The following is a 72,089-nucleotide window of genomic DNA, read 5'->3' on the forward strand; positions in this document are numbered from 1 at the left end:
TAGATCACTTTGAGACCACAACTTACATTTGTGTGCGTGTTGTGTATGTGCGTGTGCATGTGTAGGTAGGTAGGGAAGTATGGTAGGGTGACCAGTAAGAGACTTTCAAGTACCAAAACATTATTTGAAAACTTTGTTAGAGAAGTAGGATGGAGAAACCATGGTGAAAATGTTTATTAATTAAAAGCTTGTTCAAGTATTTTTAACTAGGTGGTGATAGAATATATAATCGTAGTGGTTGGTGTCAAATCGCTGTTGTATTTCGAATTCCTTGGGAAACACTGAAGAGAGCAATAGAAGAGCTTTATTTTTAAATGGCAATATTTGTATTATGTCAGAAGTCACATCCTTTGCAACTACTTAAATGTATTAGATGTTTACTTTAAAAAATGGATGAGGAGCATATAGTTTTCAAAATTTTTGGAAGAGTATGGCCCTTAGAGGATTCATTTTCATGAATAGGCTAAAAATTGCAAGTAATGAAGAATGAGATTGTGGAAATAGTGCTTCTACAACCATTTGTTCTTCTTACAAAGGCTGATTTGAATCACTGCCTTGCATATTACACATGCACCTGGCACACTTTTACACATCGATAATGCCTGGGTAAACTTTACCTCCTCTCTCTCTCTCCCATTTAATCACTGAAGACAGGTGCTTGGAATCCAAAGTTATTAGGCTATTATAATAGTTCATCTAAACTGTGAACAAGAAGATAATACAGTCCACAATCAAGTAGCTTAAAAGAGAAATGCATTTGGGAACAAAATACAAGAAAAATGGAGAAGAAAGAGGCTAGAACTCCTAACAAAGAGCAAATTAAATATGTTGTCAGTGAGGGCTGTGTAGGAAAAATGGGCAGTGCAAGGGGATGATAGTTAAATGTTCGGCTGCAGCTGTCTTTCGTAGGATGCATTGTCTACTTTTATGGGATACATATGTTGGGGCCCAGTATTTCTAGAAAGAGATGGAAAAGGCAAAGAACAGCAATCAAGAATAATGAAGTGCTGACTGTCCTGAAAGGTCTGGATACACTTTAAAGTAGTACATTCATTACAAGATTTGTTTCTTTCTAAATGTAACAGGAAGGCAAATGATAACCCAATGGATATCTTAAGAGTCGAATTTCTCCCAAGGGAATTGTTTAGGGTATACTAGGAATGCATTGAAACAGTTTTTGAAGGGATTATTTATTTTGGTAAAGAATCATGAGTGATTGGATTACCTGGGTGGCTCAGATGGTTAAGCATCTGCCTTTAGCTCAGGTCATGATCTCTAAGTCCTGGGTTTGAGCCCCATGTCAGGCTCCCAGCTCCGCAGGGAGTCTGCTTCTTCCTCTCCCTCTGCTTCTCGCCCTGCTTGTTCTCTCTCTGTCTCTCTCTCAAATGAATAAATAAAAACTTTTTAAAAAAATCATGAGTGATCAAAATTCCTGCTTATATTTCTTCCACTGTGTAAAAGGGAAGATGGGACAAAAGAAAATAAAACTTCAGGTTAACATGGCATCATCACTATTGTGATGATCAGATTGTAGCTTGAATCAATTCTAATAACTAAAGCCAACTTTTGGTTAATAATAATGATAGATATTGTTAACTAACCCCATTTTTTTGTTAATAATTAATAATAATCACTGAATAAATGATCCAGTTTCACATCCAATTTTCAACCTTTTCAAGCTTCCAGAAATCCTAACATCTCCTCTGGTAGAGGTGTCAAAATGATCTAAAGACAAGAGAAGTGGGAAATATCTCACTGATTCACAGCAGACTCTAGATAGCCGAAAATAAGGACTCGAGTGAATATAACAGGAAAGTTGATTTTAGAGTCCACATAAGAAAGAACAGGAAGTCCTCAAGAAAGCAATTCTCTCAATTCCACCCACGCCAATGCCATATATATATATATATTTTTAAGATTTTTATTTTATTTTATTTTTATTTTATTTTTTTTATTTATTCATGAGAGACAGAGAGAGAGACAGAGGCAGAGGGAGAAGCAGGCTCCCCATGGAGCAGGGAGCCCAATGCGGGACTCGATCCCAGGACCCTGGGATCATGACCTGAGCCGAAGGCAGACGCTTAACCGACTGAGCCACCCAGGTGTCCCGCCAATGCCATATATTAAGTGTTGGTTACTGTGGTATGAGTAATGAGACTCTTCCCCCCAAATCTGCTCCTCCTTCTACATTGCCTCACTTGTCCTGAGTCTACAACCTGTGCACCTGTACATGGTAGCCCTGATCCACTATCCACCCATTTGCTTAAACGAGAAATCTGAGAATCATCCTTGATTTCTTCTATTTCCCTCATCCACTTCTTTCCCTTCCAACTGCTACTTCCTAGTCCCCAAGCGTTTGTCTCTTAGCAGAAAGCTCAGTAAACATGTGTGGAATAAAGGACCCGATTTAATATGATCTGTGATTGACCTCTTTCCTCAAGGAGTGCTCTGCCAAAAATGAGGGAATGGATATGAAAAGTCCTTGTCCTTTAGGCAAGATGCCTTCAGGTGCCTCCTCCTCCAGGAAGACTTCCAGATCCTCTCTCACCAATCAGACCAGGCTACGTGACCCTTCTCTGATCTCCCAAAGCACCCTAAGTTTACCTTTACAAAGAACTTATAAATCTGACTTGCAACAATTGATTTACCTGTCTGAGTCCTCCACTAGTTAGGGGCTTTTATAACTGGATCCCCACTGCCTAGCAGAGTTCCTAGTGCAAAGCTGAAAGTCAATGAATGTTGCATACGTGAATGAACGATACAAGGAATAAGTTCAATAAGAGGTAGACACAAAGGAGTCCTAGGTGGAGACAGATGAAAGAGCTGCTAATTCTGTTATTGGGATGGGTGCTGAGTGGTGGTGAAAAATGCCTCATTAACTGGTCTTGAAAGATGACTTAGAGTTTCCCTGAAGATCAAGACAGGGAAGGGTGTGACAAGCAGAAGGAACAGCATAAACAGAAGCATGTGGATGAGAGAGCACAGAAGGTATTTAAGACAATGAGAGCCTGGCAAAGCTCAAGAACAGCTTTGAGAGGGAGCAAGTGGGGCACATGTGGCTTGGAAAGGATGTCTTAAGTGAGTTGTGAAAGCCCTAAAGGGTTACCGAAGGGTTCGAAGATTATAAAGTCAGTGAAGTTTTGAAGCAGAGGAATGACGTGATCAGATCTTTAAAAGAAAAACAAAAGTATCTGCTTCCTTTTTAGTACCTAAAAATCATTGCTCTAAACTCCTCCATTTTTATATTTCTCGATACTTCATGAAAATAAAAAAACAAAGGCCAGCTGAAGCAATTCTTCTTTCCTCGCCTGGTCTGAACGAGGCGTCCTTTTTTTCTTTTCCTTGTTTTCTTGGCCAGTCATTTGGTGAAACGAGTGCATCATACAGCTGGGAAAACATGAGCTTCTCCAGTTTGTTTGGCTTCGGAGCAATGTGGGTGAGCGCGAGTCTGGGCAGTGTGTCAGCTCCTTCCTGAAAGTCTGGGTCGAGGAAGTCCACAACATAACCTTGTTTACTTGATTTTGCTTTCAGTGTCGAGAACACTGGTTCTGAGGACTGCAAAGGTGTATGTGGTCACTGTTGGCTTGCAACCCTGTAATTCCTTTGAAAAGATGATCTGATTGGGACAGCTGTGACCTTATTTTAATAACTCGGTGCCTTTTGAAACATCCAGATGAAAAGTGATGCGTTATTTTCCTCGTGGCTTTTGTTTCTGGCTAACCCTGTGGTTTGCTGGATCACTGGGAGTAATTCTGAGGGACGGAGTTTGCTGGACCGGCAGATGTGGTGGGGGTCGGATGGGGGGAAGGATGAAAGACCGGTCTGAAGCAGCTCCCCTGTATTAGACATGTGAAGTTACAGTTAATTGACAGGTGTTTACTGAATGCCTGCTCTATGCTAAGCATTGTCCTGGGCATGGGGATGCCAAGATGAATAAGACAATTTCTAGCAGAGCCTAGGAAGTAGACTGAAAACACATCAAAAGTAAAAGAAAACTCTTATTTCTCTTTACATTTCCCCAAGTCCCTTGTGCCGTATCTAAGTCAAGGCAGAGCCTCGATAATTACTGAAAGCCTGAATAGACAGGTATATTTCAATTGTGTCCAACAAATGTTTATGAAGCACCCACTATGGATCGGCATTGTCTTAGGTAGTAGAGAGGTGAAGATGAGCGAGAGTCCATACCCTCTAACTGCTCACAGTCTGGTGGAAAAGACAGACATTAAAACAATTATTCATCCTGAAAGAGTCTGAGCCTCAAGGAATCCCAGAGACCCCAAAGATCCTCTTGCCACCAGGTCCCTCTTCTGGAATCCCCAGACCTCCCTACAAAGGGGGTGATGGCTGGCATAAAAGAGAGATTTCCAGGATGCTGACCCAGCACCATGTCTATTTGGATTGGTTGATGCCTTTTGCCTTTTTGGTTGGTAATACTTTACTATCATTCCTGCAGGTAGTTAACAGAGGCACAAGACTTCATATATGGGAATCAGAGGCAGAAATAACTTCATGATACAAGAACAGAGCCTGATTAAATCTGGAAGGGGATTTTGCAACCTTTAGCAAAACCCAACAGAGCAGGTGATGTTTCATTTCTAGGCATCTACTCAAAACCCCTGTCCCTGCGAGCATGATGGGGGACTCCAGATTCAAGGAATTGTGCCATACAGATGCAAGGGGGCACCCAACCATTATTTCATGTAAGTAATTATGGATTCCAGATACAGAAAGCCATTTTGAAATGGTATTACAAAACATTTTAATTTGGGGGTGCCTGGGTGGCTCAGATGGTTAAGCGTCTGCCTTTGGCTCAGGTCATGATCCCAGGGTCCTGGGATCGAGTCCTGCATCAGGCTCCCTGCTCAGTGCAGAGCCTGCTTCTCCCTCTTCCTCTGCCATTCCCCCTGCTTGTGCTCTTCTATCTCTGGCAAATAAATAAATAAAATCTTAAAAAAAAATTTTAATTTTTAAAGTTAATATTGTTTTTATTTTTTCCTATTCTAGACCAACCATTATCCATGAGCCTAGTTTTGCAGCTGTCTTGGTTCAAATAAGCTTGTTATTTGCTGAACCACTGGACTCACTCATGAGCAGTTGTAATCCAGAGAACCTTCCAAGAACAGTTTAAAAACTTTAGAGCTAATCCTCCAGGCAGGGGAAAGAGGAGTGTTTTTGTTTCCTTTTCAACCCTTGCAAAGCTGATGCTTAAAGCTTAAAAATATTATGAAAACTTCAACATTTTGAAGAACTGAAAGAAAGAGATGGGGAGGGAGTGAGGCAAAAAGAAAAGAAGGAATGAGAGAAGAAGGAAGGGAGAGAGAAAAAAAAGGAAGAAAACAATCAACCACACAAAAAACATACAATGTCTTCCCAAATCTCCCCTCTGATGTTCAAACTACAGATTCATAAAGTCCTCCAGCTGGAAGGGTCAATTTCCCACTTGTAAAAGCATCAAACATCACCTGAGCCAGTTTTTCAATAAGAACCACAATTATTCCATGGAAATATGTCAACAGTTCTCTGCTCAATTTTATGAGCAAAAACAATGAGGCAAATTACACTTGTCTGTGTTCTCTAGATAATTGAATTTGGCTTCTTAAAATTCAGGTGTCATTCTGTCGAGAAGAACATGCTAGTTCCTTTATTAACTCTTTTGTTTTTACCTCCTTTCACTCAAAGCAAGATTTCATAATGTTGATTACTTTAAAATAAATGACTGGCACAAGACTAGACTAGTCTGTAGTCACTTGTTTGGCCTCACCTTTCTTCCTCTCTTGCTTGGCACACAAATTATGGGTGCTTGGTTCCTGTGCAGACACCACACCATTTTATCTCTGGGCATTGCCCACGTCCCCTCTCCGAGGACTGGCCCCTTCCCCAATGTTCCCTGCAAGTACAGCCTTCTCCAGGGTGACCTTCCCCCTCTCCCTCCCTCTCCTGGATAAGGAGCCCTTCCTCTGCTCTCCTATCTCCCGCTTATCACACCTCCATATTGCACTCACCATCTTGTGTTGCTCATACTGTATTTGTGCACACGCCTGTCTCCTCCTCTCCCCACACACAGTGACCAGGCATCACTCCGTCTTCACATTCTTAGGACCTAGCACAATACCTGAAAATAGTTGGTACTTGTATCAGTTATCTATTGCTGCATAACAAATTACCTCAGATTTTAGCAGCTTAAAACTATTTACTATCTTACAGTTTCTGAGGTCAGGAATTCAAGTGCAGGGGCCGCTTAGTTGGATGACTGTGGCTCACGGTCTCTCACAGGACAGCAGTTAAGGTGTCCGTCAGTCTCCATCATCTCAAGGGTCAACTGCAGAAGAATCTGCTTCCAAGCTCACTCATGAGGCTGTTGGCAGCCTTAGAAAATTGACTTCCAAGCTCAATCACATGGCTGCCAGCAGGCTTTATAGGGCCTTGTTGGCCATTGACCGAGGATAGTATTTCCTTGCCACATGAGATTCTCCATGGAGTTACTCAAAACATGGAAGCTGGATTCCCCCAGTAAGGGCTCAGAGGGAGGGAGACAGAGACAGTGACCGACAGAGACAGAGTGGGAGTATTCAAGCAAGATGGAGGAGTCAGAGTCTTTTTGTCACCTAAACTCAGAAGTGACATTCCATCACTTTTGCTGTATTTTTATCTGTTAGAAGCAAGCACGAGGTCCAGTCCACACTCAAGAGGAGGGGATTGCACAAGGATGTGAATACCAGAATGTGGAAATCGCTGGAGCCATCTTACAAGCTGCCTACTGCAGTGCTCAATAAATATACTGAATAGATGAATTTCTCTAGTCAGAATGAGTCTTTCCTTCCCTGAAGATCCATAGCATTTGAACTCCTTATTAGGGAACACAGCACAGCGAGACTTTTCAGCTGAGCATATGTTCAGACACACCAGTGAATTATAAGCAACTGTGTGAAGACAATGCAAAATATATGGCTGACACTCAATAAATAATTGTTGATTGGATGAATAAATGAAAGAAAGGTTGCAGAGACTAATACGTATCCATCAGTATTTGTTCTTCAATGAAGGAATTTCTAATTCTTAGCTAGGCACATAGGTGCTTCACTGGAGACTACATTTCTCAATATCCCTTATAACTAGAGGTGGCCATGTTACCAATTTTTGGCTCATGGGATGTGAGTGGAACAAGGGGTAAACACTTTGTTTTCTCTCTTCCCCCTAACTGGAATACAGAGGTTTGGGTAGGACCCTAAGAAGGAAAAAACACAATGAATGTGGCAGGACCACCCGTTAGACCACCTACCTCTGGACTAGGACATGAAGCTCTATCTCACAAAAGTCACTGTGGCTTGTTGTAATGTAGAGTATTATAATATAGAGTATTACCTGTCTGGTACAGGATTTAAAAAGCAAGGAAGATGGGGTGCTTGGGTGGCTCAGTTGGTTAAGTGGCCAACTCTTAATTTCGGCTCAGGTCATGATCTCAGGATCAAGCCCCAGATCGGGCTCCCTGCTCAGCAGAGAGTCTGCTTTAGGATTCTCTCCCCTGCCCCTCCCCCTACTTGCTCTCTCTCTCTTTCTCTCTCTCAAATAAATAAATAAAATCTTTAAAAAGAAGAAAAAAGTCTCCCTACCCCAAAGCTAGCCCCATGCTTTAAACATACCATAGGAGTTCCTTAAATATTTGTTAGATTAAATTGTGCCTATAGACCTGTCGGGCTGTGTTGGTAGATAAGAAAGGAACATTTAGTATAGCATAGGGAATACAGTTAATAATATTATAATAATAACTCTGTATGGTGATGGATGGTAGCTAGACATGCTATGGTGATCATTTTGTAATAGATAAAAATATCAAATCACTATGTGGCATACCTGAAACGCATATAATATTGTATGTCAATTATAATTCAATTAAAAATAAATTTAAGAAAGAAAGGAGTATTTAAGTTACCACCTTTCCCCTTGGTCAGGCAAGCATAGGCTTCTGGGGTCAACTCTTGTAAACTTCAGAGCTGTGACGCTCCTCAGAGAAGCAACCCATTAAGTGGCCTTAATTTTCAAAGCCTGAGGCAGAAACCCACCACAGAGAGGCATAAGGCAGAATGGATTCTTCTCAAGGAAAATCTGTCCAGATTGAGGTTTCCTCACGGGAGGTTAATTTGTTTTTCCCCAAAAGGAGAAGAGTTCTCATTACAACCCCTGCAAAGGGCCAGGCCAGCAGCTCTTCCAAACTCCTGTGGCCGCCAAGGGCAGGTGGCCCACTGGGCAGCCACTGTGGGCCTTGCTCCCCACTTCTCTGCTCTTGGACGCCAGCCAGCACTGGATCCTGGATGAGGAGGGCCTCGGCCTTAATCTGGAACTGGACAAGATCCATGGCCTCAAACTGAACGTTTTTGTTCTGCTTGTGTTCTTTACAGTATACAGAGAGAAGGCTCCAACCAACACCATCCTCCCATGCCAAAATAAAATGCTCACCCAGCCAAATCATCTCTGCTGAGGCTAGCTCAAGGAGATGACAAAACCTTGTTAAAATACAGGAAGGGGATAGGAAGGAAGTGGGATAAGCTTTTCTTGCCTGGATTGAAAATCTGTTAATAGGATAAATGCCAAGTATAGAGTCATTGGAAGATGTTTCTTCTTCATAGGAAGGTGAATTTGAGAAACCAGAAAAGAAAGAATGGGTGAGGATTTCCAGTTGAAATCTAGAAATCCAGGTGTCTTGAAATCTAGGGAGGTTTAAAATACCTGCTCTTCCTGGGCCTTCAAGCAGCATTCAAGGCCCTTAAGAAGACAGCCATGCCCATTACCAAAGACAATTCCATGTGGAAATGTTCTCATGCTGTTGGTGTTAGAGGGAAGAAGACAGTGAGTCAGGCTGAGGGATAGTTTCATGAGAGTGGACTGGAGGAACTCACTGTTGAAGGGTGATTAAAATTTCCAGGTGGCCACCAGGACACAGTGGAGGGCATGTCAGGCAGGGAGGGACATGAGCCACGCTCCAGAGGTCTGAGAGGACAAGGCATGTTTCTGGAATTCCCAGTGGCATAGAAAGGTAGAATCATAGGGTACTCAAGTCAGGTCTTTAATTAAAGAAAAGTAGGGATGACTTCAATTAAAAATACGTAGAAAATAAGGGCGCCTGGGTGGCTCCATCAGTGGAGCATCTGACTCTTGGTTTGAGCTTTGGTTTGGGCTCCAGTCATGATCTCATGGGTCGTGGGATCGAGCCCCATGTTGGCATGAGGCTCTGTGCTCAGCGGAGAGTCTGCTTGAGATTCTCTCCCTCTGTCCCTCCCGACACTCGTACGCACATGCACGCTCTCTCTCTCTCTCCGTCTCCAGTAAATAAACAAATCTTTTTAAAAATATGTAGAAGACAGTTAAGGAGATGGAAGGAGATGAGGATGGGTTAATAGAACAGAGAGGAAAGAGAGCATCTGTTCTGTGGAACCCAGTAGTAACAGTGGCAGAGGATTTAACAAAATGGTTACATAACTTGGTGATTTCAGTCTTGGGCTCTTGAGTCAGCCACTGCATGAGTGTCCTATCTCTGCTGTAACCAACTACCCCAAACTGAGTGGCTTAAACATCAGAAATGTATCGTCTCACAGTTCCAGAGACTAGAAGTCCGAGATCAAAGTGTTGGCAGGGTGGCCGCCTTCTCAGGCCTATGAGGAACAATCTGTTGCATGCCTCTCTCCTAGCTCCTGGTGGCTTGCTGGCCATCTTTGGTGTTCCTTGGTTTGTAGGGGTGTCATCCCATTCTCTGCCTCCATCATTAGATGGCAATCCCCCCATGTCTGTGTCTAAATGTCCCCATCTTATAAGGACACAGTCCCCTTGGATCTGGCCCACCTTAATGACCTCATCTCAGTTACCTCTCTAAATGCCCTCTCTCCAAATAAGGTCACGTTCACAGGCACTGGAAGTCAGGACTTCAACATCTTTTTAGGGGGACACAATTCAACCCATCAGAACCATCTTGGTTTGAAGCCCAATGTGACCACTTTACTGGCTGTGTGGTTTTAGGAAAATTACTAGCTGTGTAGTCTTGTGAGAACTGCTTAGTATCTCTTGGCCCCGGTAACCTGTTTGAAATGGGATGAAGAGCACGGCTGGTGCGAGGATTAGCACAAAGGGCTTCGGAGGCATCAGCGCTGACTACTGCGTGCACTAGAGGACGGTCCGTGCAAGTCCAAGTCAGGCCCTGGCACCACTCCTACTTCAGGAGTGTAGACAAAGGGGCCACGGACAGGTCTTTATTTTACTCATTTCTTCCCTCCACCCCTGGTGCCTAACCTAGTGCCTAGAATCTTAGGGGCTCAGTAAATATTTTCTGCAGATGATGATTCTATCACTCAACTTAATTTTAGTTTTGAGCCACTACCCTTACAGGGTGACAGAAAGCAAAACCCTGCCAATTTGGAGTTTCACTCTCCATTTTCCTGGGATTGTGGCTAAATATCCATGAATCCCATCACGCCAGGCCTTGCCGCAGAAGGCACGGGAACTGGCTCTTCTTTCACTGGTCTACCATCCTGGTGTCCTCGTTGGTCCTAAGGTAGCAGTCCCCTCAGGCCTTGTTCCCGTCTGGATGCTCCCTGAGGTCTGGTGGGGCTCTCCACCTCCTCCGTGCCTCACCAGACCATGGGTTCCTTCTGTTGCCTCCAAACCAGCCTGGAATACAGAATTCTGAGTCTGTCTGAAACTTCACCCCTCACGGAGTCTCCCTGTTTCCTCCAGGGCTCTGTGGTGAAAGAGGTAGAGTACCTCTGCCCCTCAGCTCCCCAAAGCTTTCTAAGGGCCTACAGCCCTCCCTGTGCTAGCCCCTCATTCAGAGACCATCCCACCCCTGCTCTTATTTACTCTCCCACCTGCGTCCCAAAACCCACTAGATTGGAGGGATCTTTTCTCTCTCTCTTTTTTTTTTTAAGATTTTATTTATTTATTTGACAGATAGAGACATAGCGAGAGAGGGAACACAAGCAGGGGGAGCAGGAGTGGGAGAAGCAGGCTTCCCACAGAGCAGGGAGCCCGATGTGGGGCTCGATCCCAGGACCCTGGAATTATGACCTGAGCCGAAGCAGACGCTTAACGACTGAGCCACCTAGGCGCCCCTCTTTTCTCTCTCTTTACTGTATTTTCCTCAGACATTTTGGGGATACCCCTCAATCTTCTCCATTCCCTTAAGGGCTCAGGCTTTGGAAAGCAAAGCCAAGAAGAGACCTGTGGGCTCTTTGTGCCTTCCTCACAGTACCTCCCCCAACCCCTGTCCAGACCAGTCAGTTGCCTCAAAGGGGAAATGCCAGGAAAGGGGGAAAAAAAAGTTAATATTTAAAAAATATTATCCCAGCTTGTTTCAGTGAATAAATAAATGAATACATGGCACCAGCCCAAGGGCCTTGATCCTAAACCAATTTCATGAAAAACCTCTCTCCTGAGTTTCCACTAACACCCCTGTGCCCCACAGAAGGGCTGAAAGCCCCCCCACCTTTCCCACCCTGGAGTCTGAGTGGAGGGTTAAAGCTTCTGCGGAGTCTAGGTGCTGCCTGTCCGCTGGGCCCACGTGGAAACCCAGGTCTCTTCCCCTGTGCTCCCAAGCGTGGCTGGTGGTTCTAATGAACACTTAGCCCTGCTGTCTGGTATTATTACAGTTAATATTTTACATGGCTGACCTCCTTACTCCCTGGAACCAGTTCTTACTCAATCTGTGCAGCAAACTGGAAGCTTTGCCCCTTAGTATCCAGTGACCTTGGGTGACTTACCTAAGCCTCTCCCAGCCTTGTTTTCCTCGTAAGTGAAATGGGGGTAAGAACACCCACCTGCTGGGTGGTGTAGGTTGACAGCAGGGGCTGCCGCTGCGCATAACTGGGGCTGGGGCTGGCTTGGCCAGGCTCTCCTGAGCCTCCCCCACATAGAGACGGAGAGGCGGTCATGTTAACAATGGCACCGCAGAGGGAACCCTGTCTGTGGACTTCACCCGACAGAAGAGCGCTCACTGAAACACACTCATCAGTAAACCACCCCATGTTACGTTCAATGTTGATCCATTCAATAGCTAAGCACTTAGGAAATGTCAACTATGAGCCTGGCATTTTCCTACACCTGATGAAAGGGGCTCCACAGGGAGACAGACATGGACAGAATCATACTGAAAAGGGCTGAAACAACTCAGTTGGAAGTACTATGGGATCATGGAAGGAAATCATTTGTCTGCTTGTGGTCATTCATCTCTTCACACGACCTTCACAGCCACCTGTGTTTCCAGAAAGGAGTTAAGGAGGCCTGGGTCTCTTGGGCAGAGGCCATCTGTGAGCTCGGCCCCAAAGACTCTCACTAGGCATGGCAGTGAGGACAGAGACTCCCTGGCCCAGGGAGCAGCACGTGCAAGGTCATGGCTCTGTGGACTCCCTGGGCCCAGGAAGGAAACAGAGCGCTTGTCCCCAGATACCCACACACCGTACCCCCTCATCTTTTGCAGATTTCCGATCGAATGGCACTGTCTCGACAAGGCCCTCCCTAACTAGCAGGGCTGTGCGGAAGCCAACGAGTACTGCTCATTAGAGCAGATTGTTCAATTCTCAGAAAATTTGTGAGCCAGTTAGTACATACGATCATTAATGTGAATTAAATGATGTAAACTTGTAATTAAATGAATTACATTAGAAGTCAAGATTCAAGATATCCAAACTCATCCCTTCTAAGTCATTTCACACTGTACCGGTCTCTGTACTCGAGGTTACTTGCGGGCATGGTACCTCTATGGTGGAGATACGATGCAACGTCGCGCTACCGTGTGCACTTCCTCCTAAGGTCGTGTTTGCTGACGTCACACGTGTAGTTTCCACGCTGCAGTGGCACCATTGAGATCAGGATGTGTCCCCCACAGAAGCTGGTGATTCAGCTTGTACCATACTGCTGGCCACCTCCCCTTTCCCACTGCTGGCCCCACTTACTGGATTTACTTTTACCATGGAACCTATTGCCTTCTAACAGGGCGCATAATTTGTTTAGCATCCTTCTTTTCTGTGTCATCACAGAATGTAAGCTCCATGAGGGCAAGGACTTTATTATGTCCTTCATGGATCCCCACACCCAGGGGAGTGGCCGGCCCCTAGCCGGCTCTCAGTGAGTCTGTACTGAATTAATGCTGGTGATGACTGGACCCCCCCGTGGGTACGAATGGCGGGGGCAGGCGTGGGGTGGAGGCCGGGGCGCCTCCCACCACCTTGCCTTAGCCCAGCAGTGTCTTCTGACACACGGGCACCCCTGACTCGAGGCCCCTCTCTTTCTCTGCCCCCCTCCGTCTGTCCCTACTGTCTCCTGCTGTTGGCGGCCTGAGGAAAGGCTTATGTAAATGTGTTCCTGGAGAGCCCAAGTCAGGGGATTTCTCTTCGCCTTGCCAGATCTAATCCCAGGCCAAACGTATTCAGCACATGGCTCTTATGTTCCCAAGACCCGTGCTTCGGCACTACTAAGGCACTGGGTGCCGAGTGGCCCCGGACCAGCAGTTCCAGAAGGGACTCTTAGAAATGCAAGTTCTCAGGCCCCACCCCAGTGAGACTGAATCAGAAATTCTGGGGATGGGATTGTCTTAGTCCATTTGGGCTGCAACAGCAAAATACCACGGCCTGGGCGGCTCATAAACAACAGAAACGTATTTCTCACAGTTCTGGAGGCTGGAAGTCGGAGATTACGGTGCCAGCACTGTCGGGTGAGGGGCCTCGTCTGGGTTGTAGACTCCCTGTTGTATCCTCATGTGCTGGAAAGGGCTAGGGAGCTCCAGCGGGGGGCTCTCTTTTTTTAGAGCACTAATCCCATTTACGAAGAGTCTGGTCTCACGACTTAATTATTTCCCAAAGGCCCTGCCTCTTAACACCCGCACACTGGGGCTTAGGTTTCAACATATACACTTTGTGGGGCGATACATTCAGACCCCAACAGAGGCCCAGCAATCTGTGTTTCTGAGATGCTAGTGTGGGAGATTCTGAGGTATGCTCAAGTCCGAGAACCACTGCTCTAAGCTGTAGATCTAAGGCAGTGGTTCTCAGATGGGGCTATGTTTTCATGCCCCCCCACCCCGCCCCGCTCCCCCTCTCCCCGCCAAGGAGACATTGGGCAGTGGCTGGAGACACTCTTGGTTATCACAAGGGAGAGCGGTGGCACTGCTGTCGTCTTGGGAGCAGAGGCCCTGGATGCTGCTAACCTCTTAGATCACACACAGCAGCCCCCTTACAGCAAAGAATTCCCCGGCCAAAATGGCACCGTCACCGGTGCCGAGGGGCATAACTTCCTGCTCTAAGGTATCCTCACTTCCCCACATCCACCGAGCGCTCCCTTCCTTCTTTTCTATAATGTATTCTCTGCACCCAACAGCTGATAATAACCAACATGCCAACCTCTAACGGTCAGCCGTGAGGAGGGCAGATGAGACCGGGGACCTGCTTCCTGATTCCCTGCGCTGAGGAACACAGACACTTCAGCTGACCTTTACAGCCCAGTGGGTTACATGTTATGATTGGGGACATATGAAAAAGGTTATTAAACCCAAGCTTGGAACATCGGGAGGACTTCCTGGAGAAAGTGGCATCAGTGTTGAGACTTCGAGGCAGAGGAAGACTGAATCGGGGAAGGTTGGATGGGGGATAGCTTTCCTTATGGAGTACTTTCTAGATTTTGATCCCTATGCTGAGTATTCTACTATCGCATTTAATCCCTGAAATGCTTTCTGAGGTTTATACTATTGCTATTTCCATTTTACAGATGGGGACACTGAAGCCCAGATACATTAACAACTTGCCTAAAGCCACACAGCTAGGAAATGTTGAGGCAGGGACTGAACCCAGGTCTGTAGATTCCAAAGCCAGACAAGAAGTGATTGCTACTTACAGAAGGTTGGGAATTTTTTAAAACACAGTTAATCCTTGTGTTATTAGCCGAATTGTGTCGCCCCAAAGTTCATATGTTGAGGTCCCAACCTCTAGCACCTCAAAACGTGACTATATTTGGAGAGAAGCTGCTTCGAGAGGTGATTAAGCTAAAATGTGGCCATCAGGGTAGACCCTAATCCAATATGATGGGTGTCCTTAAGAGAGGAGGAAATTTGGACACGGAAAGAGACATCAGGGTGTGCATACACAGGATAGACATGTGAGGACGTGGCGAGAAGGTAGCCATGTGCAAACCAGGAAGACAGGCTTCAGAAGAAACGAAACCTGATGAACACCTTGATCTTGGACTTCTAGCCTACAGAACTGTGAGAAAATGAATTTCAGTGGTTTAGAACCCCCAGTCTTTGGCGTCTTGTTATGGAAGCCCTAGCAAACTAACTGTCCTGTACATGGCTTTGATGGTGGGAAAACTTAAGGCGTGTTAATTGTGCTTTGTCTTCTCTGCCGCGTACAATATAAGAAGCGAGAAATCTAGATCTTTGGCACCCCCCCCCAACCCACAATGACATGCAACCCCAGCCTCAGGGGCCATCTGCTGGGCCAAACCTGCTGGGACACCATTTCTTCCTAGCTTTTTTGTAAGAGCCAAAATTTATTGAGATTTAAGCAGTGGAGGACGTCTGAGAGGAAAGAGTTGGGAGGGCCTCAGGGGTATAGGCAGGGTCGCTGAGGTTGAAGAGGTGATGGAAATAAGGCAGTGCCACCAAGCGGGACCAATGTCCTCCATGTTCTGGAGGACATGGGGTGCCTTTAGCACCAATAAAAGCTGAGACTGACTCGTCCACGAGCCCAGAGTGATGGACCCAACTGAGACCGAGCTGAACTTAAAGCTAAAAAGAAATGTGATCTATTTTGCACATCCATGCTTGTGCATTAAGATTCAAACTGACTACACTTTCTTTTCAGAATTGGGATACAGAAAAGCAGGCAGAAGCCAGTTCAAGGCAAACTGAAAACACTTGTCAGCAGGAGAGACCCTGAATTAGGGAGAAGAAGTAAGCTACCTCGTGTTCTCTTCTGCCTCTGCCGCTGTCTTGGCTCTGTTTTGTCTCCTGACTAGACCTAATTATGCTTGTCATCTGCATCAGAAGGATGGGGCTAAGATTAACAAGTTAATATGGGTAAAAGCTCTTGGAGCTCAGTAGATGAAAGGAGATCTAATTAGCAAGGCCAGCAATGACCGCAGGCAGGCCAGCCAGCCAGGGTGGACTCCGCCCTTTGTACTCACCAAAGAGCTACTTATAGCTCCTGGGAGGGGCTTCTGCAAATTCCTCCCAAGCCTTCAGCATGGAGAGAAGAACCTTCCATGTTTTCTTCCTGCCCTAGAATTTTATGATTCTTCCTGGTGGAGAAAAATGGGCACTTCTCTAAGCTGATCGAGAGAACGAAAAGGTGCAACTCTCATTTCTTTTTTCTCGAGGCAGGGTGATCTGCATGAATAGGGGTTAATGATGCACCAGGAGGGCAAGCAGAGTGTCGAGGTCAAGTGAGTTTTCGCCATGGCAAGAGATGGATGAAGGTTTAAATCCCACTAGTTAGGAGAATTTAAGCAAAACACTCAATACCCTCAAGACTCTGGTTCTTCCTTTGCCAAATGAGGATAATGCTGCCTCCATCCTCCTTGTAAGGCTTAGATTGTTCATGCTGGACCCCAAAAGTGCATGCTTTAATTAACATTAACCAATAATAGTAGTGCCTGGCACATAATAGCTGTTTGAAATAATGGTTGGATTGAACTCTTTCATCCAACAAATACTGAGTTATCTATTATGGGCCAGGGAGAAAGGGCATTGCATCCCCTGGGCGTGCAATGATGAGCCACAGACACGATTCTGTCCTCCCAGAGCTGATGTGTTTATCAGATGATAACCTCCGTCAGCTCTCAAATCTTCCCTCCATGTCTTCCTTCTACTCCTAAAAGGTATCACTTGAGAATTCTTTTTAAATAAAAAAAAATTCTAAAACCTGCTCACAGGTATGTTTGCCTGAAAGAAAAAGACTGTTGATTTCACTCTAAGAATTAAAGGGGCTTGGAATACCCAAATTAGCCAAGAATTTTAAAGGCTAGACCAAGTCTTTTAACCTTTCCCCTTCAATTCTTCCGTGTAGTCACCAGAGTTGCTGTTTTACCTGTTATGTAAATGGCAGAGTGGTGGGAGTAGAAATTGGGGAAGAGATGGTGAGAAAGACCGGTTCCCACTGGCCCTTCTCCTTGGGGCGCTCACTTACCATGCTGCCCCTGAGCACAGGTTTGTGTAAATACAGAGTTAAGGGCTGTGCTCCGCACTGGGCAGTGAGCCGGCGGGGGGCGGGGGCGGGGGCGGGACTCTGACGCTGTGTCCCCGTTCAATCTCCAGGCCTGGCGCTGCCTTCTGTGCACCGTCACATGGCTTGGGTACATGACTTGCTGCGATTCCACAGCTAATGAGTGCAGAGCCCTGCCTCAGAGCGTGCAGTCAGACTCCAGAACCCTCACGCTCACCCGTCCACCATGCTGACAGACATCCGGAGGATAGGGATAGGTGGAGAATGGGCTGGCTGGAGAGATGAGTGCTCGGATGCAGCAGGGCCACATTCTAGGTCTGTGGGCTTCAGCTGCCGCACTCCAGAACGGCCCCAAGAACAGAATGTGGTGCGTTCTGTGTGGTCTCTTTATGGGTGAGCCAGATAACCTTGGGCAAGTTACTTCATATTTTAAGCCTCAGCTTTCTCTTTTGCTAAATGGTGATTTAAAAGAAACAAACCGGTAGATCAAAACCACCATGAGATACTTCACACCCATTAGGATGGCTACTATTTTTAAAAAAGAAAAGAAAAAGAAAATAACAAGGGCTGGCAAGCTTGTGGAGAAATCGGAACCCTCGTGCACTGTCAGGGGGAATGCAGAATGGTGCAGCCAACTATGGAAAAGAGTTTGGTAGTTCTGCCAAAAACTTCAAAATAGAAACACCAGGGGCACCTGGGTGGCTCAGTCATTAAGCGTCTGCCTTTGGCTCGGGTCATGATCCTAGGGTCCTGGGATCGAGCCCCTCATCGGGCTCCCTGCTCGGCGGGGAGCCTGCTTCTCCCTCTGCCTCTGCTCCTCCCCCCATTTGTGCTGTCTCTCACTCTCTGTCAAATAAATAAATAAAATCTTTAAAAAAAAATAGTAATACCATATGATCCAGCAATTCTACTTCTGGGTATATACCCAAAGGAGTTGAAAGGAGAGTCAAAAAAGGTATCTGTACACCTATATGTTGATAGCAACATTATTTACAATGCCAAAGGTGGAAGCAACCCAAGTGTCCGTCAAAGGATGAACAGATCAGCAACATCTGGTACATACATACAATGGAATATTATACAGCCTTAAAAAGGAAGGACGCTGCTACAACACAGATGAGACTTGAGGACATTACGCTAAATGAAATAAGGCAGTCCCAGAAGCACAAATACGACGTGATCCCACTCATAGGAGGTACCTAGAATAGTCAAGTTCATAGCAACAGGAAGTAGAAGGGTGGTTGCCAGAGGCTGGGGGGAGGGGGGAGGGGGGAGGCGGGAAACGAGTTATTGTTTAGCAGGCACAGAGTTTCAATTTTGTAACCTGAGGAGCTTTCTGGACGTTCACAACCAAGTGGATGTACTTTACACGACTGAACTATATACCTAAACATGGTCAAGTGGGTAAATTTTACGTTATGTATTTTACCACAATTTTTAAAATTAATTCATAAAAAGAGACCAATCTCCTGGGAGGAGTGTTGGGAGGGTCCAATGAGATAAACTCTGGCACGTGAACCCTAGGGAGGTAAGGGGTGATGGCCCAACTACCTCAGGATCTCCCTCCGACTCTGCACTTTAAGAGGAGGTTTCTATACCTTCAGCCCTAAAGAAGTGATGAGCGCTGCAAGACTTTTATCGCGTGTGGCAGGCCACACAGAGAGGTTTATTGTTGGTGGTAGTTCGTTTTTTTTTTTTTTTTTTTTAAAGCAGGGAGGACTTTGGGTGCAATTTCCAACTTCAAAGCAGATACCTCTTACCACCGACAGCCCACAGGCCCAGGGAGTGTTTGGAACTAGCCTCCAGGCAGGGTAGGGTAAGAACAGAGCCTGACGGGGTGAGGTCCCAGTTTTGTGTCCCTGCCAGATACTGCTGCCAGTTTGCTACCAGCTGCCGGCATCTTTCAGCACTGCCAATAAAAGGTTCAGGAATGCTCACCAAGCCAGAAATGCCAGGCCTCCATCCCGGTCAGCGCACAGCACAGCCATCTGCGAGAACTCTCTGCTCTGTCTGGGAAGCAGGAACAATAGGAGCCATGTGTGGAGCCCAGGTGTTTTGCATATTTAATCTCCACCACAATCTAATAGCGTGAGAGCCAAGGTTCGGGTGTGAAAACTGAAGTTCAGAGAGGTAAAGTGACTTGCCCAAACTAGTGAAGGGAAGAAAGTGGACTTGAACGTAGGTCTGCCCAGAGCTGCTGTCCATTTCATCATGCTACCTTGGGACCAAATGGATTGACTGACTGACGGACTGATGGACAGACTGATGGAAAATTATGGGGATTGTTATTTCCAAATGTCTTTCACCGGAGGATTTCGAAGCACTTTTCGAGAATTCAGCAGTAATTTGTAGGATCTCTCCTCTGCAGGCATCCCAGGCCACCGGATGTATAGTCAGGCAAAGCTGCCTTTGTCCTTAGGGAACTGATAGCCCACTGGGGAGAGGAACGTGTGATAACGAGCAATAGCTAACTTTAACTGACATACGGGGCTAGCTTTCACGGGAGTTATTTTATTTAATCCACACCAAAAAAAAAAAAAAAAATAGCCTGTGAAAGAGGTGTTATTACAGTAAGTCCATTTTTCAGTTGAGAAGACAGGCTTTAGGTGGGTTGAAAAACTCACCTCCTGGTACTATACTCACTCTTGCTCAAAGTGTTGCCCTTGGACCTAACTGCTGGTCAGTGGTCTGCTAACGAAAGGAGTACAGAAATAGAGTATCTGTATTTTGTAGCAATTTGATAGAACAATTTGATGTTTGTTGAGGATTCTTGTATTTCATATGTTCATTTCTTTCTACTTCATCTCATTTTTAATGAATTCAGTCTATTTTATTTTATAAAAGTATTGGTCTGCAGTGGTTGGGGGATGGTGGTGGCGTGGATCCCTGCTCCTTTGCCACGGATAGTTGAGGAACCAGTGACACAGCTAGCAATAGCAGACTTGGGATTTGACCTGGGAGTCTGACTCCAGAACCTATGCTTGTCCTCAGGGTGGAAAAATGGCTGCTGCCCCTCCAGCCATCCCATGTGCATTCCAAGAAGGAAGAAGGGAAGACAAAGGGCAAAAGGGACATGCCAGCTAATTCACATGCTTCCTTGAGGTTTGGCTGTCATGCCAGCTCACAGACTTTGTTCTTGGTATCTTCTCCGGATAACCAAAATGCTTGCTCCTTCACTCCATGCAGATCTGCATTAGAATGTCACCTCCTCCTTAGAGAAGAGGCAGTCTCTGGCCACCCTATCTAAAATAGGACTGTTGTCCTTTTCCTCCCAAACCCTGTGCTGTCCAACCTAGTAGCCACTAAGCACTTGTGCCCGTCAAGCACCTAAAATGTGGTTGGTCCAAATCGAGGCATGCTGGTGGTATAAAATACACACTAGGCCCTTGACATTGCTTTATTTTCCTTCATGGGAGCTATCACCAGCAGATATTGGAGGATATATTTATACTGTATTTGTTTATCATGAGCCTTTCCCCGTTGGAACATAAGCTCCATGATGTCAGGGACTCATTCCTGCTCACCAGTGCCTAGAACAGGGCCTGACTGAAGCAGGTATTCCCAAACTATTACGAATGGACAAATAAATGCACAAAATCAACTAGAGAACCTCTCAGCCTCATTCTGTAGGTCTGACAATTCGCTTAAATTTATGTTTTTGTAAAAACTGGGATGCCTGTTTGTATATTAACTTTAATCTCCACCCTCAAGGTAGTTAGATAATATGCGAAGTGCCCTACTTAGCAATCCACACTCTAGAGACTGCTTAAGCTGTTCAGATAAGGAAATCTACACCAGGAGCTTGTTAATTAGCATTAGGAATGTCAAAAATAATTATTCGTCGCCAGAGAAAGAGCAGTGCTCCAGGTAGCGTAGCTAGAGAGACCAGATAGCTCAACTTGCTTGCAGAGTGAGGCAGGAAAATCAGCAAATGTGGCAGCATCGCGGCTCGGAGCAATTCCTGAGGACCCGTGCCTCCCTCTTGGTGCAGGACTTTCATGCCTGGCCCGTCTACATGGTGGGCTGGCTTAACTTGGAGAGGGTCTTTCCTATGGGATGCTTACAGGATTTTCCCCTCCATTCATACGTAGGAGAAAGGACTGTGGCTTTTGTGCCAAAATTGCCACTAGAAGCCGGGCAGAATTTGGCCTAAACCCTGCTTTCATACGTGATAGCCCGTCCCCGGGGGGCAGAGGGAGTGGGATTGGCTGTGGGCCCTCGTTCCCATCCCATCTTCTCTGATAGCTGGGGGCTGCTGATACTTGTGAAACGAAACGACAGTTGCTGAACCAACAGCCTGGCTTAGGCCTGTTAGTAAATCAGACTCTTCATCCCAGATGCTGCTCATTAGTTTGTGATTCATCCTCCAGCTCTCGCTCCTTCCAAGTAACAGAACCCTGACGCTGGTTCAGACAGACGGTGCCCGTCTGCACTTTGGCTCGGGGTTTCTGGTCTCTTCCACACCTGTTGCAACAAGCTACTTCCAGGGTGGCAGACGGCACCTCCACGGCGTCAGAGGTCAGGGCGAGACTGCTCAAGCGGAGCCAAAATCTTAGAGGCAACTGACGTTCTCACGGCCAGGCCCCTGGAATTGGCTTTGGGCCTGTCCTCCCCCTGTGGGGGACAGAGAACTTCAGTTTTGAGAAACTCGGGTAGGCCCGGCTTCAGATTCCCAGCCCAGGGGCCACCACCCTCGGCCGGGTCAGGCACCAAAGGCAGGCAATGAGTCTACACGCGTTCCAATCACTGTCCGTGGGCTGAAGAAACAGCCTTCTCCCATGCATACACAATGGTTTGCATGCTTACAGATGAATAAAATTCATCTTGATTGCGTTACCACCTGCATAGAAATGTTTCGTCAATATCTGAATCAATAGACGCTGAAGGAACGGACTCTATCCCTCAGGGTCGCCATACTTGGAGGCTGGGTGCTGTAGAGCTTATGAAATCCGGAGCTGGAGGTCAGAGAGCACCAAGATTTGCAAATTTGGGGGAGGCAACATCTTCTTTTTCTAACTCAAATGCAACTGGAAAAGGAGACAGCAGTAAAAGTCCTAGAGGTCTCCTTACCTAAGCATGCACACAGGGGCTACCGCCCCCCACAACCACCCCGGCGGGTCGGGGATGCCCCCTCACCTGTGGCACACGCACAGCTGCGAGCCCTGTAGCTCTCCGGCCCGGGGCCCGCTACCTCTCCCTCTAGAGGAATCGTCTACTCAGTCTGTCATCCAACAAACATGTGCGCTCACCTACCGTGTGCCAGGCTCAGAGAAGGGATTGGTACACAAGGCGGCAAGGTTGGTGTGGCGGGGCAGGCAGCTACAGGAAGTGGAGCCTGGGCCCCCCCAGCAAGGGGGCCCGGGAAAGCTTCCCGCAGTGTCCCCAGAAGGTTAAGTGGGTAGAAGAGAGAGCAGGGCCGGGGGCAGAAGGATGGCGTGAGTATTCCAGGCTAGGGAGTCTTGGACAGAGGGAATAATAACTACAACTAGCCCACGTGACAAAGACCTAAGTGCCTCTGCATGTGTGCAGCTGCGTAAGGTAGGTGCCATTATTGGCCCTACCTTGTAGATGAGAAAACGAAGGCCCAGAGCAGTTAAGGGACTCGCCCAAGGCCACAGAGCTAGAAAGTGGTAGAGCCAGGATTCGAGCCCAGATTGCCTAGAATCAGAGTCTTTGTGCTGAATCACTGCACTGTACTGCCTGAGACATCAGAAAAGCAGAAAAGCCCAATCTGACCGGGTTCGGTTTGATGTGACTGGCTCAGAGTTACTGCCGGGGAGGCAGGAGGGACCAGACCACGCCACCTTTGTTCACAGTGCTGAGGAGTCTGGACTTGCTGTGAAAGGGCTTCAAACAGACATAGAATGAACAGATTTCACTAAATTTTCTGCTACCCAGCCAGATTCTTATGAGATCACCAACACTATTCTCATGAATTCCCACCTCCCTGCTCACCTCAGTCACCTCCAGAAGGTCAAGGCCCCCTCCTAAGTCATTCACTATCACCCCAACCCTTAGCCCCATGGTACTCTGCATGTCTATTAACCTGCCCATCTTTTTAGCAGCCTCTAGGCCCATATCCTTATCCCTTCTTAGAATGTTTCCCTTGACTCTTGCCCTGACTCTCACCTGACTTTTGCCCTAAAAGTTTTGCTTCCATTGCTGCTACTTGGAAGTGGGCTTCCTTTTCCCCCCTCAGACCCTGCCCATGCCACACAAGAGCGGATGGGATGGGTGTGTGCCTCACCCACTCCTTCTGAGCTCCTGTCTCCCCACTTTCCGTTGAGACAGCCCGTGGCAAAGTAACTGGTGAGCCTCAGATGACCAAACCAAATGATCTCTTTGCCGTGCTTACTAGAACGTTGCAATAGCACTGCATGCAGTTTATCAGGTCCACCTTTCGGAAAGACTTCTTTCCTTTCTTTTGGTTTCTGTGACACCAAACTTCCCTGGTTTTACCCCCACCTCACCGGCAGCTCCTTCTCCATTTCCTTTGTTGGCTTCCTCCTCTTTGACTTTAAATATCAGAGCTCTTTTCTATATTCTTTCTCCCCCTTCATGATCTAATTCAATCCCACAGCCCATATACCAATTGAAGTCTATGTTTCTTGAATCTAAACCTCCAATATAACTTCTTGGCAGATTTGGAGACTCACATATCCAACCACCTCCATGACACCTCCCGTGGATAACAAATAGACCTTTCCAAATATAATGTGGTCACAGCATGGCTCTTCCTTTCCCTGTCACCCTGAACTTCACCAGGCTTCCCAAGCAAGGTCAATGACACCGCCATCCACTCGGTTGCTCAAATCAAAAACCTAGGAGCTATCTTGATTTCCTCCTCTCCTTCATCCCCATCAGCTAGTGCTCTTCACTTTCTCTCCCAGCATATCCCCAGTATTCATCCACTTCTTGCCTCCTCTACTATTACCACCCCCAACCAAATCCCGGCATTTTGCAGCTCGACTACTGCCAGAAAGCTGCTATCAGACTCGGCCTTCTCTCTTGCCCCTTCCCTGACAATCTACTCTCCACACCCCTGCCAGGATCATCTTTCTGAAAAGTAAAGCATAATATGTCACTTCAGTCCTCCAATATCTTCTCACCTGACTTAGAATAAAATCCCCACTTCTTGTCCGAGCTCACAGAGTCCCCCATGACCTGTTCTCTGCTGAGTCTCCCCCTTGTTCACTCTGCACCACTCAGTGATCTTTTTGGTGCTTTGGACTCAAAAGGTGGTTCCAGCCTTGGGACCTTAACTCTAGATCTAGCTCTACTCTGCCTAGAATGCTCTTTCTCTGGATGTTTTAATGCTTGGGTCCTTGTCAAATGTCCGCTGAAGTGTTGCATCCTCAGAGAGGCCTTTCCTCATCGTCCAACCTAAAGAATCAGCCCCACCACCATCACCCCCACATACACATCATATGCAATCACACTCTCTTGTTATATTTTCTTCAAAACTGGTGAAGAAAACACACCACTTGGCATTTTCATATTTATTTGTTTGCTTATTTTGTGTCTGTCTACCTCCCTCCTCCCTGCTCTTGCCACACATACACTCTGGACTATAATCTATAACTTTTTCTGTTTACTAGCCTACAAGAGTAACTGAAACTCAAAAACATACTGAATGAATAGATTATAAACTATGTATTCCACATTCCAAAGTCTAGACTCTGTCCCTATAACTAGATGTATTGTGAGGAAGCATGAGTAATCAAGAGAAAGATTTTCAGGTGAGATATAAAAAGGCCTTTCAAATCATCAGAACTATACATGGACTGAGATCCTCTAAAAAGAGGGAAAGTTTCAAAGAACTATTATTTAGTAACTTTACTATTTAGTACCTTTTTAGTCTCATTCCCACAATAACTCTGCAAGGTACACATCATTATGTGCCCCCATTTACTTATGGAGAAACAGGTTCAGAGTGGTTAAGTAACTGGCCCAGGGTCACACCATAGGAAGTAGGACCTGAATCAGGGATGTTTAATTCCATAGCCCATGCTTTTGACTGCCACACTAACCTGGCCCCCTTACTTTGCTCCTCAAGCCTCAGGGTCCTCAACTGCAAAATGAAGACAAGGACATGCTTCAGGGGCTGTTGTGAGGGTTGCAGGAGGTAATGCATTTAGAAGGGCTTGGCCAGTGCCTGGCACATGGAAGGTACTTGATAACTATTCATGATTAGTAGTAGCAGTGTTCCTGTTAGTGAATGGGAGAGCTAAGACATGAAAACAGGCCTGGCCAACTCCAAAGCCTCTCTCTGGTTTTCCCACGGAGTTCGGCGGGAGCTAGTCAGATGTGCTGTAGAAGGAAAAGATACTCAAGGATAGACCATCACTCACAGTCCCTCCTGACTGAGAGGGTATTGTCCCTGCCTTTACCTTTACGGGCCAACAGTAATCCGAGTTAGGCTGGACAGGGAGGATGTTCCTTCATCTAAGCAGCCACGGCATGATGGAAGCCCAGGCGAGGACTCGTGACATGACGCTCATTAGTCAAACCCAACTACCACCCCATACTGTCTTGGGTGAGCAGGCAAGTTCCTTCATCCATAAAATGGGGATAATAATGGGAGTTACCCTCCAGGAGGGTAAGGATTAAAAGGGTTAATACACAGTACTATTTCCGTGCCCACAGAGCATCGAGAACGCTGAGAGGTGCCTTCTCTCTAATGGAGGTTATGGTTATTATTCCCACCTGGGAATCCAGCATGAGCAGCACATTGTTTCAGGACCCAGGGCAGCCATGGTTGTGCAGAATTCACTTCCTATTGTTGGACCTGTTGAATTTGTAATCAGCAGATCAGAATTTGTTCATGCTGTGTGAGGGCCAGGATGTTGGAGGGGACTGGATCCCCGTGCACAACGCAGAATGAGGCAAACAAGTTGTGCTGTTCCTGTTTTTGAGCTGCAGGGAAAGCCTGAGGGCTATTTTTAGCTACGGTAGGTTCAGGTTCTGGGGAAGGCACCAGGGGCTGTGTGTGTTACATTGCATTTTAACATAATACAGAGTCAGCTGGCTGAAGGGAAAGTGTCAGGTTGTTTTTACTAATCAAAGAGTCTTGTTTTTTTTCGAGGTTGCGATGTTCAGACTTAAGGGGCAGCAAGCAAACACCACCCTAACCACACAGATTTATCCTCATAAAAATAATTCCTTTGTTCTGTCAAGTTTCCATGAGCTATCCAAAAAACAGGAAAGAAATGCCATAAATATAGCATTTGCCTTCACTTGAGTAAGTTGTTCTTTCAGGGAAAACATATTTTGTGATTCTACTATTGTATATCTCACACAAACGAGCTCTGGAATTGTGTTCTGTGATTCAGGAACAAAGCACGAGCAAGACTCACCCAGAGAAGTCTTTCTGAGCGCTTTCAGGTGCAGGCGAGACATTTATGGTTCTCCTGCAATGACGTGCAGCACAACATGACAGGGGTGGGGATAATGACAGCAGATACAGAGAATCTGGGAAGTTAGAAACAAAATGGGTATTGCTGGGATGTAATAAATAATGTCCTCCAAAATCAGACCCAACAAAATCACCTAAGAAACAGTAGTTGAGTATCTAGGATGGCCTTGCCACTGGAGGTGAAAAAGGGAACAAGGTTGACCCCCTCACCCCAAGGGAGCTTGCAGCTCAGAAAGGAAAACAGATCCACAAGCAGTGTGCCAGGTGCTCTGCCAGGGGAAAGACCCTACTAGAGCAACTGAGCAAGTCCCAAGTTGCTTAATATTGCTGAACCTCAATTGCTTCATCTCTGACACGAGGCTAAGAATTCCCATTAAAAATGGCACAAGAAACATGTTTCACATACGGCCAAAACAAACAAAACCCTTCCATGGCCTCTTTCCCACACTCCAAGCTAAAGGAATAACCCAGAAAAGAGGAAAGCATGGGGCCCACCAACAAGGAGTTTCAACCTAAGAGGCACAAGGAAGGCTTGCCGGGTACTGAAGGGATCTTGGGACGACAGCTGTACCCGAGGCATGAGGGCCACCTGTCCAGATCGGAGCCGGTCAGAAGGCCCCCAGGGAGGTTGCTTCGAAAAGATGAACTTGATAGAACACCAAATGGATTTGAAGACATTTGGAAAAGGTTTATGCTTGAGGCTGAATCAGAGAGAAGTACACAGAAAATTAAGCAGGCTTCAAATATAAGAAAATGGTTCCAGGAGAAATAAAAAAATTGTGCAGGAAAAGTGAAAAGTCGAGTGTGCTGGATGACACAGCTCTGAAAATACTGACCTGGCTAAATAAGTCAGTGATGCCTACGTTGGGAAGATAGGAGAATGGGGGGAAAGTATGTGTGTAGGTTGCATATGGGGCGATGGCTGGATATCAGAGCTATATCCTCATCTTCTCATGGTAGAAAGACAAGAGATAAGGCCTAAAACTGAGAAATCACAGAGTGGCAGGAGAAGCACGTTAGGGAGGGAAGTGCGGTGAAGAGAGTAAAGTGCTGAGAGTGGTTGTCTCTGGACCGGAAGCTGCCCTGTGTGCATTTGGGGAAAGAGCGGGGAACACGGAAGTAGGTACCACCTTTTGGAGCAAAGCATCTTTTGATTCTTTAACGACATGCACATATAACTTGGACCATCATAAAACTAAATTTAAAATAATAGCTACACAAGAACAGAAAGTGCTGAAATTCGCTGCCGTGTTTGTTAACAAATATAAAGGTCACGTGCACATCACATGAGAACTTTTCTGAGAAGGAACTGCCATCACATGCTGTACCATATTATTTCTCGGATTTGCAAAGTTGGCTTGTTGATAAAACATCTTTTGCTTAAAAATGGGAGGGAGGATGAAAACAGCATTCACCCCCGTAAGGCAGTTGAGAGAGTCAAATGAGAACAGGCATTTACTCAGCACAGTGCTCTGTGAATACTGGCAAGTTGTGCTGTCTGTTCGCCTCTCTGTTGTAATTATATAATTACCCCCAGGTGACGCCCTTAGAGCATCCGGGAGAAGGGGCCTGCGCTCTCTACTTCTAGCGCTGTCTTAGCTCCGGCTGCTGTAAGAGAATACCATGGACTGGGTGGCTTAAGCAACAGATCTTTATTTCTCACAGTCCTGGAGGCTAGAAGTATGAGATCAAGGTGCCAGCATGCCTGGACTCTTAATGAAGGTTGTCTTCTGGTTTTACAGACTGCTGGCCATCTCCTCAATGTGTGGAGGGAGAGAGGGAGGGAAGGAAGGAGAAAGAGGGAGGGAGAGAGAGAGGAAGAAAAGAAGGGAGGGAGGGAGAGATAGAAGGAGGGAGAGATGGAAGGAAGGAAGGAGAAAGAGAGAAGGAGGGAGAGATGGAGGGAAGGAAGGAGAAAGAGAGAAGGAGGGAGAGAGGGAGGGAAGGAAAGAGAAAGAGAGAGGGAGGGAGGGAGAGAGGGAGAAAAGGGAGGGAGGGAGGGAGAGAGAGAAGGAGGGAGAGATGGAGGGAAGGAAGGAGGGAGAGAGGGAGGGAGAGAGGGAGAGAGAGAGGGATAAAAGAAGGGAAGGAGGAAGGGAGGGAGAGAGAGAAGGAGGGAGAGATGGAGGGAAGGAAGGAGAGAGGGAAGGAGGGAGAGAGAGGAAGAAAAGAAGGGAGGGAGGGAAGGAGGGAGGGAGAAAGAGAAGGAAGGAGAGAGAGAGAGGGAGGGAGAGAGGGAGAAAAGAAGGGAGGGAGGGAGGCATGGCACTCTTGTGTTTCTTCTTATGAGGGCACTAATCCCATGAGGGTTCTACTCTTGTGATCTAATTACCCCCCCAAAACCCATCTCTAAATACCATCACCCCGGGGATTAGGATTTCAACATATGAATTTGAGGGGACACAAATATTCCGTCCATAGCAAGCACCATGCTGCTGGATGGCTGGAATATCAGATGTGGCGGTGAAGTCGTCCGGGACAGTGCCAACAAGGCAGTCCCTCAGGATGGAGAAACAGCATGATAGAAGGACACTTGACCTGCTGTCTTGCCCTCTAACCTCCAGTCTAGTCAAATGAGAAAGAAATATACTTTGATCTTGTTTGAGCCCCAGGCAGTGTCTTATATTCTAACTAATACTCTTCTTAGTTTTATTAATATTAGCCGCAGTAGCAACCACTGACGGCGCGTTAAGGAGGAGCACCTATCTCAGACCTGGGGACCCGAAGTCCCAACACATATGCCGCATGCAAGACTGAAGGGACTATTAGGCATTCAGGCAAGGAAAAGGACAAGAATGTTCTGGGCAGAGAGAACAACATGGACACCAGCACTGAAGAGGAGAGACACACAGAGTTTGGGGAACAGGAAGAAGGTGGGGTTGGAGGAGGGAGGGACGTTACAAGAAATGAGGCTGCTGAGGGAAGCAATGTCAAGGCCTTAGAGGTCACGTTAAGGGTTTTTTTGTTTGTTTGTTTGTTTTAAAGATTTTTATTTATTTATTTGACAGAGAGAAAGAGAGCACAAGCAGGGGGAGCAGCAGAGGTAGAGGGAGAAGCAGGCTCCCCGCTGAGCAGGGAGCCCGATGCGGGGCTGGATGCCAGGACCCTGGGATCATGACCTGAGCCGAAGGAAGACGCTTAACCGACTGAGCCACCCAAGCACTCCACATTAAGGGGTTTTGACTTTCATTCCGGGACAGTGGAGAACCACTGAAGGGAAGATGCTGGGACTTGCGGGTAGTGTCTGTGGACTGGAGAATGGATTGGAGGTGGGAGAGTGCAGTCAAGGAGGCCAATAAGGAGGTTGTTTCAATAACTGAAGCAAGACATCAAAGGGGCCTAGACTGTGGTAGAGGTACTGGGGATTGAGACAAGAAGATGGATTTGGACAGATTCAAATAACCGAGGGTAGAATCACCTAATTCAATAGGAAGGTAGAGGGAGAAGTGGACATTGAGGATTCGGCCCAGATTTCTGGCTATTACCCTGGAAGAATGACTGAGCCATTCTTGGAGGCAGAGAACAAAAGAGAAAGAGTGGGTTTAAGGAGGAACATGGAAGACGCTGATCTCAGTTCAGACACTCAGTTGGAGGAACCTGCAACACATCTAAATGCTAAAGTTCAAGAGAGTGTCTGGGGCTACCAATGGATTTGCACTCAATCCAGAATGAGTCTTTTCAAAGCATTTTTAAAAGGTGAACTAAGCACACTTCTGAATAGACACATTAGGTTAGTGAAAGAGGAATCAGAGGAAATGGAGAGCCCAGAAAGATCCAAAACCTACAGTCAGGGCAGTTAGAAGGTTAATCCCTTAGTTTTGCTAAGAAATTAAATTAAATTAACATCAAGACCGTACAATGAAACACAACATAAAACCCTGGATCTTTGCAAAACTGCTAACCTGTGCCAGTCAATTCCTCTCACTAAGTCAATCAATTATTCACCAAACAATAACCGAGAACCAAACTGTGCTTTGTGCAGTCCTGGAAGTTGCAAACATATAAGGCGAACAAGGCAAAGTCTCACCTGAATGACTTCTTATATTGAAGAGGCTATTTTAATTAGGGAAGACAGAAAGTCAACAAACAACAACAACCAAGAGAATGTCAGGCAGTGAAGGATAAATACTATGATAAAAATAAAGCCAGGTGAGTAGGATCGAGAGTGACAGGGGAAATACTTTGAACTGGATGATCAAGAAAGACCTGAGGATGCATGGTGAATAAGAAGAGCCAGCCATGCAAAAAAAAAAATCTAGGAGAACATTCCAGAAGCGGAGGGACCCATCAGTGTAGACATCCTAAGGTGAGACTGAGTTTCATGTGGAAGTGCAGTGAGAGGCCTGTGTGGCTGGGTTGGGTGAGCGCAAGGGGAAGAGCCACAGACGATGGGGTCAGAGCGGTGGGGAAGGCCCCGAGCTGGGGGTCTTGCAGGCCAGAGCTGGGATGCTATTCTAAGTGTGATGGGGATCGTCGGAGGGTTTGAGCAGCAGAGTAGCCTTGGTGCATGTCCACATGCCCAATCACTCTGGCCGCGCTGTGGAGAGTGGATTGGGCGGGGGGGCAGGCAGGATGGAGGCAAGCATGAGGAACCACAGCCCCCTCCTGCTCCCGCTCACTTCTGTGCTGCCCAGCATCTCATCGTAGTCTCTTCCTCAGGATAGCCAGGAGGGGTGGGGGTTATCACCCCCAGTTTTCCCCGAGGATCCTATTATCATATTCTTCTACAAAGACAAGCGCACTTTGGGGCATGTTGTTGTCCCTTTAATAATGTCTGATGTTTGATTAATAAGTTAAACGACCCATTGATTCCATGCATTCAAGGACTCAGACAAACCAGTTAAAAGGCCTAGAGACAAAGGCCAGACATAGCAGCTGTGTGCTAGCCCCAGTCAGTTGCTTGACCGAGAAGGCTTGTCAAGCTCAATCAACAGGGTGAAGCTAAGAGTTCACAATGACACGGAGTTCCCCAGATCGGCCATTGTTCTCTCGCTAGTGTTAATCTTCGTCTCTGGGCCTCCAGGAATCTGGAGGAAAACAAAACATTCTTTTTCAAACCTGGTGTTTTCAAGTCTCAGTCATTTGTCATCATCCAGCCACACTAGGAGCACCCCCAGGCCTGGGTGTGGAACAGCAGGGCGCACTGGGCAGAGGCTGCTCCTTCTTTATCTGCTTCCTCCCAGATTCACTAGTTAATGCAAGACCTTTGGGCTTTCCTCACAAACAGGGCCTGAATCACCGTGGAAGCCCAGAAAGGCATCGTCATACGTCCTGTCCTAGCTATCCAGTTCCCGGGCCGGGCTGAGGCATCGACGCCAACCACTGGATCCCTGCCATCCTCAGAGAAAAGGCACACGGGCTCCCGGAGCCGCCTGCCCCACACAGCCCTGCCTGGGGGAATCCCTACCCCCCCTCCCCCAGCCCTTGTGGAGAGAGTATATGATTCCATGACCCCATGGTCCAGCAGTGAACCCTGACCACAAAGCGTTTTCTAGAGTGGTCTTTAAATTGCAGCATGGCATGACAAGGTAAGTGAAGTCAATCAAATTACTCTCCTAGGACTTGGAACCCCAAAGCAGAGGCATGACCGTCCAAAGTGGGTCCTGGGCTGGGAGGTAAATCCAATAACTATGGTTGACCATGTGTAGAGGATGCAGAGGAAGTGGGGTGGGGCGCACACATGTCCATGAGAGAGAGAGAGAGAAGCAAAGTCTGCTGTCCAACTTGGTAGCCCTATGGGGCTTTTTAATTCTCTTCAAATAATAATGCAATTGATTGGTTTAATTTGTTTAAATTTAAATTAATTTATTTAAATAACATCAGTAATTTAAAATTTAGTTCCTCAGTTGCACTGCACAGATCTAGACCATTTCCATTGTCATAGCTAATTCTACTGGACAGCACTGTTCTAAGAGACCCACTTGGATGAGAATACAAAGTCTTAGCTCCCCGTTTGCAATCCCTGATTCCAATTCACACGAGACTCAACTCTAACTCCTGCCCCATATCCCATAAGGTAACTTGTATCCTTATAATTTGCACCTATCACTCTACTTCTCCCACCACTACCTTTTTCCTGAGCTAGATTTTAGTCCTCATCTTACTATAAAAAAAAATTTTTAGTAATTTATTTGAGAATGAGAGAGAGAAGCATGAGTGGGGAGAAGGTGAGGGAGAAGCAGACTCCACACTGAGCAGGGAGCCAGACTCAGGGCTCATCCCAGAACCCTGAGATCATGACCTGAGCCGAAGGCAGATGCTTAACCAACTGAGTCACCCAGGCTCACCGACGACCTCATCTTACTTTTTATATGTAAAAGAATCTTAGCTAAGTACATTGGCTGACTGATATGAATGAAAATAAAAATAAAAAAAATAGCCACTACAATTTATTGAGTGCTTAATGTGTATGAACACTATGCCTTAGCATTTTATATGCATGCTTTTATTTAATCCTCATAGGAACCTTGTAATATAGGTCTTTTATCTCCATTTGACAGCTGAAGGAACCAAAACATAAAGAGCTTAAGCCAGTTGTCCAAGGTCACAGAGCTGGTAGGTTGGTAAAGTAAGAATGGAATTGATCTTTCATCTCCAATGATGGATGCATAGGAAGCTGACCTGACTTAACCATGGAAGCAGACTGAAAAGTAGCAGATATCCCAGCCTGAGACATGGTTAAGTAGGAGCTACAAGTCTGAAACTTCTTTAGCTATCTCTGGATTCTGGGCCAACTTCTTAGGGAAGCTGATCTGGTTCCAGTCATCTCCCTGCCTAGAATTTTCTCTTTTCCATTGAAGAACAGGAAGTTGGAGAAATGACAGGCCACGGGCCCAGGCTGACCCTGCTGAGAAATAGACCATCAGGAGCAAACTGTATGTCCTGTGAACCAGGGGGCCTGCCAGCAAAATTCCCTGATGCTAGAACTCTGGTTAGAGAATATAAGTCGTGTGCTGATTGTCATAGGAAGCCAAGTTGTGGGGGGGCTGGTGGGGGGCGGGAGTCAGCACATACTTCTCTGCTGAACTCCATTTCCCATTTGGTTTGGCAGCTTGTTTTTCATGAAATGAGGCCAATCCAAGAATTCCATGTCAACATCGCTCCTTTTACTGGAACCACAAATGCAGCCCCCTGGGACCTGGCTGTATCTCTGGGCAGACATCAAAAACAACTCCTTTTTACTTTGAAATTTATAACAGTCTTCTAAGAGCTACCCACTTCCTTACCTTTTTCCCCCCTCTCTGAGGAAGAAAGTAAGGGCCAGGGTTTGTAGGCTGCAGCACCCCACGATTTACTGTTGGCATGGAGAGCCTCCAGGCTGGCCAGGCCAAGGGGGTTCTCCTGGACCCTGTGGTTGTTTTTCCTTTCTTGTGCTTCCAAGGCCTCCTGGTTCCTTCCTGCCTGCTTGTCTTCCTTCCAAGACCAGCTTGACAAGTAGGCATGGCCTTCCCTAGCCCCCTCATCACCCTCATCATGAGCTGCCCTCATGCTGTGACTTCAGGGGGCTTACAAAAGAGGCTGGCACATCCGAAATCCTCTCCCAGTCAGTAATGAAAGCCTGGCATTCATCCATTAAAACTTTTGTCGCTCTCCAGGGCTCCTTTCCTTGGTGGAGAGGGGCCACTTTTTAGCTGCTCCAACACTTGCGATCCCAGCTGGGGGTGGGGATGGGCAGGAGGGGAAGAGGAAAGCAGGTACATTTGGGGAAGGGGAGTAATATTGGCTAGTGATTAGTGAACAGTTGAAAGTGGATTTGTTGGCAATGCTACGTACTGATAGGGCATGTCAGCAGTGGGGCTTGCTGCAGACGAGGTTCTCTCCACGAGAGAAGAGCTGGGAATACTTTTCATGGCCTGTCCCCTGGGGCATGGGATGACCTGTCCCCAGGTCACCTTTCTCTAGCAAGGCTTCTGCAACTCCTGACTCGCTCAAGCATGGGTATGTGTCCTCTTTTGTGTCCTCATAACATCCTGTGCTTCTCTCCTTCATGGCTCTAAGCACCCAGTCATTGCCGCTTCACTTTCCTGCCTTCCCAACTGGATCATCTTCCTGTTTGTCCTGTGCACCCAGCGCCCTGATGTGTTACACAGCAAGTGGAAAACACACCTCCCTTTGTTGAGTGAATGAATGAATACTAGCTGCTCCTTGAAGTGCTGGGGGAGGAGCACGTGGGGGAGGAGCACGGTTATTGCTGCGTTAACCAAAGTGGAGGCTCTATCCAAGGACAGCAGGGTGGCTGGTTACATAGTGTGCCTGGGGTGTGAATCTGGGTTCCCTCAGTTACTAGCCATGTGCGTGGGCAAGCTATTTAATCTGGGTGCCTCCATCTCTTCATTTCTAATATAGGGATGATCATAATACCTACTGATGTTTTTTGTGAGAAATAAATGAGTTAATAGATCTAAAGTCCTTAAGACAAAGTCTGATATGTAATAAGCTCTTAATAAATGTCAGCTTAAGAAATTTTTTGAAAGCCCTAGAGGAGAGTCAGCTCTTCAAGCTGTCATCATCTGTTGCTGACTTCCTTTGTTCCCACCTCACCGGCCTCCTCCTACTGCTTCAAGATACTGGCCAATTCTTGCCTCAGGGCTTGTACATCTCTCCTTACAGGGCATGCTCTCCCCCAGAGAGTCATGTGATTTCCTCCCTTACTTCAAGTAGGCCTTTGCTGAAGTATTTCTTCAAAGCCTTCCCTTTAGGCCCTATCTAGGAGAACACAACCCTTGCCCTGCTTTGGGTTTCATCTCATGTGTATAGTGTATAGTATAGAGTGCCAGACACGGTATTTATGCATTCCTTTATCTGAGTTTTGTTTGTGTCCATACTAAAATGTCAGCTCCAAGAAGATAGGGACTCTGTGTTATACACTGTATCATTCCTAGTGCCTCACAGGTGTTCAGAAATAGTTGTTGGATGGATGAGTGGATGGGTGGATGGATGCATGGATGGATGGATGGGTGAATGGGTACGTGGGTGGGTGGATGATGGATGGATGGGTAGGTAGCTGGATGGGTAGATGATAGATGGGTGGGTGGATGGTAGATGGATGGATGGGTAGGTAGCTGGGTGGGTAGATGATAGATGGGTGGGTGGATGGTAGATGGATGGATGGAAGAATGGGCGGGTGGATGAGTGAATGGTGGATGGATGAGTGGGTACACGAGCCTTTTGGGAGACTTCCATGTCCATTTCCACCAGCCTTCCCATCCTCAATTCCACATGCATTCCTTCCCTGACTCTCGCTCTATGCCAGACTTGCCCTCTTGCTTCTTTCCCCTCAGTTGGCCCAGTTTGCCAAAGCCATGAACTGTCTTGGAGGTGGGGCTCTTGCACAAGCAGTTTGGGATTTGTTGACTAATTCAGAAAAATCAGCTGCCCAGTGTCAGCTGTTAAGGGGACATAGTGAATGAGACAGATAGTACAGTGGGAGAGACAGGTGATTACATTCACTGGAGCTGGGTCAGAGAGAAGCCCAGGAGTGGGGCCACAGAGGAAGGGCCCATAACCCACACTGAGGGCAGGAGTCCCCTGTAGACCCAAAAATAAGCTCCATCACAGAGCCTCATCTTAAATAAAGTGCATGTGGATGACACATAACTCATCTGTCGGATTTATCCTGAGCTGAAAAAATACCTGAAGAACCAAACTCTTGTGGAACCAAAAGCTTTTATCAGTCACAGGAGCTCAGATTTGATATCATCAGAGAAATATTTTCAAGACCATGGGGAATGGCTGGCAGCGTAATTAGCAGTGAGTGGAACACCTCCAGCTTTCAAGGGAGGAGAGAGCTTGGGCTCCAGATGCTGTGGGCACAGAATGGGGCCGAGCGGTGACTCTCAAATTCCTGGCTGGGAAAGGAACATTTCACCAGCCTTGGTCCTCTGCAAATCACATACTCAAAGACACTCAAAAAGAACAAAAACAAAAACAAGAAACCACTCATAGACATACCAAAAACACTCAAATATCTATGGATCCTACCATGCGCCAGACGCTGGCCTAGAAACTAAGAAAATGCAGTCCCTGCTTTCAAGGAATTCACAATCTGGAAGGAAAAGCACAAGGGTATAAATAATTCTATCTCAGAGCAATAGCGAGTGATTAAAATGTATACAGAATGAAAGGTAACAGGAGGAAAAAGCGAATAACTCAAGGAAAGGATGCTAGTCAGAGATGCCTTGTCAGGGGAGGGTCCGGTGCAGTGTTAAACCTGCAATCTTCTACTTGAGGTTACAAATCATGGAGATCTACAAACCTATTAATCAGTGAAATAGATTGATACATGTCATCAGTCTTAATATGTTTTCAGAAGCTGAAAATCATTTATGGATCATTGCAGTTTTTTTTATAATAACAAAAAAAATTGGATGCATCCCGAATCTTTAATAGACAGAATTAAGTAAATTATGATATATTCATATAATGGTCACACTATGGAAAATTACGCAACTGTTAAAAAATGAGGTAGAGCTATACATACCATTATGGAAAGATCTCTGAGACCTATTGTTAAGTGAACAAAGGATATGTTAGAATAATGCACATCGTATGATACCATTTATGTTATAAATACAAGGATATATGCATAATTACTTATATTTGTGAACGCATAGAAAACTCTGGCAGAATGCATAAAAACTGGTAACATCAGTAGCCTGGCAAGATGGGGTAGGAGAGAGAGGGATATTTTATATATATGCATATATTCATTTAATCTTTTACAACAAAAGAATCTTTAAGGCAAAACAAACAAATTTTTAAAGCATCCCTTGTGCAAATGGCTAGTCCACCACCATAGGCCTGAGGCCCTGGGGCCCTGGGAATCTACTCTGTACGTCTTAGCTGACTAGTGGGGACCTCACCTCCCACCCTTTGTCCTCATGCTCTGTCCACCTGGCCAACATGTCCATTTACATAGTGGCCTTGCCCCAGCCCTCACAGTCATGCGCATGCTGTTTACTTTGATACACTTGTAGCTAAGAGCTTTGGATTCAATGCAGGCAGACCTGGCTTCAGATCCCAAACTTTTCACTCACTGTGTGACCTTGAAAAATCCATCCTTATCCTCTGAGCCTCTGAGTTCTCCCACAGGATGATTGTGAGAATTAAACAAGGCAATTCCCATTAAGGGCCAAATAAATCACAGCTCTAAAAAGAGAAATGACAGAAATCAGCTGTTGACGATGTTCAACTGATCCCCACTAACATCAAACCAGCGCCAGGTTATCCTCATCTGTGGACTCTGCCTCATCTTCAGTGGCTGTACTTCACCAGTTTTAGTGAAAAATTATATCAAATCAAACCAAAAGGAAATGAATGATGGAATTTACATATCTGATCAAGAGTGCTCATTTTCAGTAAATCAGATTCCACCTTCTTCCTGTGTCCTTTGTTTACCCCCCACGACACACACACACCTTAAAACCAAGCCTGTACAAACCTGTTCCCAAGGGAAGAACACCCAATATGACACTATCCAAATGTGCAAATTTGCTGTACCTTTTATCAGAGCATTCATCAAGAAGTTTCTTCAAAATGAGGTGTGCCCAATAGCATTTAGCATGTATTTATAGAACAAATGCAATTACTAAATATTTATTCAGTCATCATGTTATTAAAAATAATAGCATGGTGGACTCATCATTTTCAGCTACGCAGCATCTGAGTCTGCTTCCTATTTCAGAGAATTTTCTCATTCTGTGGGTTTGGGGAAGATGCAGGAAACTTCCTCCCCCCACTACAGAAGCTGAAAGAAGGCAGGCATTTTCCATCCCATTCCCTGGCAGCCGGGGCTCCAATCCGTATGTTGGGCTCAGCCATTCAGATGCCTCGATCTGGAATTTTGACTCTGGAGCAAGTGACACAAAGACAGGGGGATGGCCAAGATGATCACAGGCACCTGGTCCAGGTGGCTGGCAGCAACCAGGGCCAGCCGCAGGCCCCAACCAGACAGTTCCTGGGGCAAGGCTGGGCTGTGTTCTCAGCTGCCCAGTCCGCGTTGGTTCCTGCCCATTTTCCACACCTGGTTCTCTAGCCTTCCTGTTGATTCTGTAAGCCACCCAATATCCTTTCAGTGACTTCCTATTTTCCTTAAGTTAACCAGAGTTGGTGCCCATTTATTTGTCACCAAGAACCCTGACCGGAACTAATCACTGCAAATTACTGAGCAGCTATGAGCTAGGAATTATCCTAAGCTCTTTACATGGAGTATCTCATCAAAACTTCATAACAACCCTAGGAGAATGGAACCTGTTATTCCCATCTGACAAATGAGAACATTGAGGCTGGCTAAGGTTAAGTAGTTTATTCAAGGTCAACACTCAGAAAAGAGGCAGAGTCAGGATTCCGAGACTCTTCCTCCTACTCAGCTCCCAAGTATTTGTGGATCAGTTTACTAGTTACTCAAAGTCTGTTATAGCTTGTCTCATGTAATCCTTGCAAGTCTTTGGGTTGGAATTTTTAATTCCTATTTTACAAATGAGGAAACTGAGACGCAGAGGTATTAAAAGCAACTTGCTCAAATATTTATCATAAGCCTTAAAACTGCGCATACCCTTTGATCCAACAATTCCAGGTTTGAGCATTTATCCCAAGGAAACAATCAGAGGTATGACCAAAGATCGTTCATTGGGTTATCATTTATTACAGAGAAAAATTAAACACCATCCTTAAAGTCCAACATCAGGCAACAGCCAAACAAATTAGGGCATCCCATATGATGGAACTTTACATGGTAATTCAAAATCAGGCTGTAGAAGCAGATGAGGGGTTGCCTAGGCCCAGGGCCCAGATGAGGGCTGACTTCAAAAGGGTATTCAGGAACTTTTGGAAATGATGGAAATGTTTTAAGTCTTGACTGTGGTGATGGTTACATAAGTGTGTGCAGTTGCCAAAACTCATCAAGCTATACACTTAAAATGGGAGCATTTATTGTACATAAACAGTACCTCAATAATTAAAAAAAAAAAATCCTCCTGTAGATGGGGCGCCTGGGTGGCTCAGTTGGTTAAGCGACTGCCTTCGGCTCAGGTCATGATCCTGGAGTCCCGGGATCGAGTCCCACATCGGGCTCCCTGCTCAGCGGGGGGTCTGCTTCTCCCTCTGACCCTCCCCCCTCTCATGCTCTCTCTATCTCATTCTCTCTCTCAAATAAATAAAATCTTTAAAAAAAAAATCCTCCTGTAGAAAAGATTTTTATCAAAGACAATAATATTAAGTGAAAAGTTTACAAAACAATATAGTATACTTATTTCCATGTGTGCTACATATATAGAGAAAAGAAGGAAATATACCAAAAGAACAATAGTGGTTATCACTGATTGGTGGAGATTATGGGTAATTTAGACCTTCTTTACACCTTTCTGTATTCTTTAGAGATCAGAAGAAACAAACACTAAGAAAAATTTACTGACTTGCTGTATGTCACAGAAGTATTAAATAGAGAAGAGGCTAGAAATTAGGGCTTTGCAGCTGAGCTAATTGTACCTTCTACTGTGCCTCAGAGTTTCTGCTCTGTACCAGGAATTGCTATAATGCACGCTTTGGAAAATTGCCTATAAAACATGTTCTTGCCTGTGAGGAACTTGAACTCTGCACGGAAGGGTAAGGAGGGAGTGATTGCATCTGGTGAGGGAATCAAGAGAGGCTTCACGGAGGTGGATTCTGTGATGAGCCAAGAAGGATGAGTGGGCCTGCAACAGGCAAGGGAGGGCAAGACAGTGACATGCTTGTGGGAACAGAGAGCCTTCGGTCTAGACCAGGAAAGTCGTGTAGAGGGTGGTGCTGGGTGATGAGGGTGCAGGGGAAGCTGGAGGTACATTGGGAGGGGCCCTTGAATAAGGCCTGAGGAGTTGGGCCCAACCAACTGCTTTCCAGATGACAGGTCAGAGGCACCCACAGGTCAGCAGTGCTTAATCCCCGTTCCTAACAAAGAACCTCTGAGTTATAATGTGAATCCATGAAAAAATAAAACACAGTAAGTACTGAGAAATCCAATGTCGGGCTATTTTGGGGCTTACATATGCTGAATGTGTCTGCACCACAGCTGGTATGGACATTCGGGATACTTAGACAACCGGTGGTTACTCAGCTACCTCTCCCCACTGCACCATGGGGACCCCGAGGCCAGAATCAGGGGCTCGTTGGGTTTTGTATTGCTGGTGCCCATCACAGTGTATACCTGTGACTGATACATTGTAGAGAGTCAGCAAATGACTATAGACTGAATGAAGGAGACATTTGTATCTTAGAAAGAAATCTAGGAGAGTAAATATAGTGTAATGATTAGAGCACAGTCCCTGGAAGCAGATTGCTTGGCTTTGAATCCAGGCTTTACCACTTACTGGCTGTGTAGCCTTGGAAAAGTTACTTATCTCTCTGTGCTTTGGTTTCCTGTTTCTATAAAATGAGATCATGAGAGTGGCCGCTTCCTAGGGTTGTGGGGATTAAATGAGTTAGTAGATGGAAAGCACTTAGGATCATGCCTAGCACAGAGTATAGAAGTGTTAGATATTATAGAAGACCTTGCTAGTCCGACCTCCTTTAGAGATAAGGAAACTGAAGTCCAAAGAAAGGATAGTGATTTATCCAAGGTCATAAAAGGAGTTGAAAGTGCAACCTAGGGCTCTGACTCTGTGAATCAGTAACTATCTGGCATAAAGGACTTACTGATGGCTTCTTGCCATGTGCTTGGCATTGTCCTAGATCCTGTCTGGGGAACATGTTTCCAACCTTCAGAGTGGGATGAAAAGATGTATACACAAGAAACAACTCCAGACCAGTGCAATGCAACAGAATGCATTCCTAACAGGCGGGCTAGGGAAAACTGGGACCTCTTGGAAGCACTAGGATTTCAACCTGGGACTTGTAGGGTGAAGAAATAATTAGAACAGTGGCTTTCCATTTTTGTGTGTGAAGGTTGACTAAGAAACATCAGACACTCCTTCTCCACAGACTCTCCCTCCACATTATAGTGAAAGGGGCAAACCCTTTGGAATCAGACAATTCTGGATTGAAATCCTGGCTCCCTTGCTTATCAGCTGAGTAACCTTGGGATAGTCACTTGCTGTCTCTGAACTTTAGTGTCTTAACCTATAACATGGAGGTAAAAATACCCTGTTCACTGGGTTATTGTGGGACCGAAGGAACTAGTATATGAGAGATAACAGATGATCAAATAAAATCAATCTCCCACCCCACCCCCTTGTTTGGTCCTCTTGGCTGGCTTACCAGATTGAGGAGTCCTTCAATACCTCTATAATGAGGGACAGGCTGTAAGCTGCAGACAGAGAACAAATCAAATTAAATCACTGGGAGTGTTTAAACTATCTTCCCCTAAGACCTGACACCAGGGCTTTTTTCTTCTCTTTTCTTTTCTTTCTTTCTTTCTTTTTTTTGGGGGGGGGGCAGTGGGAGGAGGTTGTTGAGGATGGAGGGAGCACAGGGCTTTGGAAAAAGGTGTGGTGAGGACTACAGAGGAAAGGCCCAGAAAGGGAGAGGTAGGCACTGAGGACATTAGGTATGGTCAGCCCCAAGCAGGATGTCAGCTTTCCTTTGGTGGAAAGGGAGGATACCAACATGTGTTGAGCATGACTAAGTGCCAGTTATTGTGCTAGATGCTGGGGGATATGGCCTTGAACTATGTATGACTCTTGCCTAAGAAGCTCCAGTGTTAAGGTGAACATTAGAATGAAAATAAAGTATTATAATCCAAATAATTTTAACAAGAACGAGAGAGAGCACAGAAGTCGGCATGATTGATGCTAGGGGGAGGTCCTGTGGAAGGTGGGTCTTGAAGGCTGAATAGGAGATCAATTCAGGGAGGCAACCAGGAGGGGAAAATGACACAAGGTTCACCACTGCTGGAGTAAAAAGTGTTTGGGAGATGAGGCTGGGGAGGGAGGGAGGGGTGAGATGATGAAGAATCCTGTTAGCCTTTATCCTGGAGTGATGGGGGCCGATGAAGGGTTTCAAATGAATGGAGGGCTTTGTCCAATTTTTAAGTTAGAAAGACCCTTCTGGTAGCAGAATGTGGGGTGCACGGGAGTTGGGGGCAAGCCTGGAGGCTGGATGCCAGTGAAGACACAGTTTCTGTGGTTCAGGAGAGAGAATGAGGGTCTGAACTAGGAAAGCAAGTGACCATCTTCTCCCAAGCCCCCCAACCACACGCAGTCTTGCCCTCTTCTAAACCCCCAGCGTGCACTTTCCTCACTCATGGCCCTGTGACCCGGGGCCGTGTGTTGTGATCATCTGTCTCTTTGTCATCCCTCCAGTGCCAGGTTGGGAGCACTCTACCCTCCCCGCGACCCTGGGCCGAAGCGCTGGTTCACAGTCAGCACTGATGTGTTCTGCGGGTCATGGGGTTCGAGAAGAAGGGCATGGGGTGAATGCCGCATGTGGTCCAGTTCACGAGCCAAACAAGACCTCCAGGCCTTCTGCTCACTTCCCTTTCTCTATTTGTCCTTAATCAAACTGTGCAAAGAAATGTCTTAACCGACTTCTGTATTGTTTTGTGAATCAACAAAAGACTCTTGCATGTTTACCAACCAGAGCTGTCAGGAAATAACATATAATCAGGGGAGGAAAGGCCAGTTGGTGGTAGCTGGAGTTCGCCTGCACAGTTGTTTGTCTCTCCCGTAACAAAACAGTCAGTTGTGGTTTATAGCCCAGGGCATTTTCCGGAGGTGAATTTGCCAGGACACAAAGACACTTGCTTGCAGTGTTTTCTCCCTCTCTCTTGCATGACTTTCCCTTTGCTGCCTTCGGTTGCCTCTGCGTGGGCACAGACCGGGTGGTTGCAGGTTAACTAGGGCCGAAAAGTTGCAGTCACCTGACATTTGCGCTAGCGGCTTGTGTAAAACGAGCCGATTCTAGCAAGCACATGTCCCGGGCAGGAGCCGGCGCACTGCGGGCATCCTCCGGGCGCCAGGGCCCAGGGCCAAGAACGAGGCAGCACCAAGGGCTGGGGCCGCGCCGGGCACTGCAAGGAGCTGCCTCTGCCAAGGGCTGGGACATGTGGGCCGAGGAGTCAGGCAAGAAAGGATTGTGAGTCCCGGGTAGCACCTGTTCCCGGGGAGTAAATAACACTTGGCCCTTGTGTCCTAACGCCTGCCTGTCGCCGTGCAGGCATGCCGGTCATCCTTCGTGGTGGGCCACGCTGCTGGTTTCAAATGTGCTTTGGAAAAGACAGGCGAAAGTCCTGGTAGCTTCGGCTCAGCTGAGTGTCCCTCCCCAACTCTCATTTTACAGCTGCTGTCCAACTGCAGGGCGCACAGGGTGCGCTGGCCGGCCACGTATTTGGATCTGGTGCCCCTGGCTCTGGAGAGAGGCGAGGGGACGGGGGCAGAGAGCCCAAGACGGCACTCGGCTGTGGTCCCGGGGGGACAGGTGCTTGTGGCTGAGCCTCATCCTATCCCCCCCCACCCCGCCCTTCCTCTCCTCCTCCCTCTCGCCTCTCTGTTTACAGTCTATTCACAGGACAATATTTGAAGTATTCGAAATATGGGCATCAGAGCCCAAGACTGAATGCCAGGCTCCTGGTGCGGAAGGAGAATTGGTAAGTTTAGAGACAAGGAAGACTAATCAGTCTGTTTGGGAATGAATCAGAACTCGGTGACGACTGTTTTGAAAGGACGTCATTTATTGGTTTAAGTTAATAGTGCAGTGGTTAAGACCTTGGGTGCTGAGGGCGAACAGGCCTGGGCTAAAATTCCAGCTCAGCCACGGGCCTGCAGCAGAACTACGCCGGTTCGTTGGGTGACCAACTCATTCGGGTTCGCCCTGAGTGTTGGGAACCCCTTCATCTTGATCGTGCTTGGCTTCTCCACTGTGGATAAGCTGCAGATGGTGTTATCACAGTGCCTGCCTGGCACACCGTGAGCGCTCTGCTAGGGAAGCTAGTATGATGCCCTTTGAGGACCCAAAAGTCTTGGAGTCCTCAAGTCACCTGGGGCCCTGCTGGAGCGCAAGGGACACGGCTGCAGACATACCTGTCTCTGCACAAACGTGGCAGCATTTATGAGTGGCGCTATCCCTGGCAAGTAGCTACTGGTAAATAGATGGCATCTCTGAGGGGGAGGACTTGCCAAATGTTAACAGCTAGAAAGGGAAGGACATAAATCTTGAGTCCAGCTGTCCTACATCAGGCCCCGAGTTCTGTCCTAGATCATTCCGCTTCCCTTGAGACAGTTTACACTACATCTGGAGTACTGCCTAAGCCCTTGCTCAAGCTGCCCCCTCTTCGGGGATGCCCCTACCTCTCTGCCCTGGTCTTTGGGCCCTCCATCTCTCCACCTGGCACATTCCTCCTCTTCTCAGGTACCTAACTCAGGCATCACTTTCTCCAGAAATCTGTATTGATCCTTCTCATGTGTTTCTACTCTCTTGACACCCCTTATATATTTCTGCCGCCACCGCTCCCTCACTGCATTATAACCATTTACTAATGGACTCTCTCCATGAGCTCCTCGAAGGGATTTTCTCTCTTTCTACCTCCACCAGAGCCAAACAAGGTTCTTGACACATTCCAGGTGCTCCAAGAACGTTGTGGAACTGAAGGTATGACATGATTGTTTTGCCTTAATAATAGCTATCATTGCTTATCAGTGCTATAATGTGTCAGGCACTGTGCCAAGCATACATATTATCTCATTTCATCCTCACAACAAACTCATGAGGTTTGACTAAGGACAGATAGGAAAACAAGGCTCAGAAAGGCTAACGATCCTGCCCAAGGTCACACAGCCAGTAAGTGGCAGATCCAAGTTTGAGCCCAGAGCTGCCTACCACCCCATTAACCACGGGTTCGTCTATCACCAGTGCCTACCCCAGTTCCCTGCTCCTATCAGGCACTTGGTACCAGATGACAAGTTGGATGGATGCTGTGGGGTAGGGAGTAGCAAGCTTTCCACAGGACGTGCAGTCCAAGGCCCAGGTTCATTGCCTTTGGGGCTCCATAGGCCAGCTGTGGGGTATTTTCAGGAGCTGCCACCATCCTGGGCTGGCACTAAAAGCTCTTCCTAATTCCAGAGCTTATTTTCACCCTCATACCTTCCCAGCCTTTCTCATCCTCCCAGGACAAGGTGAGGTCTGAGAAAGCTAAGGAATGCAGCTGGATTGTCTTCAACAAATTCTTTTGTCGATAAGACCCTGGGGAGTTTCCAGACACTTGCCTATGACCGTTGCAGCTCATAACATTGAGCTAAGCTACAATGACTCAGCCCACGGAAAACCAGGGCCACTGAAGTTTCCCAGGAAGTCAGGTCGCTGTCGCATCTGTGTGCAGCCGGGGCAGGAAAGCACGGGCAGCCCAGCATCCTCAGAGACTCCTTGTGGAGGAGACGGGCAGAAGAGTACTGCGGCTCGGGGAAGAGAGGCTAGGTCTGGCGGTGCGTGGCTCCCCTGACCAGGACTCCTCATCCATAAGAAACCTCCAGGCCGGCCTCCGAGTCCGGGTCCTGGGTTAAGAGTCCTCATAGTGTGACAACAGCCCGTGATGCGGCCTTTCTTGGCTTCCGAGTCCTCTCTGCAGAACGGGGAGAACAAGGGTAACCGACCTTACGGGGCTCTTGTGAGATGAAAAGAATGAAGGTCTACACGGCGCTGAGCAACTAGCACGTCTAGTGGGAGCTTGAGAGTAGGGGCTCTTATCGTGGGAGTGAAGACAGAGAAACTGGTGAGGGGAGACCCCAGCGCCGGGGCAGCCAGGATTCTAGCTGGCTCCTCACTGCTCATGGACCGAGCAAATCTACTCGTTGTGCCACTGTGACTGATCCCTGGCCGAGCAGCACGCATGGCGTTCCCTTGACCAGCAGCTCCCAAAGCATGTTTTCTGCAGGCTGGTATCTGCAGGAAGGACTGGTTCAGCCTGCGCCCATTGTGTTTATAGCACATGTGTTTGGCCTTGGCAAGCTGAAAGTGCGTGACCCCACAACATTATCACAAGGGGACTTTTTTTTTTTTTTTTCCTCCAGAGGTCAGGCTGGGTCTGCTTTCTTACCCAAAGAGGGCCTTGAGTTTGAGAAATGTCTTCTGGACACATTGCATGAGGGCTCATGAGCTCCCCAGTCTTGGCTGTGTCCCCTTCCTCTATTATCTCCCCTCCCCACCCCCTTTTTGGGCAGAACCTGAAGTAAATGGAAAATTTATGCCCAGGCGAAGAAAAGATGTGTAAATGTCTTAGATAATATCTTTTCTTCTCTGACTTTGAAGTGTGTCAAAGAAAAGCCAAATGGCCTAATATTGATAATAAGTAGACTTTTAGTGTGGTTATATCTTCTTGTCAAGTCAACAAGTGTCTATTAAATTGTAAGTGTTGGAAGACGGGGGTTGTGAAGTCTTTTTGGACAGAGAGTCCTGTGGAACAGATTTAACAGTCAAGAAATGAAAGTCTCAAGAGAAGTGACATTCTGAAGATTATCAGCCAGCTGGAGGGATTTAAATCCAAGACTCTGATCTTTGGCTTGATTCTCTCTCCCTTCTCCTCCTCCTAGTGGCCACCCCGTGGTGTCACTGGTGTGGGGTTGGGCAACATAAATAAGGATACCAAGAATTCAGGGGAACACCTTCTGTCTTTGAGGGGCTTTCAATCTTTGAGAGAAATGAGCAGATGATCCCTAACAACATGCTCAGGAGAAAGAACAAAGGCTTTCATGCAAACTATCTTGGCTTTATATCCTCCAAAGGCCCCACCCCTCGCCCTCTGTGGGACCTGGGGCATGTTACCTAACCTCCTAAAGCCCCAGTTTCCTCATCTAGAAGACCACCTCTTAGGGTCACTATGAAAGCATTTAGTACAGAGCCTAGCACATACTACGTGTTCAATAAATGGAAGCAAAAAATCAATCCAGCCCCACAAAAATGCTACTTCCTCCTCTTATACTTCCCTGTGGGTACCCTGTCATTTGCAATGTAGATTTACATCCGGTTTCCCCTTCAGTCCTAAGAGCTTTCGAAGGTGACTAGGGAAGATTCTGAATAAATAGTCACGGAATAAATGGCTACGTGGGTGGATCAATAATAAAGCTAACAGGCACAGAACACTTACGATATGCCAGGTACCATTCTAAGCACTTTACCTGTTCTATGTAACTTATATAATACAGGCATTATATTGGGACAACAACTCTATTATCATCCCCATTTTATAGATAAGGAAACCGAGGCCCAGATTTTAAATACCTTGCCTAATGTCATAGGTAGTATATAACTTAGCTGAGATGAAGCCAGTTAAGCTGGCTCCAGAGCTTGGGCTCCTACCCAGAACACTGTACTCACTGACTGATTGACTGATTGACTGAATAAATTGAATGAATGAATGCAGAGGTCAGGTCACCCTCTTTTTTACAGCTACTGAAACTGAGGCTGGCAGAGTATATGACTTGCCCGAGGTCACACAGTTGGCTTAACAGTAAAATGGCCATAACATGGCAGGATTCCACTTCCCTGCCCCCTTTGAAGTTAAATGTGGCCATGTGACTTATTTTATCCAATAAAATGTGGGTAGAAATTGCATATGGCACTCCTGGATGGAAGCTTTAAGAACCTGCCACATTTCCTGGCCGCACACATTGAAATGAAGCCTCTATCTGCCTAGGTCAGCTGAGTGACTAAAATGAGCAGAGTCCCCCTCCTACCCATGAGAGCATTATGTGAGAAATACATTTTTATTATGCTAAGCCACTGAGATTTGGGAAGGTTTGTTAGCACAGAACCTGGGTTCTCCTGACCGAGACAGGTAGAACTAAGAAGGAGAGTTTAAGTAATCAAATGCCTCATACAACTTCTGTGGCATTATCTTACCCAGTCAGCAATAGACCCTCAGGAGTCTCACCTACCAAGGACTTCTCCCCTTCACCCACTGGACTATTCTTGGATTGAATGATCTGGATCATTTATGGCATGAGGGGAAGACAGCTGCAGAATTCCAGCCCCTGACAGAAGGTTTTAGACAGACACTGACAGCTTGGTTCTGCTGGCTTGGTAAAACAGATCCCCCCTTCCCAAAAGGGCAGCCTCGTATCAATTTTTCTTAGTGAATAGAATATTGTAGAGAGAGTGAGCTGTTCATAAAGTATTGAGATTAGCAATAGTATCTCCTAAAGCTAAAGATGTAAAGTCAAGTTCAATTGACCAGGTTTATATTTGACTGATTTTTTTAAAAGGTCGTAAAGATTTTTAACAATAATGAGTTACATAACCTAATAGACTTACTACTTTCTATTTGGCAAATCATTAACAATTGATATTGACATCAAAAATGCTCAACTAATTTTTCAAAACATTTTTGATTGGTTAAATGAATCCAACTAGAATTTTTAAAAAGCAGTTTCTATATGTAGAGAGTATCATTTATATTATATTTAACTAATGAGAGATTATACAAAAGAGGAGGATCAGGATTTTAAATACTGATTTACATATATTGATTTATTCTTATGAAAAATGTTTGTTGACACACACCAAAAAGATAATAATGTCTAGGTCTCGATGAACCTTATATTCATCCTTATATTTTTCTGCATCCTCAATTTTATGTATAGACTTCATATTTTTCGATATCATCTGGACTTTGCCATAAACTGTACTTCTAACCAAGGAGTTCAATTGAGTTTTTCTTTCATAAGTTATGTTTCCTTTCCTGAGATTGGCTGGCTATCTCTGGGGTCACTGGAGGCCATCTGGAAAGTGAACTTGAGCCCAGCTGCGATGTCAGGTGAGGGCAGACCCAGAACATGACCGTGTGTGGGCTGGATGAGACACTGGAACACACTCCACATCAATGATAAGGGAACTGAGGCCCAGAGAACAGATGTGCCCACAGCCACAGAGCTAGTGAGTGTAAAGTAGAACAAGAACTAGAACCCAGGCCTGCCTGACGCCAAAGTTCATATGCTTTTCAGCACTCCCCAATTTTGAGGAGGTTGTAAGTCCCTGGTTTGCATTATTATACTAGATATTCTTCTGAATCTTAGGTGGACATGATTCCCCGTGTTCTGGTCCATTTACCATTTGCAGTGCACTTTACAGTTAAAGCATTTAAAAATGCATTATCTCACTCAAACCCATAACAACTCTGTGGGCCACAAAGGACACTTAGCACTGAACCTCAGTCCTTCTGTTTTCTTGGCCCCTCTTTCCACATCAGCATGCTCCCTCACCTTCACTTAGTCAGTGTGGAAAACCCTGCGGTACCACCATATCTTGGTGCCTCTAATTTCGTAACTATGTACTTTAAGGCAAATGACTTGAACGCCCTGAAGTTTAGTTCCCTCCTCTGTAAAATGGGCATAATAATGTAAATTGTCCAGACGCTCAAAGGAAACTACACACGTAGCATGCAGGGCCCAGGTTCATTTCCATGTTGCAGCTCACCGGGTCCTCCCACAGATGCTTTTGACCGACAGTTTCATGGCATGTCCTTTCTATTCCCTTCTATAGGGTCTTCTCCATGTCATAGGCTGGTGCCCTCTGCCTCACCAAACCCTGCCCCTCCAGTGCAGTGTCACCTCCTCTGAGAAGCCTGCCCTGACTCCTTCAGCCAAACTGAACCCTCCCACTTTTGAATTCCTATTGAAATTATGGTTCTTGCCCCACTTTCCTGTACTTTAGGCTCCTGACACTAACTGGGTGACTGCCTTCTTTTTCTACCATGCCATACCAGTCAGGGATCTTTTATAACACATAAAGCTGGATCTTTAACTCAGGCTTTCAAACATTTTTGATATCTATATATCTACCTAACATCCTCACACACATATATATGATGTGTATATATGTATGTCATATAGGCACCTGTATTTATATATGTATATAAATATGCATATGTATATATTTTGATAACTCAGCTCCATTAGAGAGCTGAGTTTTTGCTCCATTAGAAGAATAGATCAAGACCTGGAAGACCTTTGCTTTTCTTCCCTAGCTTTGAAAAGATAAAGAAATGGACGCTAAACAGGGACAGAGAGAGGAGAGGGGAAGGGAGGGAGAGAAGCTTGGGAATGGAGAAAGGAGATGAGAAAGGCTAAATATATTATCTCATTTAACCATCAGAACCACCCTGATGTGATGTTCACTTTACAGTTGAGGAAAGGGAGGCCTGGGAAGGTTAAGTGCCACATCCAAGATCACAGAGCCAGACTGATCCTCGCTCTGCCTGGGTCTGAAGTTAGTGCTTTTCCTGCAAAACTAGGCTGTGTCTCCCTCACACAGTGGGTCTGCACACACTCTGAGCCGGGCTACGTGTGCTGAATTCCGGTCGTACCACTTGCTCATTATGTGACCTTGGGTAAGTTACCTAATTCTAGGCCTCGGTTGCATCACCAATAAAATGGGAGTGATACACAGAGGATCCCTTCCGGAGGAGGCTGTGAAGATGAGTAATCCCCAGTAAGTAAAGTACTTCGAAAAGTTCCCGGCGCAGAATTAGGGCTCTGTCAGCATTATCCCTGATCTTTTCCTCAGGTCTCCCCATGAAGGGAGCAATGGCCCCGGCAGATCCAGGAGGAGCCCACTTCCTCCACACCTAACTTGTCCTCTCTCCCCCTTCCCCAAGCCCAGGACCCTGCCTGGACCCCAGCTGCTCATGTCATCACAGCCTAGGTTCCCATCCTTTCTGCAGGGGATTTCAGCCAGGGCACAGGTGGACTTTCGACGACAGGAAACACATCTTGTAGAAAACCCGTGAAAGCAAAACTCTTCAATACGCTCCACTTTACCAGTGTCTCCTGGGTTTGCAGTTCGCACAGCAGCAACTTGGTCTTCTGCTCCATTTTCACATCTCCCTCCGTCTCCAACATGGTCAGGAAAATGCCTGGGATCACAGGGCGACTAAGTGCAGCAGCTGCAATCTGAACCCAAACCAGCTGGTTCCAGACCCTGCCTGCTTAACCACGACCCCACAGGGCCACCCCCTTTCCTTCTAGAATATGCCTCGAGGACAGGCATCACCTCCAACCAGACTTCCAGCCCTGGCCGGCACCTAGTGGCTTGCTCGTAATAAATCATCAGGACCCCCTGACAGACGTGTTGCCTGACAACATTAAATGTTTTAATCTTTTCTCTTCAGAGTTGGTTATGTCAGGTTGAATTGAGGATAAGGTTAAAATATTCATTCATTCATCCATCCATCCATTCATCCATTCATCAAACATGAACTAAGTATCTAACCTGGGCCAGACGCCAAGCTAGGTGCTAGAGGAATAAAAACAAATAAGACAAGAACCCTGCACTCCAGTGGCTTAGAGTCCATGTTGGGGTGGGGGTGGGGCAGTACAGAGATTCTCAACCCTGGGTGAACATTTTCATCTGCTGGGAGCTTTTACAGAAATACTGATGCCTGGCCCTCACCTCCAAATGGTTTAATTTAATTGTTCTGAGATGGGGCCCCAGACTTTGTGGGATTTTTTAAATAACCTTTTTATTTTAGAACAGGTTTAGATTTACAGAATTATTATGAAAGTCATAGAGAGAGTTGCTGTCTACACCATATGCAGTTTCACCTACTATTCACATCTTACATCAGTATGGTACATTTGCCACAGTGAATAGACCAACATCCATGCATTGTTATTTACTAAAATTCATGATTTAAATTTCCACACTTTTTTTCTAATGTCCTTTTCCTGTCCCGAGATCCCATCTAGTACATCCCAGTACATTTAGTTATCTTGTCTCCTTAGGCTTCCCTTGGCTGTGACAGTTTGTTGGCCTTGGTGTTTTTTTTTGGTTTTTGGGGTTTTTTTTTTTTGGTCTTTTTAAAAGTTCTTCAGATTCTAATACATGGTTAGGGTTGAGGACTTCTGCTCTGAGGTCAAAAGCATGGAAATTCTAGAGGCAGGCTTGTCCGGGTTCAAATTCTGGCTGGGCGAATAGCTGTGTGACCTTGGCGCAGTAAGCAAGCCTGTAGGGCCTCCATTTTCTCACTTGTAAAATGGGGATAACAATAGAATCTAAGCCTCTGAGTTGGGATGGCAATGAGGCCAATATTTCTCAACTTCCTCACATCACAGCACCTAGGGAAAATATATAGGATTTGGTATTATGTACTGGCATAGTATACAACGCAAGTTATGCTGGCGTAAATGGATGAGTCTACTCACAGTGGAGAACGAGAGAATCAAAGAGTGGGCCACCTGTAGTTCTGGGATGCCACTGTAGGAAGCTCTGGGTTGACACATGGGAAGGCACTCAGATTCCCCCCGGATCCGCACGGGCCCATCGTAAATGGTTTCCATAAATACAGAGGAGGAGACAGACCTGTGAAGGGCAGTGATAGTGGGCAAGGCAAGGGCAGGGACTGCAGGGGCCCACTGGTTTCCAAAGAGAATGTGCATTGTCTCTGCAGCAGGAGGGAAATGCTCTCACTTCCCGAGAGACTTCGGGTGACTAGCTATGGACAAACCCCAGGGCACCTGGTTGCACTGCGAGGAACAAGAGCAGCCAGGCTGCTGACACATGAAGAATGCAGAACGCCTGGCCAATTGAGCCCTGGCACTTGGAAACTGAAGCCTCAAGATTTCTTGTCGGGAGCCTGGAAGGCCAGATCCGTCCCGCGGCTACGGCCTCTCGGGCGCCACCACCTGGTATCCGCGGGGTGGTTTGCAGCTGGCAGAACCTGATGCTGTACCGGTACATTTTTTTCTTTAATGGATTTTTCTTTGAGAAAAGACTTGTGTATATTAAATAAAATCAATTTCTAGGGGAGAAACTTAAAAACAACAATAGAAAAAAAGTTTTAACACTGTCTAGGCCATAGCAGAACCCAGAGAATATATTCATATAATTAAAAAATTCTAGGTGCTTCATAATTGACCTTTTGATACAAAATGACCTGTTAAATTTGCAATTTGTGGTTCTTGGTGTGGAGGTTCATGGGACAAGCTAGGGAGCCTTCAAGACTTGAGCTGACTTCCCTGAGGAGTTATTTGGCTCTTGAATCAGGTTTTCCTTGTCTAAGAGGGAGCACAGCAACAGCACCCACCTTCTGGACAGCTTCTTTCTTGGCAGGCCGAGTCTGCAGAACTACCACGGCTTCATCCACTCCAGAGCTGGGAGCCAGCGACCATAGCACATGCGGCAGCTCGGGGTTGCCAATGTCCAGCAACACTCCCTGAATCTCTCCAGCCAACTTTGAATGCAAGTGGGAGCAAACTTTCTCCTAGCATCTGCTTCCATTCCTGAGAAAGTGCTGCGGCCCAGCATGGAGAGAGTCAGGGGCTCCTGCTCCCACACAGGCACTTCAGTGTGTGGTGCCTGCAGATGCTGTAGGGTATAATGAGGGCAGTGGCCACTGCAGGCATATTTGCGAGGTGCAAAGACGCTGGCCATTTTGATTCCAGCCAAGCTTTGTTTCCTCAAAGCTGATCTGGGGATCAAGTTCCAGATTCAAGTATTCAGTGCATCTTCAGTAACAGGAAGTCTTCTCCTCCCATCTCCCTACATTTGCTAGGTATGTGTTTCTTGAGGCTGAAGAAATTAGAGATGTGAAGAACTAACTCAAGATGGTTCTCTCTGCAATTTGCTCACAGATGGATCAGCACCATCCCTATCAGACAGTCCTTGCACCTTTGAGACCCAGAGAGATTTATGGATGATTTAGAAATAATGATAAATGCTGATGTGCAGAAAAGACTTCTCAGTGTTATAAAGCATTTCTGTGTTCCTCATCTTATAGCGAAGTGCATAAATGTCAAGAGTGTTATAGAGGACACATCAGGGTTTGAATTTTAGCCCTACCGTGTGACCTGGAGTAAATTATTTAACCTCTCCAGGCCTCCATTTCCTCATCTATAAAATCAGGATAAAAACCGCCATCCTCAAAGTGTTGTGTTGCGAGGATTAAGAAGTGCTAAGCTTAATACCCAGCATGTGGCAAAGCCTCAGTCAAGGGTAGCTAGGACTATGAGGATTCCAACCACGACTTTGTGAGGCAAGGCAGGTCTGCTTCAAAGACGAAGAAATTAGAGCTCAGAGACAGGGGTGACTGATCCACGGGAGTGGCAGAGGCTCTTGGGGCTCAAACTTTTGATTCTCCAGGCACTGAGTCCAGGGCCCTTTCCTCATACCGTATACAAGGTGCCTGTACTCCCTGCCAAGTCTGTAGACACCCAGCTGAGGTGGAGAGCTCGGGGCTGGAGAAACAGCCACATCAGAGGGAGCCAAAGCAGGCAGTGGGGGATCCAGCAGACAGGCAGGAGCTAGATGCCCAGAGCTCAGGGCTTAGACACAACCCTGGATGGATGGCAGGGAGGGCCAGAGGGGTGCATGAGGCCGAGGCATGAGGTCCTTGGCATGAAGGGAGAGGTGGCCTCACAAGCAGCCAGTGAAGCCTGACTCAGGGAGTGGCATAGTGACATGAGAGGCCAGAGGCTGGAGACCAGGAGACATGAAGAACTCAGAGACAGAAATAGAGGGAGGAAAACCTGACAGAGAGGCCCCATGATAGCATTAACTGAGGATGGCATCTGTCTTTTTGGGCATTGTAGGTGAAAAGAGTCTGTGGTAAAGTCAGCTAAGGAACTCCTTTAGGGCTCCTTCTAATGACATAAAAAAAAAAAAAAGGGTCTTTCCTTAGCAAACCAAGCAATATCCTCTTCATCTCCAAATTCAAGTCAAATTCCTCCAAGTCTACAGTCAAGTGAAATTAGCTGGGAGAAATAAGACTTGATATGATTTGATCTGGGATTCTCTGATGTCCATGTGATGTGTCTATGTGATGTCCATGTGTCTGTCCAGAAGTAACCAGAATCTCTTTAAGCCTGTCTTCAGAGACCATGAGTCAAGAAATCTTAGAATGAAAGGTCGTGCAGCTCAAATTTCTCTCCAGTGCATGAAACTTCCCTTCCAAAGGGAAGTGGTCTGCCAGGCTTTGCTTGAACATCTCAAGCTTGATCCCCACCAAGGCAGCCCCTTACATATATGGACAGCTCTGAATTTTAGAAAATGTTTCCTTGTTTGCCTGTCAGGATTCCTTCAGTTGCCAGTGACAGAAAAGCCCAGCTGAAATGGACATTACCAAAAAAATAAATAATTAAGGAATACATTGTGTGGCAAACTCTTGACGTGCCAACCAGATAGATGCCCCTCCAATGAAGGATGTTTAGCACCAGCTGATGGAGAGCTGCCAGCCAGCAATCTTTAATCCTCAGCCCTTTCAGGAATTACTTTGCTGCCCCAACCTTTCATGGGGTAACTCAAAGCCAGTGAATAATCAGTGCTGGAGTATAGATGTCTGGGTCATCTCCACCCAACTCAGGGCTTGGCTGCAGCTGTTTTAAGGCCTGTGTTTGGCTTGAGTCCTCCCTCTGCAACTTCCACTCACTTTCCTTCCTCAAGTGTTCATCCCCAGGACACTCCCCAATAAATATCCTGCACCCCAGACTCCATCTGAGTCCACTTTCCAGGGAACAAAATTGTGACATACTGGCTCACCTAACCAAAAGATCTACAGGACATCAGGCATGGCTGCTTTCAGGGACTCAGAATAAAAGCGTTGGGGCATAGTGTTACCCCTTCTTTTGGCTGTGTGCTCCTTTGTGTTGACTTCCCCCATAGATACATGCACTTGTGAATCCAGTGAGGGGAGAAGATTTTTACCAACAAATTCCTAGAAACTCAAAATGTACTTCTTATCAACCTGATCTGAGTGCCAAGATGATTCTTAGACCAATCATTGTGGCCAGAGAGGAAGGGGTATGCTGATTATCTTAGACCAGAGCTATAAGATCACCTGGTAGAAGGAATAGAGTTAGCCCACCAAAATGACCATGTTGGCCAAATGTAAGAGGGACCTATTCCCTGAACAAGACGTGGGTTCTGTGAAAGAAAGAAAGAAAAGCAGACACCATGCAGGCAAAACCCACAAAAGGTTTTGCCACGTGGGACTCGGTCCCTATGTTGTTCCCATCCATGGGGCCCCCTGATGCCATTCTGAGCCCTTTGCCACCAGACAGCCCTTCATGTACCTGGAGAGCTCTACTCCACTCCCACCTCTGGTCTGCTGCCCCCCGCCCCCCGCCACCCAATTCCTGACCTTCCATCCTCCTATGGCCTGACCCTGAGTCTTCTCACTTCCCAGGGCATTTTCTTCTAAAAACAATCCATCTTTTGTCTTTGATTTCAAAATGTGCTGCCCAGGATAAAATACAAAGCTCTTAGAAAAGTACAAGATAATCACTTCTCTCCTGCATATTCTACTTCTATTAGTGGAGTCCGAAATAAAAATAATGAGCTTTTCTCAGTGGACAATAAATTGACTTGTAACAACATTAGCTCTCTACTCGCAAAACCCTATTTGCTGAATGCACTTACCTGCTCAGCGGCTTTCCCAAGTGCCTATGGCCTCCCCCCACCCACAGCTGTGCAGCTGGGGTCTTGCACAATACTGTGTATAACAAATTACAATCCTATATGTATTGATGGGATATTAGAGCTCGTGCTACTTTGCCTCTGTGTGTAGGGGTATAAAAATTCACATGAGTGAGAAAGTGTACTAGATCAGAATCCTGGATTCAAGGCCCGAGCTCCAACTTCTACGAGAGGTTGGACCTTTGCAGGTCACTTAATTGCTCAATCTCCATTTCGTCACATCTATAATAAGTTAAAAATAGCTACCTCATGTGAGGCGTACATATCAAAGCCCAATATATAGGTTTTGAAAACTATGGGAATGTGTGTATGTATGCGGTATAAAACACTTTACATTATAAAATGTTTTTTTTACCATATAAAAATGTTACAGTATAAAATGTTTCTCCTACTGTAGGTCACAGTTTAAAAATCTGAAGAAAAATACTCCTTCATACCATGCGCTCCAAAGTGCTCAGGCCTAGGTCTCTCTTATTCACTATTGTGCATGCAGATACACACACACACAGACTGAAAACAAAAGCTTCATGAAACAACCCTCACTCATTATATAGAAGTAAAAAATAAAGCTAAGTAGCAAACATGGGTGTATTACTATTCAAATGCAACCTAGAAAAAAAAATCCCAAGATAAAGATTACAAAACCTAAATATACTGGTCATGACCCACTACGTTGATTTCACATTTCACCGCCCATCAGCGATTGCAACTCAGTGTCAAAACACGGGTCTGGTACAAGAGCCAGACAAGCAAGCAGATAGGGAATCCAACAGAGTGTGAATACTGCCCTGAGGAAGATACACAAGTGAAGACCCAGGAGGGGAGGGCTCCCTAGAGAAAGTTGCACTGAAGCCGACGTTGAAGGATCAATAGGAGTTGCAGAAGTCTGGACAGGTGTGGCGAGGGACTAGTAGAAGGATCTATCTGTGCAGGGAGAAAACAAACCCCTGGCCTCTTGCCACACAGTACAAGGGAAGGCGAAACCAGTATTTCCTACCTAAAATAACACGGTGAGCAGAGGTCATTGAATTGAATGGTTGCAAGATAAAAACATAAAAGCATCTTTACAAAAATCTATGTATTCTTTACAAAACTATTAAGTATACAAAAACATTGGCATACACAAACAAAGTACTTCAAAACTCTTAGGAAATAAAGAAGGCAATTATGACCAAGATATTTGATAGGTGGGATGAAGTTCAAGGTTATTCTCTCACACTTCCTTAGGGAGTACTCAATCAGACCTAATTTATCTAATTGCTCACGCTTACTTTTAATCTCAGTGGAAATGAAACTGCTTAAATTGCAAAGGTGATAAGGCTTTGAAAAACGTAGACAGGTGTGGTTCCTGGCTCCAGAGAGTTCCCCTTTGCCATGTGCCCGCCATTCTCAGCATTACTCACACCTGTAGACGAGGCAGGGCCTTGGGCTGCAGCTCCCAAGTGGAGCCAGGGTAGGGCTGACTCCTAGAAAAAGCAACTCAACCACAGATCAACCACCTTCCAGCTGACTCTGCCCCCACACTCCACTTTCCGGCACTCCAATAATTGGGCCTCTCATTGACTTGTTTCCTGGTTCCGGTCCATCTCCCTCATGCCAGGACCTGGCTCCTGTACCTCGTCCCCCCCCCCCTTTTTTTTTTTTAAGATTTTATTTATTTATTTGAGAGAGAGAATGAGAGACAGAGAGCATGAGAGGGAGGAAGATCAGAGGGAGAAGCAGACTCCCCGCCGAGCAGGGAGCCCGATGCGAGACTCGATTCCGGGACTCCGGGATCATGACCTGAGCCGAAGGCAGTCGCTTAACCAACAGAGCCACCCAGGCGCCCTACCTCGTCCCCTTTGGCGTGGCATTTCAGCAAAGATTTTTCTTTCTCCAGTTGGCTCCAGCCTCTACCTCCACCATTTCCTCTCTGCAACAAAATTATTGCCCCAAAGGTCCTAAGAAACTAGATGGCACACATTGCCATTCATGTTTTGGATTCATTAAAGAAGTTCAAGGGGATCCAAAGGGGTGCAGAATATATTAACTCTGGGGGCAGAGAAAAGGGGGTTAGGGTCAGGAAAGCAGCAGGTCTGTGCAGAGAGAAAGAGGGACAAAGAAAAGAAGTCTCAGGCATCCAACAGGCAACATGAAGATGGAGGATGCCAAGTGAATGGTTGAGGTGAAGAAAGGAAGGAGCCCATACAATGGAACTCTTTCGTACGTCGAAGTTTTGCTGCATTAGGCTCCAGCTACCCTGGCCTTTTGGTTGCTCCAAACACAACTCCTTCCTATGATGTGTTGTCCCCTTGGCCTCGGCAGGCTCTCCCCCAACCTGGCTCCTCCCTACTCATCCTACAAAGTCACCTTATGGGTCCCCTGCTGGGGGGGGGCCTCCCCAGGTCATGTCCCCTATTATAAATTCTCACCCCACCTTCTTTTCTTAGTACCTCCCATCTGGCCATGATTACCATATTGGATACACCATTATTTAAGATCTCTCTTCTTCATTAGAAAGTAAGGTCTGAGAGGGCAGAGATCATATTTAGCTTAACTTTCTGCTATGCTTGATAGCCCCTAGACCTTTCACTTAGGTGAGCCAATATGTCACAGGTTTATTCCCTGGAAAGTGGACTCTGAGATGGAGTTTAGGGGGAAATATATTTATTAGAGAGCATCCTAGGGATGAACACTTGAAGAGAGGAGGAGAAGGGAGAAGAAAATGCAGAAGGAGGACTCAAGCCAAATGTAGGCCTGATGATGACAGCATCAGATGAGGCCAGGAAGTGCCTTGGCACTAGAATGGACTTCAGAGTTATTGGATCTGGGCAGAGATGACAGGCATTGATTGCTCATTGACTTCAAGTCACTTCAGGAAGGGTAGGACCTTGGGCAAGGTGACAAAGTAGCAAAGCCATCTCTGAAGAGGTTGATAGGTAAAGGTTGTCTGCTGACTATGGCAGAGTTTAGTTAGAAATTAAGACTTTCAGGGGCGCCTGGGTGGCTCAGTCAGTTAAGTGTCTGACTCTTGATTTCAGCTCAGGTCATGATCTCAGGGTCCTGGGATCAAGCCCAGTGTCATGGAGTCTGCTTGAGATTCTCCCTCTCCCTCTTCCCCTGCTCACACACATGCTCTCTCTCTAACATAAATAAATATTTTTTTAAAAAGAAATTAATACTTTCAGAGGGAGTTCATGATGGCTGAGTAGGAAGACCCTAAATTCACCTCCTCTTACGGACACAGCCAACTTACAGCTACATATGGAACAATTTTCTCCTGAAAAGGACCTGAGAACTAGATGAGCAGCATCTCCACAAAAAGTACTAAAGAAGTTCATTGAGAAGAGTAGGAGAGGCAGACATGACCTGGCCCAGGACCACACCCCAGATTCAGTGACCCCAGAATTGGGAGGGATCCCAAAATATGGAAATCTCCCTTGAGGAGTGGGGGGATTGTGCCCCACATGACACACTCAACCCTGGGAGTTAGCACCAGAAAGATCAGCCCCCAAAACATCTTGCTTTGAAAATCAATGAGGATTAAGACCAGAAGAATCATAGAACTATAGGGAATGGAGATCCAGCTCTTCAAGGGCTTGCATACAAACCCACTCACCCTGAGACCCAGCATAAAAGCAACAAATTGGAAAACACCTAGAACATAAGTGATGGGGACCCACTTACTAATTTTAAAGCTGCTACCAGAAAGGCAGGAACCTGCAGGGACTTTATCCAGGGGTGGAAGTGCTGGAAGACACCATTTTTGCAATCTCATCCTCACTTGCTGGCAATGGAGCAAACAGATGCCATTTTTGGTGCCCTCCCACTGGCCTGCTAGCTCCAGAAGGCATACTCTGCCCACCCTGCCCATATCTTAGATGGGCAAGTGCCCCAAGCCACACACTACTGGAGCAGATGAGCCAGAAATGGACCAGAGAAGCTCTCAGATCCCTGCCGACCCCACACAGCAACCTAGCTGCAACCAGGCCAGATGAGTGCCCTGAGCCCCACCCTCCCTGCACAGCAACCACAGCCCAATCACTCCTGCAGGCACACACAGCTCACATGAGGGATGCCCAGAGTGTGTCCAGCTCTTTTGACCAGGGGAGATTGCACTTCTGGGCCACACAGAAAAGCTCCTACACAAGGCCACTCTTTCAAGACTGAGAGAGGTAGCAATTTTGCCTAATACATACAGACAAACACAGAGAGACAGGCAAAATGAAGAGACAGAGGAATATGTTCCAAACCAAAGAATAAGCAAATCCACAAAAAAGGACCTCACTGGAAATAAGCAACCTACCTGATAAAGAATTCAAAGTAATAGTCATAAAGATGCTCACCAAGCTCAGGAGAAGAATGGATAAACACAGCAAGAATTTCAACAAAGAGAAAATATTAAAAAGTGCCAAATGGAAGTTATAACTGAAGTGAAAAATACACTACAAGGGTTCAACAGCAGAATGGATAAAATAGAAGCACAAATCAGCAATCTGGACAACAAAACAATGGAAAACAACCAAGATAGAGCAGAAAAATGAAAAAAAAAAGAAGTGAGGATACCTTAAGGAACCTCTAGGAATCAAATGGAATAATATTTATATTATAGGGGTCTCAGAAAGAGAAGAGAGAAAGAAAGGAACAGAAAAGCTATTGGAAGAAATAATGGCCAAAGATGTCCCTAATCTGGAGAAGGAAACAGACCTCCAGGTCCAGGAAACCTAGAGAGTTCCAAATAAGATGAATCCAGAGAAACACACTGAGACACATTATAATTAAAATGCTAAAAGTTAAGGATAAAGAGAGAATCTTAAAAGCAGTAAGAGATGAGATGCCTGGGTGGCTCAGTCCGTTAAGTGACTGCCTTCAGCTCAGGTCCTGATCCCAGGGTTCTGGGATTGAGCTCCATGTCTGGCTCTCTACTCGGTGGGGAGCCTGCTTCTCCGTCTCCCTCTGCTGCTCCCCCTGCTTGTGCATGTTCTCTGACAAATAAATAAATAAAATCTTAAAAAAAAAAAAAAAAAAGCAGTAAGAGAAAAGCAACATACTACATAGAAGAGGAAACCCCATAAGGATATCAGCAGATTTTTCCATAGAAACTTTGCAAGCCAGAAAGGAGTGGCATGACATATTCAAAGCACTGAATATGGGAAAAACTGCCAACCAAGAATTTTTTTACCCAACAAGGTTATCATTCAGAATTGCAGGAGAGCTTAAGAATTTTCCAGCTAAGCAAAAGCCAAAGAAATTAATCACCACTAAACTGGACTTAGAAGAAATGTTAAAGGGACTTCTCTAAGCTAAAAAGAAAAGGCACTAGTTAATAATAAGAAAACATGCAAAAGTAAAATCTCACTGAAAAAGGTAAATAAATAATAAAGTTAGTGGATCAACCACTTATAAAGCAAGTATGAAGGGTAAAAGATAAAAGTAGTAGATATAATTAAAATACAGTAATTAGTTAAGGGATACATAAAATAAAAGGATGTGAAATGTGTCACTGAAAATATAAAATGTGTGTGCGGGGATAAAAATATAAAGTTTTGGCATGTATTCAAAACTAAATTACTGTTAACTTAAACCAGATTGTTACATACAAAAGATATTATATGTGAACCTCACAGTAATCATAAAGAAAACATTTATAATAAATATACAAAAGAGAAAGGAATCTAAATATAACACTAAAGAAAACAAAGTACAAAGGAAGAAAGAAAGAAGAAAAAAGGAACAGAGAGGAACTACAAACACAGCCAGAAAATAATTAACAAAATGGAAATAAGTACATACCTACTGATAATTACTTTAAATGTAAATGGACTAAGTGCTCCAATCAAAAGACAGAGTGGCTGAATGGATTAAAACAAATAAGACCCTTCTATGTGCTGCCTATAGGAGACTCACTTCAAACCTAATGGAACTCACAGAATGAAAGTAAAAGTATGGGGAAAATATATGCCATACAAATGGAAATAAAAAGAAAGCTGGGGTAGCGGTGCTTATAGGACCCAATATAGGAGCACCTATATATAAAGCAAATATCAACAGGAAAAAGGAAGAAATAGACAGCAATACAATAATGGTAGGGCACTTTATTACCCCACTTACATCAATGAATAGATTATCCAGACAGAAAATCAATAGGAAAACATTGGCTTTAAACAACACATTAGACCAAATGGACTTAATAGATATATACAGAACACTTCATCCAAAAACAGAATACACATTCTTTTCAAGTGCACATGGAACATTATCCAGAAGAGATTGCATGTTAGGCCACAAAACAAGTCTTAATAAGTGTAGAAGATTGAAGTCATATCAAGAATCTTTTCTAACCATGATGGCATAAAACTAGAAATCAATTACAAGAAGAAAACTGGGAAAAAAGAAAAATACATAGAGACTAAATTAAACAACCAATGGGTCAATGAAGAAATCAAAAAGAAAAACAAAAAATACCTTGAGAAAAATGAAAATGGTCTACGTCAAGAAACAAGAAAAATCTCAAAAAATGTAACTTTACATTTAAAGAACTAGAAAAAGGAGAACAAAGAAAACTCAGTTAGTAGATGGGAAAAAAATAATAAAGATCAGAGCAGAAATAAATGAAATAGAGACCAAATAAATAAGGTCTGGTTCTTTGAAAAGATAAGCAAAGTCTATAAACCTTTAGTTCAGCCCAACAGGAACAAAAGAGAGAGCCCAAATAAATAAAATCAGAAATGAAAGAGGAGAAATTATGATGGATACCACAGAAATACAAAGGATCATGAGAATAATATGAACAATTATATACCAACAAATTAGATGACCTAAAAGAAATGGATAAATTCCTGGAAACATGCAATCTTTCAAGACTAAATCATGAAGAAATTTAAAAAAATGTGAAGAGACACATTACTGATAATGAAAGTGAACCAGTAATCAAAAGCTCCCACCAAACAAAAGTCTAGGTTCAGATGGCTTTACAGATGAATTCTACCAAACACTTAAAGAAGAGTTAATACCTATCCTTCTCAAATTATTCCAAAAAATCAATGAGGAAGTAACAATTCCAACTTCATTTTACAAAGCCAATAACATCCTGATACCAAAACCAAAGACACTCTAAGAAAAGAAAATTTCAGGCCAATAACCCTGATGAACATAGATGCAAAATTCCTCAACAAAAGACTGGCAAACCAAATTCAATAATATTTTGAAAAGGTCATACACTATGAACAAATGGGATTTATTCCAGAGATGTAAGGATAGTTTAACATCTGCAAATCAATCAACATGATATACGACATTAACAAAATAAAGGATAAAATCATATAAGCATCTCAATAAATACAGAAAAAGCATTTGACAAAATTCAATATCCATTTATGATAAAAAAAATTCTCAACAAGGTGGGTATAGAGGAAACATGCCTTAACCTAACAAAAGTCATATATGACAAACCCACACAGCTAACATTATGCTCAATGCTGAAGAGCTGAAATCTTTTCCTCTAAATCAAGAACAAGACAAGGATGCCCCCTCTCTCCACTTTTATTCAACACAGTACTGAATGTTCTAGCCATAACAGTCAGACAAGGAAAAGAAATAAAAGACATCCAAATTGGTAAGGAAAAAGTGAAACTGCCACTATTTGCAGATGACGTGATACTATATACAGAAAACCCTAAAGACTCCACCAAAAAAAACTATTAGAATAAATAAATTCAGTAAAGTTGCAGGATACAACATTAACATACAGAAATCTGTTGCATTTCTATACATTAATGATGAACTACTGGAAAGAGAAATTAAGAAAACAATCCCATTTACAACTGCTTCAAAAAGAATAAAATACCTAAAAATCTAACCAAGGAGGTAAAAATCCTATACTCTGAAAACTATAAGACTTAATGAAAGAAAGAAAAAAAAGACTTAATGAAAGAAATTGAAAATGACACAGATAACTGGAAAAATATACCATGCTCATGGATTATAAGAATATTGTTAAAATGTTCATAGTATCCAAAGCAATCTATAAATTCAATGCAATCCCTACCAAAGCACCAATAATATTTTTCTTTTTTTTTTTTTAAAGATTTAATTAATTTATTTGACAGAGAGAGACAGCGAGAGAGGGAACACAAGCAGGGAGAGTGGGAAAGGGAGAAGCAGTCTTCCCGCCCGGAAGAGAGCCTGATGTGGGGCTCGATCCCAGGGCCCTGGGATCATGACCTGAGCCAAAGGCAGATGCTTAACGACTGAGCCACCCAGGCACCTCTACCAATAACATTTTTCATAGAGCTAGAACAAATAGTCCTAAAATTTGTATGGAACCACAAAAGACCACAAATAGCCAAAGGATTCTTGAGAGAGAAGAACAAAGCCAGAAGAATCACACTCCCAGATTTCAAACTATACTACAAAGCTGTAGTAATCAAAACAGTATGGTACTGGCACAAAAACAGACACATAGATCAGTGGAACAGGATAGAGCCCAAAAATAAACCCATGCTTATATGGTCAATTAATCTATGATGAAGGAGGCAAGAACATACAATGAGGAAAAGACAGTCTTTAAGAAACAGTGTTGGGAAAACCGGATAGCTACATGCAAAAGAATGAACTGGACCACTTTCTTATACCATATACAAAAATAAGCTCAAAATGACCAAAGATCTAAATGTAACATGTAAAACTAAAACCATAAAACTCCTAAAAAAAAAAAAACAAAGACTGTAAACTCTTAGACATCGGTCTTAGCAATATCTTTGTGGATCTCTCTCCTCAGCCAAGGGCAACAAAATAAAAAATAAATAATTGGGACTACATCTAAATAAAAAGTTTTGCACAGCAAAGGAAACCATCAAAAAAATGAAAAGGCAACTTTCTGAATGGGAGAAGATATTTTCAAATGATGTATTTGATAAGAGATTAATATTCAAAATATATTTTAAAAAATTTATACAACTCAACAGCAAATAAACCAAAAAATCCAATTAAAAAATGGGCAGGTGACCTGATAGATATTTTTCCAAATAGACATCCAGATGGCCAGCAGGCACATGAAAAGATGCTCAATGTCACTCATCATCAGGGAAATAGACTTCAAAACCACAATGAGATATCACCTGACACCTGTCAGAATGGCTAGAATCAAAAAGACAAAAAATAACAAGTGTTAAAAAGGATGCGGAGAAAAGGGAACCCTTGTGCATTTTTGGTGAGAATGTAAATTGGCGCAGTCACAGGAGAAAACAGTACAAATTTTCCTCAAAAAATTAAAAATAAAAATACCATACAATTTAGCAATTCTACTTCTGGGTATTTATCCAAGGAAAACAAAAACACTAATTTGAAAATACATATTGCACCCTTATGTTCACTGCAGCATTATTTACTATAGCCAAGATATGGAAACAACCAAAGTGTCTGTGAATGAGTGAATGGATAAAGATCTCTCTCTCTCTCCCGCTCTCTCTTAAACACACACACACACACACACACGCCACTTAGGCATAAAAAAAAAAGAATGAAGTCTTGACATTTGCAACAAGAATAGATGTAGAGGGTATTATGCTAAGTGAAATAATTCCTACAAAAAAAACCCAATACCATGTGATTTCACTTATATGTGGCATCTTCGAAAAACAAAACAAATGAACAAAACAAACCAGAAGCAGACTCCTAAATACAGAGAACAAGCTGGTGGTTGTGAGAGAGGAGGGGAGTAGGGAGTGGACAAAATGGGTGAAGGGGATTAAGAAGTACAAACTTCCAGTTAGAAAATAAGTAAATCACAGAGATGTAAAGTACAACATAGGGAATAGTCAATAATATTGTAGTACTATGTACAGTGACAGATGGTAACTAGACTCACCATGGTGATCACTTTGTACTGTATATAAATATTGAATTACTATGTTGTATGCCTGAAACTAACATTGAACGTCAGCTATAACTCAATAAAAAATAATGAATACCAACTATAGAGAGACACGTCCCATACATTATTTTATCTCCCCAATGAGTGAAGGACATATAATGGTCTCATTTACTACAGAGGAAATGGAGTCTCAGAAAGTTGACAAAACTTGCTTAGAATCACAGAGCTCCAAACAGTGCCAGATACAAACCCAGCTCTGCCTGAATGTGGGCTTATTGCTCAACCTTTTGCCTGAGGACCTTGGCTCAGCCCTTACTGGAAGTCATAAATCTGGACATTGCAGCTGCAAGGGGGCCTTGTGGTCTCCAGGGAGATGCTACCAGGGCCAGCCTGGCATTGGGCAAACCGAGTCTGAGCACCCATCCTTCTCTGTGGCTGTACCCTTGTGGGTGAACCCCAATCTGCTAACCTTACCTGCCCTGACTCTTGATTGTTCTGCAGAATGAGTCAACTCAGCCCTCCTGACCTTGGGCTGTACTCTGACTATAATTAACCTCGCCACAGCCACAGTGGCTCAGCCAAGAGAGCCCATAACCCTTTCTCTGGCGCCCTGCCTACTCTTAGATGAATGATCTCATTGAGTGTAACAGGTGTAGGTGTTCTTGCTTCTATGAAAACCCCCAAACCTCTCATTGTATTCTCCCATAGGAAATATAAACTTGAGCTATCCCCTGCTAATTGGTAAACTCCTTCTGGGCAGGATCAAAGTCTAATTCAACTTTGATTCTGGGTACTCAGTGCATTATCTGGATAGAGCAAATGCTTATGGTCCATTCAATGAAAAGGTAAAACCAAACCACACACAAATGAGTAAAACTAGTCTTACAAAACTAGAATGACACTGACTACTAATGTGTCCCACTATATCAGAAAGATCTAGACGTAGAACATCTTTTATTCATTTAGCAAATACTTATCAAACACTTGCTAAATATCTGACATTGTACTAGGTGCTAGAAAGACATCGCTGAAAAAGAAGATACTGTTCCTAACTTCATGAAGCTTACAGACTAGGAAAAGAAATTAATATCAAGCAAATCATGGCAAATAACAGCCATTGTGATCTGCAGTACAGAGAAGCATGGTGTTGTGCAAATGAGCATAATCAGGTGCTAATCTGATCTCAGGGGCTATAGAAGATATTTCAGTTCGAACCTAAAAGATGAATGGGAATTAGCCAAAGAGGAAAGAATAGAAGGAGCTCTGTCCATCCATGCCATCTAAGGACTTAGAGTAAGCCTGTGGCAAGAGCACCAAGAAGACAGGAGAAGGGACATGAAGATACTGAGTGATGTTGATGAGGAGAGTGTGGCCAGGTCATTCAGAGCACTGTGAGCCATGGCAAAAGCTTTGAATTTTTCAATAAAAGAACTGGGAAACCACGGACAGTGTTTAAGTGGGGGAGTAACATAATTAGATTGGTTTTAAAGATTTTTTTTTTTTTATTTGACAGAGAAAGAGAGCGAGACCACAGTAGGCAGACAGGCAGGTGGGCAGGCTGGTGCCTGGGTGGCTCAGTTAGTTAAGCGTCTGACTCTTGATTTTGGCTCAGGTCATGATCTCAGAGTCGTGAGACTGAACCCCTAGTTGGGCTCTGCACTGGGTGTGGAGCCTGCTTGGGATTCTCCCTCTCTCTGCCCCTTCACTCGTGCTCACTCTGGCATGCTCCCACTCTCTCGCTCTCAAAAAAAAAAAAAAAAAAAAAAAGATGTGGGGCAGCAGGGGAAAAAGGAGTCTTTTTTAGCAGTCGAAGCAAGACACTCTGATGTCTGGGAGCAGAGAACCGGCAGGAGAAATGCAGAGCCATGGACAGAATTGAGAACTCCTCAGATTACTGGATTGTCAGGACTTGATGATTATCCAATCCTATAATGGGTTAGGGTGCAGGGGGGTTGAAATGGAGAGGAGGTGTCAATGAGGACACATCCCAGATTTCATCCTTGAGTATCTAGATGGCAGGTGGTGTCATCCTCTGGATAGGAAACCAAAGAGGAGGAATGAGTTTAGGAAAACAGCTGATAAATTCATTTTAAACCTGTTGAGTCTGTGGTGCTGGGCAGAGATACATATATTGGTGATGCCAAGTAGGTGGTTGGACACGTAGGACAGAGCTCAGAAGGCAGATCTGAAAGGGAAACATAAATGTGGGAGTGGTCATCATATAGGTGGCATTAAAGGCTGTGGGAGTGGATGAGATCACTCAGGGAGAGACTAGAGTGAAAAGAAAAAGTTAAAACAGACAGGAATCAGTCTAGAATAAAGCCTTCATGACTCTTGCATCATCAACAGCAAAGGCTTGGGCCAGAAGATGACCATGTGTGTCCAACACTGATTCTTCCATGTAGGGCTTGGAGCTTATGGGATCAGCAGTGGATGAAGGTCAGCCAAGCAATTTGGCAAGGCAACCTTGATGGGGGGGGGGGTAGGGAAGGAAGTACACTTTTACATCCTGAGACCACTGAAATAAGTCAGTTCCGAAGAGGGGTACTACTGAAACTCTAAACTTCTCTTGGGTAAAATTCTCCATATCAACCTCCTTCCTGTGCTCCTTAACTATTTTTGCAGTATTGAAATGGTGGACTCCTACAGGGTTAATTCTAAAAGCTGAGGAAATCCAATTTCTCAGATATTAAAGGGAGTCTGGCCCCTGAATGCCATTGCTTGCACAGAAGATCTAACCCAGGAAATCTAGTTGGTTAAATATGAACTTCCCCATAATCAGCGTACCATCCTGTTGTCAAGTCTGACGGTGCCAGAACTGAGTTATGTAAGCTCAGTGGATTATTAAGAGCTATTTGTCAATTTAATAGCATAAAACCAAGGAGGAACCAGAGTCTCGACTGAGGTGGACAGGTTTATGCAGGGTATGACTCAGGTAGGTGCCTTTTCCCTGCAAGCTCCCTAATAAAATGCCATGGTGGACTGAAACCCATAAATGTTGTAGGAAGATTACCTTGTACCTTAGAAGTGGCAGCTTCCAGAAAATAAATTGCAAGAATCTCGATACACACCCACACATATATAAACATACATACCTACATACACACATGCATATCTACCTCTGTGTACATACCTACGTGTATATGTAGATATATACAAATACTTTACAGAAATGAGGAAAGCATTTGTGGGAGTGAAGTCCTAGATTCTAAGTCTGCCTAACTAACCCTCTTTTGCACAATTTACCATCATATATGTTTGTGTATGCACACACATGCACATCCAAAGCAGCAAAGTATGCTTTAAGCAGTGACAAAGGTGTGGTAATTTCCCCCCATAATGAGAAAAGCACTTGGCTCTGTGCCTAGGACAACTACTGGAGAGGAACAGGCTTTCTGAAGAAGGCTAGAAGTTGGCCTGGGGTTCCAGTAGCTGGGGAGTTGGTGGGGATGGCTTTCTAAGTGGAAGGGAACAGTTTGAGCAAGGGTGGGAAAGGGATGGTGAGGATCTTGGGAAACACCAAGCTTGCACTAGAGCATTAGGTACATTTCGGAAAGAAATGGAAGATGAAAATGGACAAGCAGCTTGGGAGCAAGGGCAGGTCACGGAGGGTATCCAATTTGGGGTGACGTAATTTAGATTTCATCTATAGGAAATGAGGAGTGGGAAGCATTTGAAAGGTTTTCAACAGGAAAGTGACATGACTAGGATTATGCTTCAGGAGGAATAATTGCTCACAGGGTGGGGAGAAATTAGAAATGGAAAATTCAGGAGCTTATAACACCAGGCCAAGCCAAAATTTAAAATAGTGATGCTGATGAATATCTACTGACATAGAAAGATGTTTAATATAAATTTCTAAGCTTAAGTCAGTTGCAAATTGGTATTATATAAAATCTCTTTTGTAAAATAAATACACATACATGTACTGGGTATATATGCAGAGAAAAAGTCTACAAGAAATCTACCAAAATACAACATTGGTCATTGGTGGGACTATGGAAGACTTATTTTTCATTTGATTGTGTATTCTGTATTATTTCCTACAATGAACAATATCATGTGTTTAAAAAGACGGTGGGGAGATGGAATCTGCCTCTTTCAACCAAAACGTCCATCAAAGTACTTTTCCAAACAATAGAATCATGTACTTTGGAGCTGGGTTGTACCTCTCGCCTCATTTAATAGCCCCAGGTAAAGGTCATAGTGACCTGAACGAGGGAGGAAGCCACCAGAATGGGAAGGACACAGACTTTTCCTTCTGAGGTTTCTAAGCACCGGAGAGCCATACAATCTGGCTTACATAAGGAATACCAAGAGTCATGAATCTAGGCTTAAAACTGGACAGGTCACTCTGCCACTCACACACTGAGAACACCTTATCACCAGAAGAGTTCTGAGGATTACCGAGACCCACCGTCCCACTGAAGAGCAGTGAAAAATCAGGCTGTGAATAGGACACGGCTCAGTAGCATCCTTGCAAGGTCTCAAGCACTTTTTTTTTTTTTAAGATTTTATTTATTTATTTGTGAGAGAGAGAGCACATGAGAGGGGGGAGGGTCAGAGGGAGAAGCAGGCTCCCTGCCGAGCAGGGAGCCCGATGCGGGACTCGATCCCAGGACTCCGGGATCATGACCTGAGCCGAAGGCAGTCGCTTAACCAACTGAGCCACCCAGGCGCCCCTCAAGCCCTTTTTAGTGCAGTGCTCGCTCACCCAGCCATGCTAGAATCACTACACACACCCCAACTCCACCGTCCTCACCGATTCTGATCCATCCGCAAAAATAAAATATGAAGCTCGGGGCGAGTGCTCCGAGTTCTATGTGTGGGAGGAGCCGCAAGGATCCAAAACAGATGCCCTGGGTCAGACATTTTACATTTCATTTCCTTGAAGATGCCTGCGACGATCTTTCCTTCCGTGGTTCTTTCTGCTCAGCTCCTTCCGGCTTCTTAAATGCGAGCATTTCAATAGCTGGGGTTTTTATTGGTTCTCTGCCGTATGCCTGGAACCTAGAACACCTGCCTGGCCCATAGCAAGGTCACGAGTAATTTTTGAGTGAATGGCCTTCACGTGTGTTACTCGCCCCACGGGGCTCATGCTTCCCCTAAATTTTTGCCTAGCTTGTTCCTATGAATCCCTCTTTGCCCAGCTCAAACATCCCTCTCTTTGAGAAGCTTTCTGGAATTAGCCAGAGTCCTCTGTTAATTATTCTCTTGGTATCCTGTGTTTCTCCTTGGAGCACTTTATCATCATTGTAATTAC

Source organism: Mirounga leonina, unplaced genomic scaffold, assembly GCF_011800145.1.
Source record: "Mirounga leonina isolate KUSES-001 unplaced genomic scaffold, KU_Mleo_1.0 Mir_173, whole genome shotgun sequence".
NCBI lineage: Eukaryota > Metazoa > Chordata > Mammalia > Carnivora > Phocidae > Mirounga > Mirounga leonina.